The following is a 72089-nucleotide window of genomic DNA, read 5'->3' on the forward strand; positions in this document are numbered from 1 at the left end:
TCTCTCTCTTGGAGACCCCCCTGAACCCCTGAAGAGCCTGATGACCGCTGTCCAGGAGCCTCCTGCTCCTCTCTCACAGCGCTCTCGCCCCTCTCTCTCTCTTCTCGATTTGTACGGCGGCGAGAAAACGACCACGCCCTCCTCTGTTTCGTCTCAGGCCTTTTTAAAGGCTTAAACGTAGGTTTAAACTTGATTAGAGAGGGATTAGGAGTCCTAAACAAAGCCAAAAAACCTCCTAGACCGTCGGATCAAGACCGGGAGCCACCTGGGCCGTTGGATCGTGCTCCGGTCCACGGAATAGTACTGTGGACCGCGAGAAACGTATGGAAAACGCCCACGCGGTCCACAGACCGCGCCGTGGACCACCCGGTCCACGGTGGATCGGGGCAAGGGGGCTAGCAGGCCTGGGTCGCGCGTCCCGCGCGGGCCTGGGTCCTGCGTCCCATGCGGACCTGGGACGCGCATCCCGCACGCCGCCGCCTGCGGCCGCGCCGCCGTCGCCCGTCGGCAGTCCTCCGCCGCCTCGATTCTCGTGCCGACTTCAAAAGCTCGTATCTCCTCCATCCGAGCTCCGATTCAGGTGATCTTGGTCTCGTTGGACTCCATTTTTTGCCGCAAACCTCATTGTGGGCTCAATATGGGCTGAATCTTAAGATATCAAATCCTAACAATCTCCACCTCGACTCGATATTCGGCCTCCTCCAAACTCTGAGAGCTTCTGGATCTCCTCGCCTCCATGCCCTGGGGCAATCGCCTGCTGATCATGGATGGGCAAACATGGGAGTCGAGCCAAGCTGCTCGATCCCATCTCCATCGTATGCTGTACTCCTCCTGACCTGAGACCTGCTCGGGGCATCATCCTGCGGCAATAGGAATCTTACCTTGCGACGTCGCCTCTCGTCCTCCCGAGTCTCCTGTCTCGTGCCCGATCCGCCTCCTGGAGCTCCACCTCGCTCTGGGCTCCACCTGACTCCCGATGCTCCATCTCGCACTGGGCTCCCTGCCAGGTAATAATGTCCTCTGCTCTCCTTCTTTCCCTCCAGCACAATCCTATCGCCGCGTAGCACCCTCAGGATTCCTCCACCAGCTACCGTCCTGTAGCCTCTCGAATCCAGTCTGCTAAGTGAGATAAGATTTCGTCTGAAATTGGGTATGTATCGGACCTCCCCCAATCTCTTCACTGTACCATCATGTGTCCTCCAGCTGACCGTCCCAATGCCTCTGATCGCACAGCTCGATTCATCCGGCAGATATACAGTGCCCTCACTGTTCTCCAGGGAGTCAAACTGCTCCTCTCTGCAACACACATGATAGGAGCATGCAGAATCTAATATCCACTGTTGGGAAGAAGTAGATACCTCATCAGATATCTCTAGGACATCTCCATCTGAATCGCTGCCGGCCGTCGCTACAGCAGCCACCGTCCGATTTTTCAGTTGAGGGCAATCTCTGGCTAGATGCCCCAACTCCTCACACCGGTAACACCTGGTTTTGCTCAAGTCCCTCCTGGACTTAGACCGCCCTCGATGCGATCTCTTGTCGCTCCGTCTACCGCCTCCTGCTTTTCCAGAAGCCACCAAAGCTGAGCTACCGCCACCTGAGCTCGAAGCTGGGTTCTCCCTCCTGAGAACCTCATTCTGGAGTATCGTCGCGGTGACCTCGTCCATCTTGATAGTGCTCTTCCCCACTAGAAGAGCAGTCACCAAGGACTCGTACGAAGGGGGAAGCGACGCCAGCAAAACCAGCACCCTGGTCCTCTCCTCAACGTTCTCGCCAACGCTGAGAAGGTCGGTGAGGATCTTCTGGAAGTGGCTCAAATGCTCCTGCACGCTCTATCCCTTAGTCATCCACAGTTGGTAAAACTGCCTCCAGAGGAAAAGAGTGTTGGTGAGAGACTTCGCCATGTACAACTCCTCGAGCTTCGACCACAGCACCGTCGGAGAAATCTCGCTCAGCACATGGATCACCACCTCATCCGCCAGGTACATGCGGATGGTACTCACCGCCTGCATCTGTAGCCGTTTCCAATCCCGCACCTCCATGGTGGTCGACTTCTCATCGCACAAGAGAGCATCGATCAACCCCTGTTGGATGAGCACGTCCTTCACCCTTGCCTGCCACAAGGAGAAATTGCTCTTACCATCGAACTTGTTGATCTCCATCTTGATTGTTCCTGTTTTCTCCATCTTCAGTCTTGCTCACCACCACTGCAATCTGCGTTCTTGTACCGCCTTGCTCTGATACCACTTGTTGGGTGGATGTCTGGCCAGGACACCACCTCCCAAGATCCTTTCAGTACCACGTGATGCAGCAGGAAGAAAGAAGAAACAAAATAAAAGAAAAAACAATCAAAATACGTGGATCAGCCACAAAAGGGCTCGCCTCCACGGGGCATGCAAACTTCACTATGAAAAGAAAATTTTACAAGAGGAGACCTCACCCTCAACCCTTGTACACCCAATTCTCTCTCACATAAAGTTCCCCTCACAAAAGCTCTCTCTCTCTTGGAGACCCCCCTGAACCCTTGAAGAGCCTGGCGACCGCTGTCCAGGAGCCTCCTGCTCCTCTCTCACAGTGCTCTCGCCCCTCTCTCTCTCTTCTTGGTTCGTACGGTGGCGAGAAAACAACCACGCCCTCCTCTGTTTCGTCTCAGGCCTTTTTAAAGGCTTAAACGTAGGTTTAAACTTGATTAGAGAGGGATTAGGAGTCCTAAACAAAGCCAAAAAAACCTCCTGGACCGTCGGATCAAGACCGAGAGCCACCTGGGCCGTTGGATCGCGCTCCGGTCCACGGAATAGTGCCGTGGACCGCGAGAAACGCGTGGGAAACGCCCACGCGGTCCACAGACCATGCCGTGGACCACCCGGTCCACGGTGGACCGGGGCAAGGGGGCTAGCAGGCCTGGGTCGCGCGTCCCGCGTGGGCCTGGGCCTGGGTCGCGCGTCCCGCACTGGACTGGGTCGCGCATCCCGTGTGGGCCTGGGTCCCGCATCCCACGCGGACCTGGGACGCGCGTCCCGCGCGCCGCCGCCTGTGGCCGCGCCGCTGCCGCCCGCCGCCGGTCGCCGGCGGTCCTCCGTCGCCTCGATTCTCGTGCCAACTTCAAAAGCTCGTATCTCCTCCATCCGAGCTCTGATTCAGGTGATCTTAGTCTCGTTGGACTCCGTTTTTCACCGCGAACCTCGCTGTGGGCTGAATCTTGAGGCGTCAAATCCTAACAAGATCTAAGCTGCTACAAATAGTATCAAAGTGGATCCGGTTCATAACTTCATGTGAAGTAGAAGATATTGTAGTACTATACCATTTAGCTTGGACCACAAGCTGATCTTTGTATTTATAATTAGATTTAATTGGATTTAGATTTCTAGCCTAGCGAAGATACTTGAAATTAAATAAGGAAGCTACCTTGAGTTGTGTGTGGTTAGACTCGATAGGTATACTATAGCTTTGATGCCATTAATGACGAGACTTGATAGGTATACCTTAGCTTTGATGCCATTAATGATGATATAAGATGCATAATAAGAAGATGAAGGCTATTGTTATGTGCTATAATGGCATAGGGAAATTACGATCGGGTTAGGTCCTATAATGACACATGACGAGATTTTATGGAACACTCAAAGATACTTGATTATTTTTACTCAGTTTATGATCATCGATGGTGGCATCTAATGGAAAGAGAAAGAGAGGAGGAGTGAAGAGAGAAGAAAAGATTTTACTCTATCTCTTACATTTTATGGCTTGTTTTCACCTTTTCCCACGATTTTTATTCTATCTTACCTATGCATCATAAATAGGAAGTTGGTGGCAGCTAAGCCTAGTTTCAGATTCATGTTTTGTATCCACCTCCTCTGGGAGTGGTTGTGCACTAAATGGATTGTGAACTGCCATGTAGCTTAGACCCATCCCTCAAACCCCCGCGGCTTTTAAAGATTCATTTTTGACAAAGATAAAAGTTATATTACTCTTTTTTTTTGATAGATGGTGTTATGGAGGTCGGTGCATGTCTTTATAATTGCATGGTTCCTAAAAATAATGATAAAAAATAATGCTTCACATAGTATAATGCACTTCAAAAACTCTTGCTCTTCTTTCGTTGTTGATCCAACTTTTCTTCCTCGCACTTCCTCTCTTTTGATCATTGAGGTGTGAGGAGATTGAGGAATCCCATAGTCATTGTTATTATGGAAACCAATTAAGCTAAATAAAGCATGCTTTAGAATAGACAACCATTGATGACATTGCAACCCTTATATGTTATCAAAGATCCCTGTTGAATACATCCACTGGCTGTACACATTAATATAAGACAATAGTCATCTCCTTTGCATGCAAAATGAAATTTCTATATGGCTGAGATCTGCCAGTTGCATTGTTTCAGGTGAAATTAAGCATGCTTCATGATATACTTGCACTTTAGCCATCCTAGAAATCATATGGCATTTGTATATTGGTCTGATAATTGCATGTTGTATATCTCATGAGAACTTAATTTACTTATGTATGTGCACAAATTTAGCATGACAATACACTTGTGTGTGTGAAGTCATTTGTCAGTAGATTAGACATGTATTTGAGGTGTAGCAACAATGGTAAATGATGATTTAATGATGAAGTTTCAATTTAACCATAATTGAAGAGAATATTGTCCTGTAATCGTTTTAGTTAAATCATGTGCATTCAAATTATATCTGATTATATTATTACTAGAAATCAATCATGGTTAAAGATCATTCACTATAAGAATATTGAATATTAGCGATAATATTAGTGACGGAAAATTTTTTTTGTTGCTAATAATACTTTTTAGCCGCCACAAAACCAATCAAAAATCTTGCCATCGCTAGTACTATCAGCGACGGCAATTTAATTATTAGTAATGACAAAAATCATCGCTAAAAGTATTTAAATTTTTTTTTATAATATTTAAATATAAAATAATTACTAGTGACGGTGAATTGAGATTATTAGTGATGGAAATCTTGCCGTCGCTAATAATTTTTTTAAAAAATTTGAATAATAATTTAAAAAATATTTTTTTAAAAAATATTAGTGATGAAATTAGCAATGGTGATAATATTTCATCACTAATAATCTAAAAAATAATTTAAGTTCAACTCGAATTTATTTCGAACCTGATTCGAATCCAATTCGAAATTCTATCAAATCTAATTTAATTAGACTTTGAATCTAAGTCTTACTTGGATTATAAAATTTAATTAGTCTCAAATTAAATCAAATTAATTAAATTAAATCTGATTAAAATTAATTAGATAAAAATAATTTTTAATTTAGATTTAATCCGAATCTAATTCGAATCTGATACAAATCTAATTCGAAATCCTGTCAAATCTAATTCAATTAGACTTTGAATCTAAATCTCAATTATATTATAAAAATTAATTATTCTCAAATTAAATCAAGTCTCATTAAATTTAATCTAATTTAAATCAATTTAAAAAAATAATTTTTAATTTGGGTTCAATTCAAATTCGATTCGAATCTAATTCAAAATCCTGTCAAACCTAATTCAATTAGATTTTGAATCTAAGTCCTACTTGAATTATAAAATTTAATTAATCTCAAATTAAGATAAAACTATTTTAATTAAATTAAATTTAAATTAATTAAAAGAAAATAATTTTTAATTTGGATTTGATTCAAATCCAATTCGAACCCGATTCGAATTCAATTCGAAATCCTATCAATCCTAATTTAATTAGATTTTAAATCTAAATTTTATTTAAATTATAAAATTTAATTATCTTTAAATTAAGTTAAGCTTAATTAAATTTAATATAATTTAAATTAATTAAAAAATAATAATTTTTAATTTGGATTCAATTCGAATCCAATTCGAATTTAATTTGAAATCCTGTCAAACCTAAATCAATTAGACTTTGAATCCAAATCTTAAGTGGATTGTAAAATTCAATTACTCTCAAATTAAGTCAAGCTTAATTAAATTTAATCTGATTTAAATCAATTAAAAAAATAATTTTTAATTTGGGTTCAATTCAAATTCAATTCGAATTTGATTCGAATCAAATTCAAAATCCTATGAAGCATAATTTAGTTAGGCTTTGAATACAAGTCTTACTTAGATTATAAAGTTCAATTAAGCTCAAATTAAGTTAAGCCTACTTAAATTAAATCTAACTTAAATCAATTAGGAGCTGATCCATGATTCAATTCGAATTCAATTCGAATCTAATTCGAAATCTTATCAAACCTAATTCAATTAAGCTTTAAATCTAAGTTCTACTTAGATTATAAAACTCAATTATCCTCAAATTAAATCAAATCTAATTAAATTAAATCTGATTTAAATTAATTAAGACTGGATCCATAATTCAATTTGAATCCAATTCGAATTGGATTTGAATCTGATTCGAAATCAATTTGAATCTGATTTGAATCCAATTTGAAATCCTATCAAATCTAATTTAATTAGAATTTGAATCCAAGTTCTACTTGGATTATAAAACCTAATTAGCCTCAAATTAAGTCAAGTCTAATTAAATTAAATCTAATTTAAATCAATTAGAACTTGATCCATAAATTAATTAAGTCCAACAATTTAATAAAATCTAATAATGATTTTTAACACCTAAAAAATGATCAAGAAGAAAAAATTTGTTATTAAAATTTAATATTAAAAAATTTTAATAGTATTAGAGATGGCATTAGTGACAGAATAATATGCCATCACTTATAATTTAAAAAAAAATTATTTTAAAAATTTTAAAAAAATTAATATTAAAATTTGATATTTTAAAAAAATTTAGAAGTATTAGCGATGGCGGATGCATATTGATGACGGAAAATACCGTTGCTAATACCCTGGCAAGCAAAATGGATTTGTACCGACTGTATTACCGATGGCCACTATTGCCGTCGGTAATAGCCCGGCTAAACAACACCCCCAGCTCGTCGAAATGAAAAGAATTCCACACTCGTTCTCCTCTTGCCTGCAAATCCCCTCTTCTTCTCCTTCCCAACTTTTCCCCACCTCATCAATGCCTCCTCTTGACCGACGGTGACCCCCCTCCCCAACACATCCTTCTTGGCATTCCCTGCTCTCTGCGCATCCTCCTTTCCAGCGTCTCGACCCTGTCGGTGCCTCCTACGTCGTGGTCCCGGGCCCGTTGCCCCAGCCCCACCTCGTCTGCGGCCATGCTAACCCCGCTAGTGCCTCCTATGCCACGACCATGAGCTCGCGGCTGGGTCATGGCTGCCCCGACCCCATCGGTGCCTCCTACGCTGCGGCGCTGAGCCTGTCGCCTTAGCCTCACCTCGGTGCCTGTGGCTGCCTCGACCCCATCGGTGCCTCCTATGTCGTAGCCCCGAGCCAGCTGCCTCGACCTTGCCTCGCTCGTGGCCGCCCCGACCCCGACCCCACCGGTGCCTCCTACGCTACGGCCTCGAGGCTACCGCCCTGACCCCACCTCATTTGCAGCCACCCCAACTCCACCGGTGCCTCCTACACTGCAGCCCCAAGCCAGCCGCCCCGACCCTACCTCGCCTGTGGCTACCTCGATCCCATCGGTTGGACCCTGCGGCCACTGCCCCGACGGCCTCCTCATGGCCCTATCCCTGCTAGCTTGACCGTGCGGCCCCTACCCCGTAGCCTTGACCCTGTGGCCCCTACCCCGTGGCCCCATCCCGCACCAACGCATCTACTATTATGAGTATTAGTGATGGTATTAGTGATGGCTAGTATTGTCTCATGGTTAAATGTGCAGAGGAACTTGCAATGCCTTATTTTTCAATGGCTATATTTTTATGGTTGCCTTCTTATTTTTTTTGATGATGATCCAAACTAAATGGATATTAAAAGAACTGGCCTCTTTTTTTTTTCCCATATGATGTCTTAAAACTGATGGATGCCGATGGATTTTGGTTGTTATATTTTTATGATTGTCTTTTTATTTTTCTTGATGATGATCCAAACTAAATGGATATTGAAGAGACTGACTTCTTTTTCTTCTATCCATATGATGTCTTAAAGTTGATGGATGCCATTGGATTTTACTTGCTATACTCTTATGGTTGGCTTCTTATTTTTTTTCATGATGATTCAAACTTAATTAATGGATATTGAAGGGAATGACTCCACAAATTGATATGGACTCTTTTTCTTGTTCCCATATGATGTCTAAAATCTGATGGATGCCCATAAATTTTGCTTGCCATTTTCGAGGACAACAAAAGATTTTACACAATGAGAATTGATCTCTTCTTCTATATGTTCGGAGTTCTACATCTTTTTTTCTCCCTTTGGGAGGTCATTAGCCCTAGAGCAGCAACTTGCTGGTACACTATGGACTGAAACTTATCTTCCCTTAAACATCCCCCATAAATAGTAATTTTTTTGGAATCCTACAAGTCTAAGAAGTCATGGACTAGGGCTCCACTTGCCTAAATATCTATTTATTTTTACTAGATCAACTTGATGCCTCTAGTAATGTTGTCCTTGATCGGTGGCAGATGATGCATCACAACAGACCTATCCCTAAACCCACCAATCGATGTCGATCCTTCATCAAAGAGATCAGATGTTATGTAAGATTGTTAGTTAGCATCTGCAATATATCAGCAGAAAAATGATTTTGATCCAATAATGCATGATAATGTGTTGGTCTGCATGACTATAAATATAGAAGTCAAACTCCATCGAATAACCAATACTCACGATAAGTTGCCTTTCATCGAAGAAGAACTACTTCTTGTAGAAACTAGGATGCTCCAAAGGGAATTGGAATCGTACATCATCAAGATCTGGATAAAAGTAGCCTATTGATGCAGTTAGGTACCTTTTTTCTAATTTATGTTTCAGACTAATGTTGCTCATTTTTTCTTTAGTCATAAATTATGCACATTACTTTTATGAACGTGGTATAAAGTTAGGGTATCATGATATATAGTTAAATAAATATGATACATAGTTATTTTATTCTAATGTATAATTAATACAATATGATATATATTTATTTTTATTTTTAGAGATTATAGATCATATCTTTTTGAGGTCGGAGCCATCACAGTCGAGGAGGGAGCTCTGGAGGAGAGAGCTCTCATGCAGCCAGCTCATATGGTTCTACGGCACACATGTTATATAGTAAACTTTAATACTTTAGTTATTTTTTTTATATTATTTTATATTTTATTATTTAATATAATATTTTTATGATGTCTTGATACTCTCAAGTTCAGACGATAGGGGTCACCAGTGACCCCACAGTCACACGCAATAGTGATCAATTCTTAGACACAGAGGCATGGTAGAGGACCTATTCAACTCACGGTATCTTTAACTCGGTCAGAGGATAGAGAGCTCATTCATATTCAAAGCCGCTCGTAAGTATTATATCTTTACTGAATATATTTAAAATTTAATCATTGTAGAGTCTAACATTTATTTATCAAAATTAATTTTGCAGCATATTTAAAGAGAGCCCCGTGCCTCGTGTGGTTACTGGGATCATCCGATGATTGATGTCGAAGCTAGTGGACACATCTTCAATTGGCCATTGAGGGCACATGATGCAGTCTGAGAGATATTTCAGGCAAGTCAAAGATGTTTAATTTAATAATTCACGATAGATTTTTATTCTATTTATTAATACATGCTTGCTTCTACTTGCAGGATTACTATCGTTCTTATCTCCTCAGGATGAGGAGATAGACCGTCCGATCTTCAAGCAGGTGGCCATACATAGGTTTTGAGATAGACTATATAGTCTATGACAGTCCATCATCAAGTATTTCGATTCTCAATCACCATCGGACTGGAAGTCCTACAAAGAGCACTGGATGCAGGTGGATGTATGGAAGGTCCTCTATGATTAATGGAGCAACGAGGAGTACGCTAATAGGTAGCAAAGGATTCGATAGAATCGAACTGTCCAGTAGGATTCTATCAATTATACGGGCGGCTCCATCGGCACACATGTTGTGGTCAACAGACTAGTAAAAAATCTATACTAAAATTCTTCATTAGAACTATAAAAACTCTTATATGCATATTTTAATTAATTTAATTTTATTATTTACTTATTGTAGATACGGCAACTGGATTATCTACCAAATCAATTGCAGTTTTGACAGGCCACACACCAATCTAAGAGAACTAATGATTATTTAGATTCTACATTGTGATAGATTGTGGTAAGAGCTTCAAACTTTATTTACTAACTAAGTTGTTATAGGATGTAATTTTTATATTAGAACTAATGTATTTCTGAACTGTGCAGACACATTATGCGGTGTACGTTGCTGAGAGGTATGGTGATGATCTATTTTTTTAGCCTCCTTGACCTTGAGGGATGGCTCAGTGCCACCAAGGGGGTGAGTAGGAGTCGGATGATAGGATTCGACCACACCTTCAATCTTCTATTAGCTCAATATCCTTCAGCATCCTCACAGGTCTCGATGTCCCAAACCTGAAGTGATGCGCATATGGAGGAGGTCGTGCAGAGGCTTCTGAGTTAGTGACCTCAAAGCCTCCTGAATGCCATCCGCGATACGATCATGGAGCTTCTTCAGGACTCACAGCTACGTGATCAGTTGGACTCATCGTCTCAGCCATCACATCAGATAATTATATTACTAAATTTTTTTACTTGTTTTAAATTTTTATATTTAGAAGCTTCATGTATTTAGATTTGAGTTTGAAAAGGAGATCTAGAGATTAAAAATTTAATCTAACTATTCAATCAATGGGTCGGTGGTATCTATAGCTCTGTATCATCGAATGAAATATATAACAATAATTTATTCAAGAATCAGAGGAGTATATCGAAAGATACATCTCCATATTGAAAGATATGCATCCACATCAAAATTTACTAATATTATTTTATTTTTTTATTACAGGATGCTGAGACATCCAGCTCTCATCTACCAGCTGCTGGAGAGGAACAGGAGGAAGAGGAGGTGAATGACGATGAAGATCGATCCTAATTTTTTTTAATGTATCATATTTTTTTTTATACTGCTTATAAAAAAATTATATAATTTATATTTTTAATATAATATAATTAAGTTTTAATTTTTAATTATCATATTATCTTTGGATTTTAATTATAACAGGTATTAGAAATCATAGTTCATTGTGATTAATTAAAATAGATTTTAAAAAATATTATTATTAAATTTTAAAAAAATAAAATTAATTATTAGCATGGTATTAGCGATGAAGAATACCGTCTCTAATACTTATTAGCTACAGCATTAGCAACGATAATACCGTCGCTAATATTTTTTTTAAAAAATTATTTAATTTAAAAATTAAAAAAAATTAGAGATGGTACTAGCGATGGTGTATTGGTTGCTAATAATTATTAGCGACGTTAGCGACGGCATTAGCTACGCAAAATATCATTATTAATATTTTTTAAAAATTTTTAAAAATTTAATTTAAAATTTTAAAAATTATTAGCAACGAAATTTTTTCATCGCTAAAGCCATCGCTAATAGCCTTATTAGTGACGGCTAGAATTTCTGTCGCTAATAAGGATATTTAGCGATCAGATTTTTTTAGATTGGTTGTTACGACGGAATTAGTGACGGTGAGATTATTAGCTACGGTAAGTAGACTATTAGTGATGGCAACTAGTCATCGCTAATAGTTTGGATTCTTATAGTGATTTTTGAACTAAAACTTATTATGTGTATAATTTTAGTCTAACTTGGGCTTAGGTCTACCAAAATACAATTCTAATAGCCGAGTTCATCTGAACATGATGCAAATTTGAAAAATGATGTGCTAAACCTTCATTCTCATCCTAATGCGGTCATCCTGTTAGGTGGGGCCATGTAATTTCCACTATTGTCTTTGTATTACCCATTTGATTGTCCAAACATGCTTCAATATGTCAATTTTATGATAGCACATATCTCGTCCAATTGCATATAGTAGAGTCCTTCCTCGTAAACCACAATCAAAGAACTTCTTTGTATTTTTGTGTACGTTGCGTGACTGACTTGTATTCTAACACTAAAAAAATAGATATAGACGGAATCTATACGCAAAATACCAGCCCATTTATAACTGGATAATTGATGTATCAATCCTCTTTCATATTTCTAACCTTTCAATCATGCCAAATAAATGTCCTAGTCTTTTAGTTACATATAAAATAAACTAAGATATTACTGACCTTTCATATACTTGACCCCACCTAACAAGTAAATCAATCCTTGGCAATGTCAATTAATAATGCAACGTACCCTTTTTCAAATAGCATACTCGCTTGTATCAATGCTAGTACAGTACAAATTTCACACAAAAAAAGTTATAGAGATGATATGTAAGATCGCCATTACCTTTCTCCCAGATGGAATATATAAATTTAATACAAGGTTATAGATAAGAGGATCAGTAGTAATTAAAGTAGACATAATCTTTTTATCTTTTTTGTGAAGAGATTTTTGTATTACTTCATTCTTTCTTAGTTTTCACCTAAAATTATATTTTTTACACCTTTCCAACCAAAACCATGTCCTAATCCTACTAGCCCTTGAGAAGTGTTTCCTAGTTTTGCTAATTTGTTAGGCCATCACCACTGAATAATATATCTGACTCTACAATTCCTTGTCACTTGAGATTAAAGGTGGCAATGGAGTAGGTTGGGTCAGATATGGATTAGATGTAGGTTAAGGTTTGAATCCGAATCTTTTTATTAAATAGATAATCCAATCCAATCCATATAATTCTTCTATTAAATAAGTAAAAGAAGATTAAATAGATTAAAAGGGTTAAATAAATTCAATTGATCGGATTAAATAAGTCAGAAATAGATTAAGTAGATTTTAAATAGATTAAATAGATTAAATATGTCAATTTAACTCAATTATTAAGTAGGCCAAAATGGATTAAACGGGTTAAAGATCAATCTAAATCTAACCTATTTAATAAATAACTCCAATCATATTAACACATTTATGATCAAAACTTATTAATATCGAATATAAATCTGTTTAAAGCGAGTCATTTGTTGGTTGGATTGACGAGTTTGGACCATAAATTGTCATCCTGACATAAGATGAGGTATGGCTCAATGTTGAAAAGTCTTGACCCTTACTTTCACGCTCGTATTTCTCAATATCTTGGTTACATATACCTTGGCATAGGTTTGGCTTTTGGTACAAAGTTTGATTTGTATCATGAGCACAAAAAAATAATAAAACTTTTTTTCATGATTTGGCCGTTGGATTGCATCCTATACAAATTTCAAAGTACTCCAAGCCTTCATTCCTCTATTTGTATATAATTATTGTGATTCAGATTCGTGCAAAGGGAGGTGAAGCCTTCTTTAGATGCAACCCGTCCTATGGCGTGTGTCGTAATGCACCTCTCAGTTTTTTTGTAATAGAATGGAACAAGCGTCTTACGTCTAGCCTCTAAGGTTGTCGAGTCACATGCCTTTACGAACCAGTAGCAGACATTATCAGACATTCACCAACAACATATTGACACGTGTCCCCAATTTATTCCTCCACCTCCCCGTCCACCTTCGCTGTAAGAAAACCACTCGTTTCTGAAAGGGCCCCTTCTCCCCTCCAAACAATGCTGCACTCACAAATAATTTCGGTAGCCATCACATCTGACGTGGAAAGACATGAATGGAGAAGTTCTCTGGTACCTGTCGAGTCAGCCACTCAACATATGCCATGTCGATTAAAAATGCTTTTGGTAACTGTTTTGCTTAGTGTATCTTTTCATGCTCTCTAACCCAACAATTATGGGAAGCAGACGAGGGACCGAAAGATAAAAGTTAGCAATGAGAAGAAAACTCTCCGCCGAAACCTCGCATAGAAAGAGACAAAAACGATAATAAAATAATTATTAAATGACTCCAAGCTGAAACTCCCACTACTTTTCTCTCTCTCGCGTTCTACAAATAGAAAGGAGCTCTCTTCCTTCTCTTCTCCCAACCAAAAGCTTTCCCCTTAGCTCTCTTAGATTCTCTTCCAGCGATCTTAGAGAGAAAGATAGAGAAGAGAGAAAATGGGGAGGGGAAGGGTGGAGCTGAAGAGAATCGAGAACAAGATCAATCGCCAGGTGACTTTCGCGAAGCGGCGGAATGGGCTCCTCAAGAAGGCCTACGAGCTCTCCGTCCTCTGCGACGCCGAGGTCGCTCTCATCATCTTCTCCAACCGCGGGAAGCTTTACGAGTTCTGCAGCAGCTCCAGGTAACAGGCAGAGGACGAGAACTGGGTGAAAAAAGGATCAAAAAAAAGAGTTTTCTTTTTTGATGCTTTTTTTGGTTTAGACGCCTTGGATGTTCTGTTAGCTTTCTTGGTTTTGATCTGTTTCCCGTTTTAGATCTTGGGGAGGGAGTGTTCCAGTTGCGGTTCGTATGCTAGGTTTCCGTTTTGGTGAAACGATGGAAAGGAGGTCAGATCCGCTGAGAAAAAAAATCTGTGATCTATAAAAAACGTCACTCTATGGTTTTCATTTATACTTTTCTTCTTGTACTGAGGAATGGAGTGATCTAAGGTTTTTAATGAGTTACAGAGCATCAGATATGTGGAAAGATGGTGATCTAGTTGCACCAGCTCTAGCTTTAAGGTTTAGGGTTTTGTGTTTCTCAGATCTGCTGTCTTCCTTTCATAATTTCTTTCAAATCTCTTTCTTTCACCCTTGGATGGGTTTTGATAGTTTTTCTCTTCGTAAATCTGGGACTTTTTTGATAATTTTTTTGGCGGTTGTGAGGAATAGTGCGCTAGCTCTCCGATACCTGCTCGAAAGTCCTTGGTTTTCTCTCCTCCGATCTCCGTTAGAAATCTTTTGGAAACTTTTAGGGTTTGCCAGTTTTGTCGTTTTCAAGCTGTGAAATTTATGTCGTTCGATTCGTTTCAAGGTTTCTTCTAGGTAAAGAAAAAAATACTAAAAGAAACGGTCTTTTCGAGTTACTACGACATGAAATCTAGGTTGAGACGCCCATCAGTCGTGTTTTTCTGTGAAGAAAAAGTTGGTTGCTTTTTAAGTCTTCCAGGAATTCTACTTTTGTTTTCTGGTTTTCAGGTTGTCTAGGTTTCGTGTGTGGATTACTCATATGTACGTGGTAATAACCATTCGGTTCAAGCTTGTGCGGTAGAGCTTGTGCATGGTCGTTTCCATGCTCAATATTCTCTGATTTGACCATTCTTTTATGCTTTAATTCTTATTACTTTTCTAGCGTTTTCAGTCATTTCTGTTGCTTTCCTGGCAATTAATTATGTTGAAGCTATATTTTGTAATTCTGAGTTTAGTGTGATGTCAAAGTCTCAGATTTCACTTACTGAAAAACATCTCAGATATCGAAGATATCTGCAATTTAACATATAAAATTTTCAACATTAGAAAAAGTTGGATTAAGTTATCATCATCTAGTGAAAGCATTTTGAATTTAAGATGTCATACATAATGGGAAGCACATAAAAATAAAAAAAAAAGACACGCTAAGGAAGATGATTTTAAGAATGTTTTTTTTTCCCCTCTTTCCCCATTCATTTTTCTCTTCCTGTAACACCAGATCCTATAATTCTTATTCTTCCTTTGGATCCTCTTTCTCTTATCCAAATGATGTAATGACCTCCAAGTCACTGTTCATTCCAGATCTCATGATTATCCTTCCCATCATCTTTTTTTTTTTTTTTTTTTTTTTTTCATGTAAAAATCATCTGTACTCATAGATATACTTTTTCTTTTTTCGTTGCCAATGGTTCTTCATGGTTAAGAAAATAGGAACAAGATACTGTTGATTTTTAGAAAAAGGCAAGGGAACTCCAAAGAGATTGTTCATAAAAATTCATATCGGAGACATGGAAACGGCAGGTTATAATTATTTTTTTGTAGTTTTCTTGAAATGATAGCTTTGATATTGTAGTTTGTTGCCGTAGTTTTGTATGGCTAGATGGTAACCTTTCAGGAATTATTATGCGGCAGCATGATACTGGAAGATGGTTGAAGGAGATCTTCAAATCTCTAATGTTTCATGCATTTAGTTTTCCTGGAGGAATCTAAAGTGTTATACACTAGGCTTGTGCTTTGTATCCTTTTGGAAACATATTCAGACTACAATTTCTGTGAAACTTTTGTTTTTACAGCATAAATCTTAGTAGCAACCCCCACCCCAATTGAAGTAAAAACAAATACTTAATGATGTCACTTCAATTAGTCATTTTGACATGCCACACTCCCTTCCTGTGTTGGATTACTAAACTTAATTTTACATGTAATGATGTTATATTTTGAGATGATATTTTCTAAGGTTAAACTTGTAATTTGGTGTAGTAGAAGTATTATAGGAGTCACAGTAAATATAGTAAGCATATCAAGTCATTTTCTAGATATTGTGAGAGAGTCAAGGAGCCATTGTTGGGTTAGTTCTTTGACCCTGAGTAAAAGATACCATATCTTCATATTTTGTAAAGAAAATAGTCCAGAAAAATTCTTAAGTCATATATAAATATATCAATTTGTTAATATTCATATTTCTTAGAGTTTTCATGCAATCATGGCTTTTGGAGTTTCTACATGATTTCTCTTAGAGTCCATGTATTGTATCTTTTGGATTATAATGATGCATTTATGTAAAGGATATTTGAAGGGTTATATTGTATCTATATAAATCTTTGTAATCAGTCATTTTATGTATAGGTAAGTAATAATTGAATAAAAAAATATTAATTAGTCTTCTATGTTATCCTCTCCTCTCCCCCTCAATATTAAAATAGATTAACTTAAAATTCTACTCGCTCCATTGTCACCAACATAATAGTATCAAAGCTAGCTTGGCAATGGCATGTAGAAATCCTCCAATCCCTTGTCTCATCAACAAGTTTGAATTGGTGTATCTAAATGGAGGCTTTGCTCAACTAATAAAATATTTGGAAGGTGTTTGATGGAGGCTTTGTGGAGCCTCAAGATGAGACCTCTTTAACGGCAAATCAAAGGAAGAGTTTGGGAGATTGAAGAAAAATGGATAAGAAAGCCCTCTACCTCATTCAACAAAGCTTAGACAAAGTCACATTTGAGAAGATTGTTGTCACTGCCACCACTTAAAATATATGGAAGATACTCCAAAATGCCTACAATAATTACAGGTTACAAAAGTTCACCTCCAAACCCTATAATGTAAATTTGAAGCCTTGTAAATCAAAAAATTAATCAGAGTCCATTTTGGACTACTTCATAAGAGTGCTAGCCATTCTAAGTCAATTGAAAAAATAATGATAAGTTGATGAATGATCCTCGAGTTGTAGAGAAAATTCTGCACTACTTGGATGCCAAGTTTGGTTACATCATGGTAGCCACTAAACAGCTAGAGGATTTTTTTTTTTTTTTCAAGGACAAAAACTTAATAAGGAGAAGCAAGGGCTATTGGAGCAAGTCCTTCAAAGCTAATTCTCTTTGAAAGAAGACAAAAAAAGATCAAAAGGGGCTATAGCTAAGGTCATGGTCAAAGCTGAAGTGGAGCTAATGGGCATAGTCGAGGATAAGGTAGGCATAGGAACAATGATGTTAAAAATAGCCCGAAAAGAGAATGAGAAACAGGATGTTCTTCTAATGACTAAAGATATGATGAGTCTAAAGTTCGTTATTACAATTACCGAAATCTTGGTTGTTATGTATTGTTGGTACGATGAATCTATTTATGTTAAAGAGAAAGCCAATTAAAGTATCATAAAGAATGATGAGAGCCCTTTCATTTGCAAGCACATGATGAAGATGGAGCTCACAATCTAGGTGTGTAGTTTCAAGATATCTACACGAGTAACTATATATGTGAAAAAATAAAGATATTCATGGAGCTAGATGAATTTGTGGGTGGCCAAGTTATTTTTGGATATTCATTAAAAGTTCTTGTAAAGATAAATAAAATCTTAATTCTATGAAGAAAGCTACTAATTTATCTCAAAGGTCCATAATGTGCTGAATATGAAGAATAGTAACTTGAGAATGAGACAACTCTTAGAAAAAAGTCTATGATATACATATAAAAAATCATAGTCTTATGATAAGAGAACAAAATAATAATTTGATTTTAAAAATTAAGATGAAAAAAAATTGAATGCTTATGCTAAATATCAGGATTGAAATTGCTATGTGATTGAATCCCACATGAAAGAAACTAATTAGTTTTGGCTTTCGAGATCTGCACATCTTAGTTTTAATTATCTAATGTTGCTATCTGGTAAGAAAATAGTGAATGGCTTGCCTCATATTGATCATTTAGAGCAATAATGTGAAGGATGTATTCTTGGCAAATACTCAATAAAGAGCTTTCCAAGAAAAGCATCTTATTGTGTAAAAAATCCACTTGAACTTATCCATACCAATATTGTGGATGAATCATATCTAATTCTTTTGGTAAACACTATTCCCTTTAATTGATGACTATATTAGAAAGGCATGAATTTACTTTTAAAGAAAAATTTTGAGGTGATTGGTGCTTTGAAGAAGTTCAAAGCATCCATAGAGAAATAAAGTGGCCACTCCATCAAAGCCATAAGATTGGGTTGAGGTGGTGAATTCACATTCATGATCTTTAAAGATTTTTGTGAAGAGTATAGCTTCTAGGATCTTTTGATAGATCCTTATTCTTGATCTAGGAGGAACATCGAACTAAATGTCTAGAGGTGGACCACTTTGGCCACTATCAGTAGGGCTGGATAAGCTTCGAAAGCAAAATCCATCATATCGAGTAGTTGAGTTACAAGCTAAACTTTCAAAGATCATAATCTAATCATACAACATCCAATTTTGATGATCTTTTTTTTTTAAAAAAATAAATTAGATGAGATCTACATCATGATGTCATGCCTTTTAAGGGGTGGTGTCTCTAGCAATCAGGCCCAAATTACTTTGTTTGGGGTCTAAAATGAATCGACAAACCAAATTTTTTTTTTTTAGATAAGATTTTAACAAGTATAGCTTTCAGTCTAAGAAGAATCTAGTGAAGCGATACAAGAAAAAATTGAAGTAAAGGAGTCCTACTAAAACTAAGAAGAGGAATCTGATCCAATCGTATAAGGATGAATATCTTTATAGACGTTAAGAAGAAGAATCTGATTTATATTAATTATGCAAGGATAGATCTTACTATTATAAATAAAGATTGTGTATCTCATTTTTAAATCAATCAATGCAAAAAAAATAGGACTTAAGCTATATTTTCAAAATTTTTATATCCTCTTTTAGTTTTTTTTTTTGTAATATTTGAGTTGAGTGGATGGAGAAAATTTTTTCTTCTCCTCGATCATATCAATTTCCCTCAACAAAATGGTATAACTGAGAAAAATAATATGACTGTCCTTGATATAGGCCGAAGCATGTTGAATAGTGGGAACCTACCAAAAAAGTCATGGACCATTGTAGTGGATTGCCCTATCTATTTGTCAAATAGATGCCCACAAGAAGCCTATAGTAGAATACTCCACAAAAAGCATGAATGAAGAGGATGCCAAATATATCACATTTGGATGTTTTTGGGAGCATTGCCTATGCCTATGTGCATACTAAAGAAGAGTTAAGCTTCATGATAAGAGTGCCAAGTATATCTTCCTTGAGTATGATACTAGATTCAAATTTTAGAAGTTGCTTGGCCAAATATTTCTAAATTATATGTGAGTGGGGATATAGATTTTGATAAAGAAGATATTAAAAATTTGCATACTAGTATGAAAGAGATCAAAGAGTATGAAAAGAATTTTAAAGAATATTTCTTGCCATTATCACCATCCTCTCATCCTTTTTGGTAGTCCACAAAAGAAGAGTCTAAAAAAACTCTACACAGTAATAGTTAGCCTAACCCTTGTTTGCCTCCTTCCCGTTTGCAAACATAGAGTTTAGATAAGTATATCATAATAATAAATAGAATTAGATGAGAAAGTTAAAGCAACAGAAAGAACAATATATAGGATTTAGCTACTCTTATAAAGAGCCCAAGAGATGATTAGTATGAAGTGGATTTTTAAAGCAAAGAAGAATGTAAAAGTGATATGAAGAAGTATAAAGAAAAATTGATGGCATGAGTATGATGAGGTATTGACACTATTTTCTAAATGAAAACTATTAGATTGATTATTTCTTTAGCAGCTCAAAATAATTTATAATTTTTTCAATTCGATGCCAAGTTAGCAGTTTTGAATAGCTTTCTTGATGGAGAGGCATATGTTGAATAGCCTATATGGTATTTGAAAAAGGATATAAAGATATAATCCTAAAGTTGCAGAAGGCTTTATATGGCCTGAAATAAGCATCTAGGATATGGTATAGCAGAATTGATACTTCAAATAAAATAGCTATGTCCAATATCCTTATGAGTATGCTTTACAAGAAAACTAATGAAACTAGAGATATTATTGATTAATTGGTACTTGAGTGATATGATCTTTGTTGAGAATAATCATAAAAATATTTAAAAGATTTTGAAGAAAACCATGCTTCTAGAGTTTGAAATGATGGTCATCTTTTTAAAATATTCAAGATACAAGGTTGCAAGTTGGTTAGTATTTAAATAGTGATTGGTGAGTAGACTTTGATGATAGAAAGAGTACTAGCAGGTTTTGTTTTTACATGAGAGATATGATATTCACATGATTTTGTAAGAAACAATCAATTGTTACTCTTTACTTATAAAGTCAATATGTGGTGGCATTATTTTATGTTTCTTGTGCTACTTGGCTAAGAGGGATGGTCAAGGAGATTCAAGTTCTTCAAAATGAAGTTACCAAGACCTGATTGATAAGATGTCTAATATTTATTTGACCAAAAATTTATTCTATGATGAAAGAAGCAAGCATATTTATATCTCCTTCCATTCTATTTAAGATCATGTGAATAAAAAAGAGTTGGAACTTGCATATGTCAAATCTTATGATCAAGGAGGATCTCTTCTACAAGCACCAAGCCCTTTTTAGAGTGATTGATAGAAAAAGAGCAATTAATAGGAGAAATTTAAATTTAAGATGTGGTGTTGAATAGTTAAACTTAATTTTACATGCTACCATGTTATATTTTGGGATAACATTTTGTAAGGTAAATTTGAAACTTCATGTGGTAGGTGCATGCTCAGAATCAAACTAAATATAATAAGTGTGTGGAGCTATGTTCTAAGTATTATGAGAGAGTCCAGGAGTCATTCTCCAATTGATTCGTTGATCCTTGTAAAAGTCACCATTTCTTTATATTTTGTAAAAAGAATAGTCTAGAAAAATCCTTAAGAAAATCCTTAAGTCACTGTAAGCATATGATACATGCATGCATACATACATACATATATACACACACACACACACATATATATATATATATATATATATATATATATATATATATATATATATATATATATATATATATATATATATATTATATATGTGTGTGTGTGTGTGTGTGTGTGTGTGTATGATGTGTGTGTGTGTATTGGGAAACATTTTGGGTTAGTGTCCATGAATGTCTCTTCAAGTTCTAAATAGTCATGTCTTTTAGAGCTTCTACATGGTGTCTCTTAGAGTTTATATGTCGTATATTTTCAATTATACTAATGCATGTATGTGTAGGGTACTTAGAGGGTTATATTTATCTATAAAAATCTTTGTACTAGTCATTTTTTTAAAGTGGGAAAGTAGTAATGAAATTAAAAATATTAATAAGTATTCTTAATTATTCATCTTTCTATTCACCTCAATATTATAATAGAGTGATTTAAAATTCTACTTGCTTTCATTGCCACTAACACATCAGTCTATCTCTTGATCTTCATGAGTTTCTTTATCTTAATATGATAAGTTAAATATTTTATTTTGATTCTTTTTATATGATGCATAAGCAAAGAACTCACCAGATAATTCTTTTGCTAGTTGTGTATGATGACTATGTTATAGAATTTTTCTTTCATGGGATAAGCCTTCCATAACTTGAGTATTTTGGCAAATTTAGTCAAACAATGCTTTTAACTCACTACTTGACATTTCTCTAGGAATTTCTACATTTCTATATTTGCATATAAAATTTTTAGTTTGAATTTGAATAATTACCTTAGTAACGTCTTTCTTTTTTACACTCTTTTCCTTTTGCTTCAATGATTCTACTTTTACACAATCTGGTGCTGCACCTCCATCACTTCATAATCCATGATGTTGTGTTCTTTATAGAGATATTAGGGCCTTAATTTCTTCATATATATAAATGAATTAGTTAGTATGATGATTATTCTATGATATTTTCTTATTTTGACAATAAAGGAAGATAAACTATGCCACTATCAAAGACTTGGGAAGGTTGATCAATAATAGAACCTAATGATCAACACACATAGATATTTTAATAAGTCCTGATGCTAATCAATAATTAAAACCCAACTTTGGGTTTACCTTCATAAACATGCATCATAATCTTATGTTTTGTATGATATCCTATTCATTCCTTAATGAATGGTTGATGGATAGTTGCCCATTTTTTCATTCTTTTCTCTTTGTTATCGATCAAGTGTTGGAGATTGGATGTGGTGAGTACTAGCATAAAAAAGATCATTCTTTGTTTGTAGATGTAACAACTATAGCTACTCAAGATCATGCTAGTACATGAATTTATAAATGCACTGAAGATATATATCTCAAAGCTTGCAACTAATAATTTAAGTAAGCATTCACTAATTTAGGACTACTAAAGAAGGCATTTGTGATACGTAGAAAATTGAAAATGGAAGGGGTGGAAAAAATTGAGGAAATAATTGCTCGTGAGCTAAAGTTGTTATCAAACTTCACCTCTTATTTATATAATTCTCAACTATATTTTGATTAGTTCGATAATTGCTTCTCAAATTATTTAAATAGTTAGTGAAGAATCCCTATTTTATATTAAGCTATTGAATGCAAATACTTGACAATTTTATATCAAATGTTCCTAAGTGTTCTTTTTCCCCTTACCTCATCATAAAGATGCCTTTTGAATTGTTTTGAATCATATGTAGAATAGAAAATACTTCTGAAATGAAATAAAATATTAACACAAACATCTTTTCAATTTCGTAGAACCTCATGTACCATGGGATTTATTACATGGCATGGCCCAGGAGCCGATGAATCAAAAGGCTTAAGTCCAAAGTTATGTCAAAAGAAGAGTTATGTTTGTAGCTTTAATATATACAACAGTTTTATGTAGTCTTTCCTTAGCAAGGAGAAGAAATGAGAAACTCATGCTCAACCTCTTAGAGAAGATGTTATTACTTTAATTCGAAGGATTATGTTGTTTTCCGAAGTTACAATAAACATAGCTTATCTCAGAATGTAAGGTGATATAACTCTTATAATGACACGAGAATTTTTTAGCTTTCTTCCAGTTATCTCCTCATCCATTATTACAATAGGAAGTGCTTAAGTAGATTTTTAAGAGATCAAGATTTATGATGTTAGAAAATAGAAATCAAAGTAAATGCTTAGTTTTCGATAAGCCAAATGACTAAATATTTAAAAAAAATCCAAAGTTATTTTTTTTTATGTGGAGAATTTTTTTAATATATTGGAGGTTGGATAAATATGGAAACATTTTTTGTTTGGAAGAGGAAAAATATTTAAGGTTTGAGATGTTTGAAGGCTAATATTGCACATTTGTAAAAAGAAAGAAAAAGTATGCTCAAACAAAAATATTATACAAATAAATGAGAAGATTTAACAATCTTTCATATAAAAAATTATTTTGAATTAGTTGCATTTAGAAATCTTAGTTATTTTATAGAAATAAACAAAATGACTAATTGATTTGGCAAAGATAGTCAATTATAATATGGGTGCCAATTGGTTGAACTAATAAAGTCCTTTGATGTTGATATAAGAGAAATTTGTTCAAGTTTAAGAGAAGATACTAGATATTAAACTTAATTCATACATTGGGTTATATGGCATTCTATATAATAAACTTAAGAGTCAACAAGTTTAAATCAAGATGTATGGAAAATGAAAAATCACTTTTCTTGAGTATTATTAGATGTAGCATTATATGGTATCAGTTTTAAAGAAAAAGAAAAATTTAGAAAGCCAAATATGAATGGTGCTTAACTATTTGTAAAGTCTAGTATCACCATAGTTTTTTGAGAGCATAAGCTCCAAGTCAATGCATATTAATAAAATATTTCTTATAATGTAAATAGAGACTTATAAAGGTGAGATACTTTGTATTGTGCTTTACAAAAACAATAAAGGTATATCTTGTTAACCATATGAATGGATATGATTATTTTTTTCTTTATTTGTTAGATTTACTAAAGAAGTATCTGCAAATTTGAGACAAATAAAATTGGTAATAAATTAATTGGAATTTTTGTGTTGATAAAGTTGACTTATGAATTGGTTTTTATAACTCATGATGATTAGAATATACTGTTATAGTATCATATCTCATTTTGTATAACAATACATTAATTTTTTGTCTGGTAGTAATATATTCTTAATTAATGCAATTGCCAAATTACCTTTTCTATTTTTTCAATTTAAATATTTGTTATAGTTATCTCACAGAAGTAGATAAAATATTAAAGATGTATATGCAATATTCAATTCTAACATGAATTTGTGATAATTTTAAAAAAGAATATCGATGCAATTTTTCAAAGAAATTAATTTAATAGCAAATAATTTATGCTTACTTTTACTTATTTAAGTTACTTTGCATTTGCATATTGAAAATAGAGAAAGAAATGCAAAAGTGACACATATTGTCAACCATCACTTAAATGGTATAAATTTGATTTATATTTTAATTAATTTTCTATAATACCTTCATGTATAATTATTTTTAGTGATTTCCATTATGGCATGATATTAATTTTGTGCTTTAATTATAATATAATACAAACATATAACTATAGTAATAAGTATGTTTTATCTTTAATGCTTTGTTCATGAAATGAAGACTAAATATAAGATATTTTATCAATTTGGAGAAATGTTTGGTAGTTTATAATTATGTCATCCAATAACTTGTCTTCTTACATGCTAACATAATGTATATTTTACAATATCTTCATCAAAATTCTTATTATATGTTTGGTATTCTGATGATGTATTTATCTTTTCAATATATAGTATGATGAAGACACTCGAAAGGTACCAAAAATGTAACTATGGTGCTCCGGAGACTAATATTATATCAAGAGAGACTCAGGTAAATAGATATAGTTATTTTTATTTTTTGGATTAATATTGATCTAAGTATCTGTTAGTTGATTATTTTGTTCATAATGAGATTCTATCAATTTTTTCTCTTTTTTCACTTTATTAATATTAATGTAGAAAAATTATAGATTTGATAGTCTTGATTAATAACTAGATGCCCAATTTCTTAGAAAATTTTTTGTAAGCATATGCTTTCATGAAAATTAGAAATTATATGATATTTTAATTAAATTAAAATATTACAAATATGAAATAGTTCACTTGAATAGAACTTTAGAAATTGTGAAATAGTAAGTATTAAAGATTAGAGATTTTTAAAATTTCAAATGAGACAATTGAGTTGGATGGTTGAAGAATAATAAAAAAAAGGGATATTAGAGAAATTTTTAAGTAAATTTTAAAAGCTGCAACTGATAATAATGTCATAGAACAAATAAACTATAAAGAAGATAATCTAGACATATAAATTTTTACATTATGATTCAAAAATATATTTAACAATATATAATATAAAGGGGTAGTGCAATAGACAGACAAAATTATTATGTGAATACTACCATAGGTTTAATAATTATTATTTATAATGGATAAGTTACGACAATCTTGGAACAAAAAATATGTAGAAAAATAATTTGAAACCCCTGCCTATCAAAATAAAATAAAATCTTATGTATGTGGTCTAGTTTTTACATATTTAGCAATTGTTAGGTTATATTATTACTTCCATTTCTCCTTTCTTTCATATTCAAAAATTTTCAATTTTTTTGACTCATTTAAACTAAGCTTATTGACCTTTAACTTAAAAATGGAAGAAAGAAAAAAGCACTCAAAGAAGTTGCTTTCTCTTTTTTTTTTTTCAAGTCAACCATTTTTTCTTATGGATTTGCTATATTTTGTTATTTAGGTTTGCTACATTCTGTTGTTTGATATGCTATTTATAGCTAAATTTATTATTAGTATCGAGAGAGTGCTACCATACTCTATGTTATTTTCAGATAACATAATCTATATTGATTGGATAGGAATAATATCAAATGCTAATTTGGATTCTATGAAAAAGCATGGAGGAGGGTTAAATAATCAGCTTTATAGATGTAAATATATAAAAAAAGTTTTGGTCAAAATAGATAAAGATAGAGCTCCATTTAAGATTCGTGGATTAAGTTATATTGAGTGGTTTTGTTTTTGCGATCAATTATACAATAACAGAAATATAGATGAAAACATAGATAACAGAATTGGAGCTGTTGGATTAAATGTATAGATGGTCTTTGAGCAATATATATTTGACTCACACCTTGGTGATTTCACAAAAAGGTTTATAGAATGATCATACATTTTATAACATTGTATGCATTAATGCACTGGGCAAAAAAGGTGTACAAGAAAATAAGTCAGATATGGGGATATAAAGTGTGTAAAAACTAGAAGCAAGAGTATATTAAATGAAATAGGAGTTAGACTAATTAAGGACAAAGTTGTAGATTTCCTCAAAAGATATAGACAATTTATGGAGATTGAATTTTTTTAGGTGGTATGGATGTACGCAAGTAACATGTTGAGAAACTTCACTAATGAGGCTTGATTCAATCTTGGTCAAAGAATGTAGTAAGAGTAGGGTAAAAACGTAAGATATCATAGATGGAATTTATATAGATAGAAAAATCTTGAAATAGTTATCAAGGTAATCTTGAATAAAAATGCAAATAAGTGTTTGCAAAGTTAATCTGGAGTAGTCGGAACACAGCTTTATGGTTATGGTTTGCTACGCAGATTTTCTTTCTTGGCTCTAATGCCTATTTCCATCTTCTTTGCCTTAAGTCCTTCCAATACTTAAAATAAAAGCTTCAAAGATGAGATTGACAAATGAACTAATCAGGGGAGGATTAAGCCTAAGTTTCGTCATTTGTCAGATCCAATTCATGGGTGGGAGTCCCTTGTTATAGAGTTGAACTTGACCGTTCTGAATAGAAAATTAAAAGGACAAATATATACTTATATGGATTATTTACCAATTCATTATAGTGGAAGGTGGATTATTTTGTTACGGTTCCCTTCAAGAGTTGTTCCTTAAGAAATTTTCACAAAAGTTGGAGCTACCTACTTCAAAGTAAATGGTCATGCAAATTCAAGATGATCAGATTCAAGCATCCATAAGAGTTGGACAGAAAAAAATTAGAAAGCAAAATGATTCAGACTCTGGCAAGAATGCTTGGAAAGGTATTGATGTAGAGCTGTAAGCTTCAAAGAAGGAAAAGTATTTATATCATTTTGAGTGAGAATATACATGGCAAGAAAATACCATTGCTCTCCATAGCTTTCATTTAGGATCATCTAGTTTCACTAAAATAATGTTCAAAGATTTGATAGTTTCTGAGTTAAGAGGGGGATACTTGTCAAGCATGTGAGATATTAAAATCAATTAAAAGAAGTTTTCTTTAAAGTTCTTAAATCCATAGATATAGAGGTAAAATTCCTCATCCATGGAAAAATTCCAAATCTGATATTTAATTTAGAAGGAAGTATTTAAGATAAATCTAAGATGTCTTTATGTTTGGATAAGGAGGTACGCACACCATTTCACGCCTGATATTGAATTACGAAGGAAGTATCCAAGGTATTTGTGTATTTTATTTATTCCTTACATATTTTTCTCATATTGGACTACTTTTTTCCCCGCTTCTTCTGCCATGATGATGGATGGATGGAACTTTTGAAAGACTAGGAAGATGTGGATGCTTTGTATGGCCAAGTTTGTGATATTTTTCTTAAATATCCTAACGAACTAGCAGTTGAATGGTCTGAAGGTCTAGATTAGCATTTAATGTGCCCTACTGGAGCAACAAAGATGCTCATTCACTAGCAATCAAATGAATAATGGAGAAGAAATGACATATAGGATACCAAATTTTGTTCTTAGTGATACTTCATTAACGTCCGTTGTTTCCCAGGCCCTTCGTTTCAGTGCCTTTCCTTTGGGTATATCTCTTAATTGTCATCCAGATCTTTCCAATAAAAACAAATTAACAAATTTTTCAAATTGCTCAGTAGTGTTACAAATTGTTCCGAGTTTTCTGATGTATTGGACACTTGCACACTTCATCTTTGTTGCTTCAAACCGATAACCATTAATCGCATCAAGTTTTGGCATTTCCACACAAGATTCTCAAATCTAACATAGCAACGAATTTGGTTTCAATCTAAAAGATGCATAGATATTTACACATATATCTACTTAATACGGGAGTTTTTCTCAAGTTTACCTTACTATTATTTGCCAATTTATTTGTACACATGGATGCTTGATGCTTATTTAATGTGGCCAAATCAAAATGGAGGTTCAAGAAAAACCTATATCTAATATTTGATAGGTTCCTGTAACTTCTTCTAAATTTAATCTACATTGATACCATGTACCTGGCCATTCTCGAAATGGTTGGCAATGATTTTGAGCTGGCCACAGGGCTGCGACCTAAATGGAGATCATTCTAGAGCTCAGAAAGCACATGTCCACATTTAAGATGCAATAACATAAGCATGAACTCAACATAAATGAATTCTGTTATCTTAATATCAACAAGAACTTAGTTCTTAAGTACATCACTACTGTTTTGGCAACGGAAGGTCTTATCATGGCTATGTTAGTTACCGCTTCCTCTTTTTCTGTGTAAATCATCCTCGACTCCCTTTTAAATATTTCTTTGCACCCTGCCATGTCCCAGGCATATTAGTGGGCCCACCTTTTCTACAATAGTAAACTTCCGTATAGATCGACCAAGAGGATTTTGGAGGATCTCTCATAGACTTGTTAACAGGATTTGCCATCTATATAAAAGTAAGCACTATTAAAACTAATAGTCCATAATACAATCCAGGAATATTCCAATAGATGGCGACTCTAATGCTTATAAAAATTGAAAGCATATTTCCTAAATATCTGGTAGACTATCATCCTTCTTTAAGAGTTGTTATGATAGATAGAGGAGGAGAGGAGTATTATAGTATCTCCCACAAGAGATGAAGAAAATAGACCTATTAGAAGAATGAATTGAACTTTAACTTTGTTTAAAATTCCTTCAACTCTCTTGATACAAAATAGTTCAAGTATATCCTTTTATATAGAAGATTTTATAACCCTTCGATACCATTTACATATATAAAAGACTAAGAGCCATATTTATAAGCAATACTTGAAATTCTAAGTGAATTTCATAGAAAATACTAAAGGTTATTGCTAATTATTAATAAGATAATATTAATTTGATTTATTAATTTCAATATCCTCTTTTGAAACAAGGACTCTTAGAAATACAAAAGACTCTTTAACTAGCAAATAGCATCTTTTAATTCTAGAAAATATCAAACTTGGACTCTAAGATCTATGCATAATTAAGTTTATTCATTTTCAATACTCTTTTTAAACTTAATTGTCTTCCATCTTTTATTCCAAGAAGATTCTTGAGCTTGTAGAATGGATCCGCTATAAGTGGCTTGATGAAGATATCGACAAGTTGATCATAAATCTTTATATAAGTTAACTCCACATTCTTCTCCTTTATATGCTCTTTTATGAAATAAAAACATATGTCAATATGCTTGCTCCTTTTATGATAGACCGAATTCTTTGCTAATCCATTGCCGATTTGCTATCCATATATATTTTTGTAACATCAATTTGAGAGAAATAAATATCTTGTAACAATCTTTTAGGACATATAGCATGGCAAACACATGAAGATGCTGTAGCATAGTCCGTTTCATAAGTGGAAAGAGTCACAATAGTTTGCTTAGAAAGCCAAGTGAATATTGCATCATCCATGTAGAAAATAAATCCAATTATACTCTTTCTATCATCCCAATCTCCTCCCCAATTACTATCTGAATAACCAAAAATCCAAAAATTATAAGAAGGAGAATACAATAATCTATGAGATATAGTACCTCGGATATAATGAAAAATTCTTTTTGTGGCCTTCCAATGTATAGATTTTGGATTTCCTCCATGAAATAGCTTAGTAAGCCAACTCCATATAGAATATCCGATCTTATGCATGGAAAGTATCTTAAGCTTTCAACTAAGCTTTTATAAAACATAGAAACCTTTATCTTGTCTTCTTCAAATTCTATTAGTTTGATTCTGCAATCAACATGGGTGCTTATTGACTTACAATCTTCCATCTTAAACCTCTTATGAATCTCTTTTACATATATTTCTTGAGAAATAAAGATGCATGCCTTCAATGTTTTGCCTCTAAGTCGAGAAAATATGACATAAACCCCAAATCTATTATCTCGAACTCTTGGATCATAGTTTGCTTGAATTTTTTCAAATATTTAAGTGTTGCTCTCTGTAAAAATAAGATCATCTATATGTAAAGAAACAAGCAATACGTTTTCATTCTTCTTCTTTATGTATAAGGCATGCTCATATGGACATTGTATGAAGTTATTAGCTTTGAAATATGCATCAATTCTACTATTATATGCTTTAGGTATTTATTTCAAGCCATAGAGTATCTTCTTTAACTCAAAACTTTTTTTTCATGGCTTTTCTTCATATACCCTTTGGGTTGATTCACATCGATATCTTCTTTTAGAAATCCATTGAAGAAAGCCAATTTGACATCCATTTGAAAAATTAATCATTTGAATTGTGCCGCAATAGAGATAAGCAATCTTATAGTTTCTATGTAAATAGTCGGGGCGAACACTTCTTTATGATTGATACTAGCTTGTTACTTATATCCTTTGACCATCAATCTTGCTTTATACTTTTCTACATGTCCTTGAGCATTCTTCTTCTTCTTGTAAATCTATTTGACACTTATGGATTTATGACCTTTGGAGAGAGTAGTAAGTTTTTAAGTATTATTTTTCTTTATTTCTTTAATCTCCTCATCCATAGTGGCTTTTTAAATCTTATATTGTATTGCTTTTTCAAAACAAATATTTTCATTGTTAACCAAAAGACAAATGAGATTAAGTTTATTTATTACCTTATATAGCTCTTGCAAACTCCTTGTTTTCTTTTGTATTGGACAATTATCCAGAAAAGGTGATGCTCTTGAATATGAAGATGAGAAGATGGTAAAAAAACTTCAAAATTCATCTTTGATTCTTTCACTTCTTCTTCCTTCTCTTCATGAAATAGCTTTTTATTTAATTGCCAACTCTACATGCCATCTTCATGGAACTTCATATCTCTACTAACATAAATTCTTTTAATCTTTGGATCAAAGAGCTGGTAGACTTTAGATAGAACATAATAGCCAATGAAGTTAAACTTTTCATTCTTATCTTTAAGCTTCATTCTTCTTTAATTCAAGTTACGAGCATAAGCGATACTCTCAAAAATCTTCAAGTAAGAGATACTAGATCGTCTTCCACTCTACATCTCTTTGTGGAGCTATATCCTCTAGGCTTTTTGTAGGATATCAATTGAGCAAGTAGATTGCATATTTTACGACTCCATCCAAAATTTCTTTGGCGTGTCCTTTGTCTTCAACATGCTTCGAACCATATGAAGAATGGTTTGAGTCTTTCTTTCTGCCATGCTATTTTATTGGGGGAATAGGATGCCATCAGATGCTATGCTCACAAAGTATTCAAACTCTTTGGATGCGAATTCATTTATGAGATTGGATCACAAGGCTTGATGTGGTAGCCACATTCTTGTTTCATCATTATTTTGAACTTCTTGAATATAGAAAATACTTCAGACTTTTTCTTCAAAAAGTACATATAAAGTTTTTCTACTAAAATCATTAATAAATGTTAGAAAATAATGGTGCTCTCCAAAGGATGTTGGAGAAATTGGCCTGTATATGTTGATGTGGATGAGGTCAAGTGGCTTCTTTGTATAATAGGAAGCTTCTTTAAGAAAGCTTCTCCTTGGTTGCTTGCTAAGACACTTTTCATAAAATTATTCTGGAGAATCAATATACGGCAAACCCTTCACCATCTTCTTGCTTGATAATTGCTTGAGGCCACCAAAGTGAAGATACCGGAACCTCAAGTGCCAAAGCCATGAACTATCCTTCAAACTTGCATTCAAACATTGAGCATTGACATGTTTGATGTTAAGTATGAACATTCTATTTTTTATTATTTAAACTTGGATTATCAAATTATTCTTTTAATCTCTCAAAAATAGACTTCTATTTTTCATATGCACACCATATCTTTTCTCCAAAAATTGCCTCAAACTCAAAACATTATTCTTCATCTCCGGCATGTAATAAATATTAAAGATAAATTTATACTTTTATTTTTTAATTAAATAAGAATTTTATCTTTATCCCTCATGTCTACTTTGGAGGAGTCACTAAAAGACATATGCCCATTTATCGATTCATCCAACTCCATGAATATGTTCTTATAGCTATACATATAATTGCTTACGTCGGTGTTTAAGTACCACATATTTTGCTCTCTATTGTCATCTTCTTTACATGATAGCAATAAGACTTCATCACCATCTTCTTCTTTCTTCTTTACATAATGAACCTTCTCTTCAACTTGGTTAGCATCATTATACCAACAATCTAAAACATAATGATCAAGTTTATTACAAATGAAATAACGAACTTTAGAATTACCATATCTTCAGTCTCTAAATGAGCCTCCTTGTCCATGCCCTCCTTTTGGAATTTGGCTTATCTCCTTTTTGTTATTGTAGCCTCCATATCCATAGCCATATCTATGACCTCTCAATTGCCCACGGTCTCATCCTCGGCCTCTCTGGCTCCTTTTCATTTTGGAGTTTTCTTTTCCTTCCTTCAGAGTGAACTTAGATTAAAGAGCTTACTCCAAACTCTTGCTTTTTTTTGTTAAGCCTTTGTTCATTAGCTTGTAAAGAACTCATGAGTTTATCAATTGTCATGGCCTCCAAGTCCTATGATTCTTTGATAGTGACTATGATATAGTCAAACTCAGCACCTAACGAGCGTAAACTTTTCTCTACTACTTGTGTACATTCAAAATCTCACCATTCCTTCTCAATTAGTTGACGATAGTCAAGAATCTTGTAAAAAAATTCAAGATGGATTCAGACTCCTTCATTTGTAGAGCTTCAAATTTGCCTCAAGAGTTTGAAGGTAAATTTTCTTTATTTTTTCTGCTCCTTTATATACATTTTGGAGAATCTCTCATACTTCTTTGGAGGTGATGGCCGCCGTAATTTTCTTAAAAGCCGACTCATCTATGACTTGATAGATGAAGTAAAGAACCTTCTTATCATTCTTCCTCTTATCTTATAGAACCTCGTATTGTTGCACCTTGAGAAAATCTCCATCTTCGGCTCCTTCATTGCCTCTTGTGATTATGTTCCAAATATTTTGAGATCCAAGCAATGCATTCATTTAGATACTCCAATTCTCATAAGTGGTGTTGGCAAGATGAGGAAAAGATAATTGTGAAAATCCCACTACATTAGCTATAGCTCTGATTTCTGAGGAGTATTGTAGTATTTCTTACACAAGAGATGAAGAGAGTACACCTATTAGAAGAAGAGAACTTTAATTTTATTTGAAATTTTTTCAACTTTTTTGATACAAAATGGCTTAAGTACATCCATTTATATAGAGAATTTTATAACCATTCGACTACCTTCTACACAAAATACTAAGAGCCATATTTGTAAACAATACTTTGGTTTTATGCATGGAGAGAAATTCTAAGTAAATTTCATAGAAAATACTAAAGGTCATTGCTAATAACAAGACCATATTAATTTAGTTTACTAATTCCGACACTCTCTTTTGAAACAAAAACTTTTGGAAACACAAAAACCTATTTGAATAGCATCCTTTTGATTCTAGAAAATATCAAATTTGGACTCTAAGATCCATGTATAATTAAGTTTATCTATTTCAAACAAGAACAAGTCATCTAGGTTTGAAGATATCATCTTTAATAGCGTGCCACAACTGAGAACTGGTAGACCACAACGAAGATGGTGTCCGTTATAGCTTTCTTGACACATCCTGAGATGAAGCCCATTTTAGCACCACCGAAAGGCATTCCAGCGATCTGCCAGAGTGCAGATAACCATTTGAATGTAACATTTAGGTGTTATTAGGTTTCTTGAGATTTAGGATGGGTGGAAGGCCTGGCTGAAATCCATTATTGGTAGGATCTAAGTAGGTACAAAATATGCTATGATAAGAAGGTTTGAGCACGATCTAAGATTTATGCTATCATATAATTTTTCAGATTAGGTGAAACTTGAGACATCAGAAAAGACTAATGGTTACTCTTTTGCTAGCACAGAGTAGTCAGCAAGAGTACTTGAAATTAAAAGCACGTGTTGAAGCCTTACAGAGATCGCAAAGGTAAATTTCAGTCTTTTCTGTGCTCATCAATATGCAGCCTTAGAAGCAAATGTGTATTTAGCTTGAATCGTTGAAGACCAACGGTGGCATCTTATTTCTGTTCTTTTTTTTATTTTTTTTTTATTTTTGGATCTTATTTCTATTCTTGCACCTCTACAACTGCAGAAATCTCCTCGGTGAGGACTTGGGTCCACTCAGCAGCAAGGAGCTTGAGCAGCTCGAGCGGCAACTTGATGCATCGTTAAAGCAAATCAGATCAACACGGGTACTGCGTGCAGAACATTTTTAAAGGAAGAATATTAAGCATACAATGTTAACGATTATTAATTTTCTGTAGTTCTGCTGCTTGTTGCTTTAGAAATTATTGCATTAGTATTGGGGTTAATGTCCCCTCCCTACTCCCTCGATGAAAAATAGATATGTTATATATGCTTATATGTGTTCTAAGACAGGAACTTGGCATTTATTTTAACATCCATATTGGTGAAGCTGTTGAATGATTCATATATGAATGAGTTTTCTTAGCTGGAGTCAGGTAGCTCGTAGTTTCTTTAAAAAAAACTGGATAGTTTGTGCGGCTACTGAAGTAATCTACTGACCAATTATCTTCTTACAGACCCAATACATGCTTGATCAGCTTGCAGATCTTCAACGAAGGGTATGATTAATAAAATCAAACAGCTTCAGAAAAACACTTTATTATTATTATTTTTGTCCCACCATTTCCTTCCTACTGCCATTGTTCTTTCTTGCAGGAACAAATGCTATGTGAGGCCAACAAAAGTCTAAGGCGAAGGGTAAGGATCTATGTAGTAACGAATAGCTCTAAAGATGAGTATTCTAGGTATATGTATTGTTTTACTGGTAAAAAACTATAAACTTCTCATGGATTTTGTGGGATGTGCAGTTGGAAGAAAGTAACCAGGCTGGTCAGCAGCAAGTTTGGGATCCCACTGCTCATGCAGTAGGCTATGGCCGGCAGCCACCTCAACCACAGAGCGATGGATTCTACCAACAGATAGATGGTGAACCTACTCTCCAAATCAGGTATCTTCTTCAGTGCCAGTTCTTTAAGTGGTCGTTTTAGCAGTTTATGAGTAGGTCTGCCACATTAACTAAGAAAAAAATAGCTTTTACAATGTCTGATGCCTACCTTCATACCAAAAAAAAAAAAAAATCCGGATGCCTACCATTTTGACTGGCTGATGTGTTGGGACCCATTGGTTCGTTACATTTGGTTCAGCTACAATGCATGGGAAATGCTCCACAAAAGAGATAAAAAATGACAGCCTGCTTACGGCTAAGTTGAATGATGTCAGGCCTAGCTGGATGCTCCATTTCTCAGTGGCTGCTGTCGGTTTTGGAGCTCCTTGTGGGCGTTCAAAGCATTGCTCTGCAAGGCTGTTCCCTCTCTGAGAAGATAGTTGAACCACTCCCAAACATACACACACATGCAAAAATGCATGCACGCACACACGCGTACACACACACAGACACACATATGGATAAGTACAACACATACCCTCATGCACATACATAAATAGAGACACATGGACACACATTCATGCATACGTACACAAATGCATACATATAAATATAAATATTGCCAAACATCTTTTTTCAATTCAAGACGTGGGACCCACTAAATTGTTTTATCTTAACATGGTCATTCAAGAAACTTTGGGAACCTTACTACCCAAAAAAAAAAAAAAGGACTGGGAACCTTATTACCAAAAAAAAAAAGCAAGGTAAGTCTAGGAACCTAACAAGCAATGTCAAAGAAATAGGACAAATCCTAACTTGAAGTTGGGCAAATCTTAAATGCTACGACGCAACCAACAGAAATTATGATGTCATGTAACACTAAACAACAATCTAAAAATTAGACTGAAGAAACTCTAGGCTTAGGATGCAACTACTAGATGATGATGTTTAAATTCAAATTGCTGAAATCATATTCAAACGATAGCTTTTCACAGATAAAGTATAAGATCTAGTGGCAAAAGTGTCAATGGCTACCAAAAATCTTTGAAGGATGCAAAGCAATGGATATTCGCTTAGATGAATATGCTGTAACTACTACTAAATGAACATGCAAATGATACATCTGCATGCTGAACTATGCATGGATGATGGAGAATCAGATCAATTTGTGAGCAAGTGGTGGGCTTGAAACTTAAGGATCTCTGCGAATCAGGATTAATGTTTTGAGTGGGAAAATCCAAGGCTGATTATAAATTTGTTTATTTCAGATCTGGAATACAAGTCAGCAAAGGAAAAATAAGCAACATAGATTTGGAGTTTTACTAAGGGGTTTAGAAGAGCTTCTGCACGGTAAAAATCAGTTAGCCAAGGTGAACTATTAACAGTCCAGATCAATCTTAGATAAAGGCCGTTATATGGCTCCTAAAAAAAGAAATGTGGAGCACCTTTAAGGTTGCTGGATGAAAGGCTTGGGCGATAGAAATAGAACTAGCAAAGAACATTAAAAAAATGGGACAGGAGACTAGATAAGTAATGATCTCACACCGATTAATAGGGACTGATTCCCTGGGCTTCTTATTCATGTTCCAAGCTTCACATGTAGAAAAGGGAAGAAACTGTTTAAGTCATTTCATGAAATGGAAGAATACATCACATCATGACAACAAAACCCTAAAAAGAAACCCTTAAATTGTCACCTACTGTAAAATTACTAATCATGCTACACTGTCATGAACAATACTAACCTACACCAATTTTTCTAACTAATCATGAGACTAGACTTAGTCGCTTGATTCAGCCTATTTCACAGATAAACAGAATCAAGCATGGACTAGAACCACTAAACAAAATTGACTCTAAGACCAGAAACATGGAAAGCTCCAATGAGGCTTGTTGATGCTCATGAAGATCCCATCATGACCACAGGTCATCCAAGACAATCTAAAGGATCAGATGTTTCTTTGCTCAATTATGTAGGCTTGAAATCCTTAGCAATCTCTGTCAGTTCCCTGGCTTGGAAAAATTGGCCTCTGACGGGTACAGGCTATATATGGTGTTCTCCAGCAACTCCAAGTTAAGCTTTTGTAGCTCATTGGCTATGTTTTATGTGCTACCTGAAGGTGGGCATCCTCTCCACTTGACCAAGTATTTTTGAAATCTACTAGTGCTGGTAGAATCTATCTGCTCATCCATGATGTCCTCAATTTCATCCTTTTTTTTCCTCAACGACGGTTGATGTGGAGTGGGAGACTATGGGAAAGAAGGAAAGAAAATGCTTGAAGTATATTTGTTTTTACTTCTGGTAGAATCTAAAGTCCACTACATTAATATAGGGCTGGTCCCATGTCTTTAGAAAGATCCAACTCATATGCATTCGCACCAATCATTTGCAATAGATGGTAGGACTTGTCCTTCTAGCTTGCACTTCATTCGGGGTTCCTTATAGGAACCTCTCGGGGTAGACTCTAACCATGACCATGTCTCCTTTACCAAACTCTTAGAAGCTGCATGTACATTTGCTGCAAATTTGTAGCTTTTATTGCTCAAAGTCATCTTTCAGCAAAGATTAAATTGCTTTGCATCCTTCAAAGATTTTCAGTAATCTTAGATACTTCTGCTACTAGATCTTGAGCTTTATTTGTAAACAGCTATTATTCACATGTCATTTCAACAATTTGCATTTAGACATCTGCATCTACTAGTTTGAGTACTAAGCTTAGTACTTTCTCCATTTTTCATTCTAATTTTCAGATTGCTATTTAGTGTTGCATCTAGTAGGTTTCCTAGGATTGTTCTACATCATATTTTGGTAGCAGAGCCTAAGTTTGCATCATGCCACCTTTCATGGGATACCTTATAGGGGATGTATGACTGAAAGATAGAGAGAGGACATACTATGAGAAATTTGCTAACAATTAGATGCCATGCAAAACCAATAGCATCGGTTAATTAGTGCAGGAGTTCATGGATGTCAAAAGTTGTTGAGAGCCTTTGGAGATCACTCCTACTCATATAGCAAATGGGATTGTAAAAGAGGAGAAGGTTCTACATGGCCTCATTGAAAATGAGAATATCATGAGCATATGCACAACTTTCAAAGAAGTATGAGCCTTGTAGGAGCTAGATAGTTGATATGGAAGTAGGTGATCTTGGATTAGGACAAAAGTTTTATAGCAAAGTGGAGAAAAATTTGTAGGGATGATTGTGGAGAGAAGGAGAAAGTAGAATAGTAGTAAAAAAGAACTTAGACTTCTATTTCTCTCTCTTAAACTTCATGATTACAAATGGGGAAGACCCCTCCTATTTATAGAGGTCCAAGTAGATTCTAGAAACAAGATTTTTTATAAATTTAGATATTTGTGGTGTAGATATTTTACAATATTTGGATATTTCTTTGGATCTTTCTAGAATCTTAGCCCATATGAGCTTTTGCTACTTAAGCTTATGTTGGCTTTTTTACCATAGCATATGTGGGTTGCCCAAAAAAGGAAGTGGATTACTTTCTAACAAGCTAACCACAGGCACAACTTAAGACAAGTTCTAGTAGACCTGGAGTATGTTGATGAGGTAGATCAACCTCCTAGGAATCACCTTAGACCACTACAAGGCAACAATTATTAAGCATCCTCCATGGGAAGGGTTTCATAAGGACACTAGGCCACATCATGCACCTACTGTACCTGCACAACCTGCTTATCATGGGTTTGAGGTTGATAAAGGGTACTATGTTTAGAGTAGGCACAATGTCTATGAAATAAAAGAAGACATCACAAAGAAACTGAAGATTAAGGCACCCAGCTTTGATAGATGACTTGACCTGAAAGCTTTTAGTGATTGATTGTCTAACATAGACCACTATTTTTCTTGGTATAATTTGCTGGATTCTTAGAAGATTAGGATTAGGTTTTGCTGAGAAGAAATTGATATGGTGAGCCAAGATTTATGGGACTAACATTGAATGATAGCTTGAGCATTTTAGGAAAGATTCTATAGATGGTTGGGAAGAGATAAAGGAAAAGCTAAAAGAAAAGTATCTCTCAACCACCTATAAAGATAAATTAATGGATGATTTGTCCATGTTATGCCCCACCAGTGTGTTTGTTACTAAGTACATGATTAGGTTCGATGAGTTGATAGTTTAGTGTAGGGGTGAAAATAGTACGGATAATATCCGTTCAGATCTATTTTCATATCCGAATCAATTCAGATATAGATAGAAATGATTAATATCTATATTCTTATTTATATCCATCAAAGAAAAATAGATTTGGGTATAGATAGATAACTATCCGATCCGTATCCGAATATCTGAATCTTCTTATAATCATATATTTTATATAATATTTATTAATTTTAAAAAAAATATGTAATTATATAAACATGCTATTAACTTGATTTATCATTTATTTAATAATATTTTTGATTCCATATTTATAAAGTTTAATCATCCAACTTATATCTGTAATTATATCCATACTTTCAGTATCTATATTGTACTAGTATCTATTTAAAATAAATATAGATATGAATTTTTACATCCAAATAATATCTGTATCTATATTTGTATTCATCAAACAAAATAAATATAGATATGGATATATTGGTATCTGACCTGTATCTGATCCAATTTCAGTCCTAGTCTGGTGTAATATTATAGAGGATCCCAATTTATCCTCTTTAGATTTTGCATTGGTATTAGAGTGACAATAAGAAAGAGATGTTGCCACACTAAACCTAATCAGCTGATCAGGCATTCCAGTTGGCTATAGAATTGGAGCAGTACTTGAGAACTCCTATATATAGTTACCAGGTTCCAATCTTATGCTAGGAGATCGCCTATAGAAGACTCTCTCAGGGAAATAGATATAGTCGATCCAATACTTTTGCACCTAGTGAGTGCTAAGGATAGCAATACTTCCATCTTTTGTTAGAGATTCTCAAGAAAAGTCACTTGCTACGAGCTCCAACAAGCATAACAATGCAATTGGATGCTATCTATCATAACACTGGTCATTATGTATGTCAATGTCCCTCTAAAAATATTTATAGCAGTATCCCTCTAAAAATATTTATAGCAGTGTTGAAGGAGAGGAGGATGAGGGTGAATTAGTAGAGGAGGACATGGAGAAAAGAGCAAGTGATGTAAAAGAGGAATTGGAGTACACCCTTGTATATGTGATGAGGTATGTCTTGGCACATCTAAGGGTCAAGAGAATCGGAGTTGCACCACTACCTTTCATACTTACATCAGGAGTGGTGATAAAAGTTACAAACTCATTATTGATGGTGGTAGCTACATGAATGTAGTCTCCTAAAATATCAAAGGTTACTAAAGTTTTTTGAAGGATGCAAAGCAAGAATCAGATCTATTTGTTAGCAAGTAGTAGGCTTGACACTCAAGGACCTCTACAAATCAAGATTAGTGTTTCAAGTAAAATGGTATAGGTTGATTACATATTTGTTTTATTTTTTATTTGGAATATAAATCAACAAAGCAAAAGAAACAACACGGGCTTGGATTTCCTTTTAGGGCCTATTTGGATGGTTAGTCTAAGGATCCTCTGGAAGTTGTGGCCCAAGGATCTTCTAGAATTTGTGGCCCAACCACTAAAAGTATTAAATTATAGACTAGGTTAGACCTATTTTTACAAGTATTTGGGATCACTTTTTGAGTAGGTTGGCCCAAATCCTATAAGGAGAAAAAAATGTAGTAGGTCATTTTTCTCCCTATAGGAGTCGGATCAGTCCACTTAAAAGATGATCTTGAATACTTGTAAACATAGGCATAACCCAACTTATAATTTGATGGTTTTAATGGTTAGTGCCACAAATTTTACAAAATTCTAAGCCCAACCATTCAAACAGGCACTTGGGGGTTTAGAAGAACTACAAAATAATAAGAATCAGTAAACCAAAGACCTATTAGCAGTTCAGATCGATCATAGAAAAGGGTTGTTATTGGCTGCCAATAGATGTTATATTGAATGCTGTTTAAGGCAGCTAGATGAAACATTTTGGCAATAGTAGGACAAACAACAAAGAATAGAAAAGGAAAATTAAGAAACTCGATGCAAGTAGAGTTGCAAAGAAAGGTACTGATATCACAATGGTTTAATAGGAACACATTTCTTAGGGACTTGCACCCATATTGCATGACTCACACGTAGAAAATTGGTAGAATGAGTTCTCTCATTCATCGAAAAGCACACATCATCATCATTATGAAAAACCCTAAAAGAAGCCCTTGTATGGTCAATATACTGCAACATTATTGTTCATGCTATACCATAAATAGTACCCCACCCCAATTTATACCTATAATAGCCTTGAACTTCCAACTAAGCATGTGACTGAACTTATTCAACTTGAATTCATTCTTTGTCACAATAAACTGAACCAATCATGGACTAGAACTACTGAATAGAAAATAAAATTAAGACAAAATATATTCTCTAAGACCAAAAACTTTGCAAGCTCCTACAATGCTTTATGATACTCATGAAGCTCTCATCATCATCGAGTCAATCGTTCCAAAGGCTGAGATATCTATTTACTCACCTTATATAGTCTCAAAATCTGTTGTGATCTCCATCACATGGCAATTCCTAGTGTGCAAGCAGGTCACATGGACCCTCTCCCAACTTGATTTAATCTCAATATCCATTGCAAATCGAGATTTATCATTTTTCATGAATCCCGTCCACCTCAGACTCAAAGCACACTCTGATAGAAGAGATTTTTGCCCACTTGTAGCTCATCCAATTGTGTCAAAAATCATGTTGTCAAACTGAGAACTTGGTTGAACTCAGTAGCCTATACTCCACCGTACCTTGGAAGCCTATTACACAAACGCATTCGCCTGAAGAATAATAATCACCATATGGTGGAAGTTAATGGGAATGATTTTTAACTACAAACATTTAATATCAGGAATAACTTTTTGCTATAAAAATAGAACGTTGCATTGTGGTTTTGTGATTCTTCTAGCTTAAAGAGCTTCAGTGACATAATGCATGATATATTTACCCTACTAAAAGAATTTAAAGACCACCAATTCCATAAAGTTATGATGAATGGTGTACTCAGACAATGTCACTTATCTACCTCCATAGATTTAAGTTTTACCCGTTGAAAAAATATATTGTTGCAGTATCTAGGGCACAATTATGAAAATCATGAGCTGAGAATAGAAATGCATGCTTTTATGTCATTGTGATCGCCACGCATCCTTTAATTTAAAAGTGTCATAATCTCTCTTACTCAATAAAAAAAAAAATAAATTTCTTCACACATTCATACTCCAGTCTGATAAATGCAAATCCATGCATTTGGATTATCTCTTCTGAATATCATGAAAATGAAATCCTTTTTTAGATCACCAATCACGGAGTGAGAACCATTTATCAATCACATTTAGTCTATTAATTTTAATCACGGTGTTCTGTTATCTTCCCTGCAGGTATCCTCCAGAACAAATAACAATCGCAGCAGCACCCGGGTCAAGTGTGAGTACTTATATGCCAGGATGGCTTGCATAAGGGCAACTAATTGATTTCCTCTGTATATGCCCTCAGGGCATATTGTATGTTGTGTCGCAAAGACATTTGCACTCCACTTGTTGATTGTAATGGTTTGTAATGTTATTGCTAGTTAAACAATATTGTCTACAGACCTATCCTATAAAAATTCCTATAAGGGAGCTATTCTAACTGCATTTGAATGTTTTGTTTCTATATTCATGCTTAATTTTCTGTATCTATGTGTACGTAGTATGATCGCTGGGTGATAATTTTGATCAGGCTAGTTTAGTTGTAGGTACAAGTAAGCTGAAAGAGGTGACAACAATCAAGTGGATCTCGTTATGCTGCGAATTTTCATGATGGTTTTATCATTTTGTTTGCACTTTTCACTTGTTAATATTTCGTTGTGCTGAAATCATATGCAAATATCGAGTCGTTGAGTGGTTGGTTGAATGCTCTGCTCTCCTATCCATGTACCATCATTCTTGCAGTGGGGAGTTGTTGGAGAAGGAAACAAGGCTTGGAGTTGTGAGCTGGGAAACGAGCAGCCTCAAAATTCTGTGACTTTGTGGATGCCATAAATCATCAATATAAACATGTTAAAAATATCCAAAAATCTTGGATTTTGTTATAGTATTGGATCCAATACCACCCATTTTTCTCTGCTTGCATGTCTTCCACTTCAAGGGCATAGGGTTCATGCTTAGAGGTATCAATATATCTCCTTGATAACTGTGATCCTATGTCCATTCACTGGTTCATGCTTTTTAGCATGCTAGTGAAACCCGACTACAGGAGTTGATGACTATTGAGCAGAGAGTATGTTGCCACTAGGAGTTTTTGTTCAACAATAGCAACCATTTTGTTGTTTTTCGAGTTTGCTTTGCTATCAATCCTAATGAGCAAAGATATAGGATTTTATTGCACACTTTTGCTTCTATATTGTCACATGCAGCTAGTGCAACGATGTGTGTAGCAATCAAAGACATAACTTCGACATAAAGTATGCAGAGTGAACAAATGATGCCATCTAGCTGTGAATCAAATCTTTTTTTGAGCTTACAAAGCTCTCATATGATATTGTCACGCCCCCAACCTGTGATAGTGAGTTAGGAGTCATGGTAACCACCACATATTCTTAAGAAACTCTCTCCATAAGCATATAAGGTATCTAAATATCATAAAGCAACAACAAAATAAATGATCAATAAATTAATGTTCAAACTTAATTTAAATAACTAAATCAAATATCTTATAAAATAATAATCTAAAGTATCACATCAAATTTTAATAAATTTTAATCTAAAATATATTTTTTTAAATATATAAAAATAATAAAATATAGAATAATGAACTTGACAGTTCAGTAAGTAATGAAAATTTTAGTTAGATAAGTCCAATAATAATAATATACTGAAATAAACATGTGCAGTACATTAATTCAAAATATGTGGTACCACTCAACATAAGAACCATATGAATTTAATCTTTTCAAATTTTAATTTTTATTCATAAATTAATTCATTTCAAAATATCTAATTCACCTCGACAACTATGAACTATGGCTATACTTATATCCTGTGGGTATGTCTAAATTAGATTAGAATAGTCAAAGTGCTAATGTATAATCTCTGCTAATAGTGTATGGATGTACTAATATATAATTTCACTTGTAGGGTATCGATATACCAACATATAATTCTTACTAATAGGATATCGATATACTAGTACAACCACTACTGACAGGGTATCGATGGACAAGTGCATAACCCCATTGATAGGGTATTAATGTACTAGTGTACAAGCTCCGCTAATGGGTATCAATATATCAGTGCATAAACTTCACTGATAGAATATCGATGTATTAACGTACTAGCTCACTGATAGGATTTCAATACATAGTTAGGTTATGAGTCAAAATTTACCTTGATTCAAATCTCATTTTTCATAAAATCAATTTTATATTTCAATTGAATAATATGCAAAACTATTCAGAATCAAAATAAATCAATTGCAATTCTATAGTAGAATCAATACACATTTAATAATGCATCAACCAATATTCTATAATAAAATAAATTTAATAAATAAATATCATGCATCATATTCATAAATCACAAATAATATGACTTAAAGTTTGATAATATAAATCCTACATAATTTTTTGATAAATATAAAAAAAAAGTGAAGCATTATTTATATTATATGTACTCCAACAAATTCAAATAATCCAAATTTTTTTTGCAAAATCTTTAATTATAGATCATATCGTGATATCCCATCGTTGAATATTTTTTTGTTTAGATGACTATACCCATATATAGAATTAAGTCTAATAATTAAAAAAGATACAGATAATTAAGAAAGACAGGATTGATAGATAGTTACATCTAACAGTCCAAATCGATTCGATCATGAAGTGATTCAATCAAGATCAAACTAGAATATAACTGGCTCCAAAGAAATCAAAGGCAATCATATCTAGTGATATGTAACGAGGGCCAAATAGTAGCGATCGATATTATAATCAGCCCCATCAAGATGAATTTATTTGATTATGATTAAATTAGGATACAGATGAGTCAATAGAAATCAAGGGGCTCAAACTTCAAAAGTTCGACAAGGACCAAGGGGAGGGCCAGCACACTGCCCTATAACCATGGATCAAGGCCGCCTTCACTAGGATCAATCAAAATTATTAAGAAGATCATTTTGTTGAATCCAACAATCCTAGAAAGAGAAAATTCATGTAAAGGGATAAACAATCTAAAGAAAGAAACTTGTAGAGAAAGAAAGTATGGAAGAGAAAGGAAAGAGAAATTAGGAGAAGAGAAAGGACTAGAAGAGAGAGAAAATCTCTCTTTTTCTTTTTTTTCTTTTCTTTTTTTTTTCTCTTTCTTCCCTCATCTTCTTGGTGAAATAGGGGGGGCTAGTTTTCCCTATTGTTACTAGAATAGGAAAGGCTTCCAATCAATGGTAGCGATGGTTGGGGATGTGGCTATGATGGCATAGCCCAAGGATCCCAGATCGATGGTCAGCGATGAAACTCACCACTGAAAAATCAATGAAAATGAGTAGAAACCATAGAAAAATAGGAAAAAATCATGGACTCGGTCTTTCAAGGAAGATCTGGTGATAACCATTGCAATCAATGCTCTATGGGCTAAGAAGGATGGGAAGAAGTTTACCTAAAGTTTTAGGGGCTTTTACCCTTTTTCTGGTGATAGTGGGCCATAATTTCTAACAAACTCGATGATGAAAAAGAAGAAGAAGAGGGGTCCTTTTCCGATGATGATTGGAGGCTGACGGTGGTAGGTTTTAAAGGGGTATTGATCCCTTTAAATAGGCAAAAGAAAGGAGTCTTAAGTCCTCCTAGATTGGGACTCCTTTAACGAGTTTGGGAGGAAGTAGATCCCCATTGGGAGACTTCTTGATCACTAAATTTTTTAATGTTTTAAAATTGTGCAACTTCTTTGGGCCATTTTCTAGTGGTTGGACCACTCAAGTGGATCAGGCTCAGTTTGATTCAGATCTATTTGGGCTAGGATATTACATCCTACCTCCTAAAAAAAAATTATCCTTGAACTCTTTTTGGTCAAGTTCTCAAATATTTAGGATTATTTCTATCTCTAGTCATCCTCTAATTTCATGATCGACTCTCTCATCCTAACATATTTCAAATTAGATTATTATTTTAATTAGCTTAAAAATAATTCAACTCACTATGCTTCAGTTATGTACTTTGATTCAAATCCACCAGTATACTTGTGTCAAATCCAGGATTCTAAGTTATATCACAATCAACATAAATTTTTATCCCAATATTTATAATGTCTACCCAACTATACTCATCTTATGTCTAACTCCAGCTATAATAACTTATCTATTTATGCTTTTGATACCATATTATATTGTTACACCTCTGACCTGAGATAGCAAGCCAAAGGTCATAGCAACCATCACATATTGATAGCAAACTCTCTCCACAAGCATGCAAGATATCTCATCATAAAATAATAATTACATAAATAATTAATAACTTAATATTCAAACTTAATTTAAATAACTATATCAAATATCTTATAAAATAATATTCTAAAATCTTACACAAACTTCAATAAATCTTAATCTAAAATAAAGATTTCTAATTTTATCTTTAATCACTCTCCCATAATGAATCTCCAAGTCAAGTTAGTTTTTTGAATATATAAAAATAATAAAATATAAAAAAATAAGCTAGATAGTCTAGTAAGCAATGACCACTTTAATTAGATAAATTAAGTAATAATAATATATTAAAAAATAAACATGTACAGTATATGAATTTAAAATCTGGTTCACAATATACATCAATAATCAACATAAGATCTATGTGAATTTAATTTTTTTAAAATTTAATTTTTATTCATAAATTAATTTCTTTCAAAATATCTGATTCATCTCGACAGCAATGAACTATGACCACACTTATACCATGTGGGCTAGGCTAAAATGAGCTTGGAATAGTGAAAGTGCCAATGTATGACTACCATTGGTAGGGTATTGATATGCCAATATATAATCTTCACTTGCATAATATCGATATACAAGTGCATAAACCTCATTGGCAGGATGTCGACACATCAGTATACAACTATTACTGGTAGATCATTGATATACTAGCGCACAATCTCTACTGATAAGCTATCAACATGTCAACACACAACCCCCACTATTAGGGTATCAATATACCAACACATAATTCTAATGATAGGCAGGATATCTATATATCAGCACACAACCTCCACTGATAGGCTTTCAATACATAGCTAGATTGTGAATCAAAATCCATCTCAATTTAAATCTCTTTTTCTATAAAGCCAGTTTTATATTTCAATTAAACAATACGCGAAACTATTCAGAATCAAAATCAATCAAGTGTAATTCTATAATAGAATCAATACATTTGATAATACATCAAATAATATTCTATAATAAAATAAATTTAATAAATAAATATCATATTTTATATTTATAAATCACAAGCAATATGACTTAAAGTTCAATAATATAAATACTATATAATTTATCGATAAATCTAAAAAATTTGAAGTATTACTTATCTTATATATACTCTAACAAATTCATATAATTCTAAATTTTTTTTTCTTTAAAATCCTTAATTATAGATCGTATCGTGGTATCCCATCATTGGATATTTTCTTGTCTAGATGACTATACCCTATACAAAGTCGAGTCCAAATATTAAAGGGGATATAGATACTTAAGAAAAATAAGTTTGATGAATGTCACATCCAACGGTCTAGGACAGTCCGGTTATAATAATTTTATTCAATCAAAATCAATAGGATACAATTGGATTTATAAAGATCAAAGATGATCAAATCTAATGGCATCTAACTCGGGCCAAATAGTAATGACCAACGTCCTAATTAGTCTAATCAAGATGATTTTATTCGATCATGGTTAAACTAGAATGCAAGTGAGTCAATAGAAATCAAGAGGACCAAACTCCAATAGTTCAATAAAGGCCAAGGTGAGGCCAGCACTCTGCCCAATGACCAAAGATCAGGACTTCCTTCACTAAGGTCGATCAAGTTATTGAGAAGATCATTTTATTGAATCCAACAATCCTAGAGAGAAAATCCATATAGAGAGAACCAATCTAGAGAGAGAAACTTATAGAGAGAGCGTAGAAGAGAAAGGAGAGAGAAATTGGGGAAAGACAGAGGAACAAAAGAGAGAGAGAAAACCTCTCTCTCCTTTTTGTTTCTTTTTTTCTTTTATTTTTTGCTTCTCTTTCTTCCCTCTTCTTGGCAAAACAAGGAGCTAGTTTTGCTCATTCTTACAAAAATATGGAAGGCTTCTGGCTAATTATGGTAGTGGCCGGGGATGTGACTGTAGAGGCATAGCTGGGGGATCCCAAACTAACAATCAACGATGATGATCGCCACTGGAAAAATCAAGAAAAATGAGCAAGAAACCAAGGAGAAATTGGGGGTAGTCTTTCAAGGAAAATCTAGTGATAACTAGTGGCAATCAATGCTTTATGGGCTAACAAGGATATGAGGAAGATTATCTAAAGGTTTAGGGACTTTTTTTGTTCTTTCGATGATGGTTGGGCCATGACATCTGATGAACTCGATGATGAAAAAGAAGAAGAAGACAGATCCTTTCTCGTGATAATTGGAGGCCGACCATGGTGGGTTTCAAAGGGGACTTAATCCCTTTAAATAGACAGAAAAGAGAAGTCCAAGTCCTCCTTGATTCTGACTCCTCCAACATGTTTGGGAGGATGAAGACCTCCATTAGGAATCTACTTTATAAATCATGCAGCTTCTTTAGATAGTTTTCTGGTGGTTAGGCCAATCAAGTGAACCAGGCTCTGCTTGTTAGAGGGTCCATTTGGACCAAGATATTATAGATATTTTCTGCCTCTGATCTCTCCCATAGCGCCATTTATGGCCATTAAGGCCATGCCAATTGTGGTGATGTAGCATTGCTAGATTGATCTGAATGTTTGCTCTAGAATAAAATCATCTTAAAATTTGGAAACTTGATGGGGTTGCATTTTGAGTGGAAACAAGGATGAACATGGTAGCAATTAAACAGTGTTTCATGATTTCCAATAAGCAGCTTGTCAAGGGGTTGAGGATGTAATGCAAAAAGTGCTTTTAATTTGTTAGCGTTTCCTTAGAGAACACATTTCAGGTAGGTTGATTCGGAGTGGGTCATATCGATGAGGTTGGTGATGGGTTCTTTTCCATGCTTTGTCAAGGAAGACTAAAGATTTGCTGCATAACATAGATATTGGTGTATGACATTGGAGATATGTTGAGTGAATTCCTCAACAAGCTTTTGAACATTATCAAATGCTTTATGTTTGATTATCATCCATATCCAATCAATCGTCACTTACACCAGAACGATCATTCAAATCAGAGAAACAATATCATTATTTTAATAGTGAACAGATGCATGATGGAATTGATCCATTATTACATAAAGTAATTTAGTACAAATTGGTTGAGAAAGCCTCATATATATATAATTCAGATTGACAAAGAAATGCTCAAAATTGGGCTGATCCTTTGCACCGGAGTCTTGATCCTAGTTCGAAGGCATATGACATGATAGCCTGGTTTCGTGACTATGATTGTCAAATCTGAGAGAGAGGATGAGGCCTTCAACCTCCTCCTGCTCCTCCTCCTCCATCTTCTTCTTCTCCCTTCTTCTTTTTTTATTTTTTTATTTTTTTATATATATATTACAAACCGACGTTCAGACTAGTCTATCTGCATTTTAAATCTACTTTTAAAATACAGATAAATAGGCAATAATGATCTTCTCTAGATGTTTATTGACTTGCCAACTCTTTTCTTGGTGGTTGTTGGCAGATCATTTTAGGAAATGTTCCTGTAACCTCTCTTTGGTCATTATATCTAGCGATAAACCACTCAAGTATCATGCTTAAGAAATTGACTAGATGGTGGTTGGTAAAATGTCATCAACCACTTCTTCACTGTTGGCAGAAAAATATGGAAATCTTATGTGTAAACAGTTAGGTATGTAAATAATGTCTCAATTTTGCTCCTATGACCATTATTCTACTTGTGCCAAGGTATTGTTGACCATTTAAACTACAATGGCATATTACTAGTGCTATTCAACAATGAAGTTAACGAAGTTGTAGACAGTGATCACAAAAACCATTTGAATGGTCCTTTCATAAATCTTGTAACTTCCAAGCTAAGCATTCAGAGCCCGTCAGCTTGCACCGAGGCAAGTCTGGCTATGTCCAGCTGGAGGAGTTTGGATCTTTTGCTGTGCATCTTTTGCACCACTGAGAGTGCATGGATCATCGCCATATCATCTATCTCAGTGCCAAACATGTCAGGAGATTGTTAAGAGTCCTCCATTTCTGAGATGCACGACATAATGACAATCTAGTGTCGCACATCCCTGTATGGTGCAAAAGATGCACCCACTCGAAGTGCTATCAAGCTATAGGAGAATATTGCCCTTTCGAGGGCATGAATCTCTTATATAGTGAAAGAATTCTTTTAGTTTTTTTTTTTTTTAAATCTTCTTGCATGGTGAATGAAATCAATTTTATTTTATTCTTTTTTATTTTCAACTTGGTTGAACACTTGCCGCCGGGATGGTTCTAGTAGAACTATCTCTAGGTTAAAAGGGAAGGGGAAGGGTTTGAATAGTGATCATTATGGCTTTTTGCTATGTGCTTTGAGATTTGTGCTTCAACCCTATTTCGTGTGATCACCGATGATCTATCGAGCTACAGCATACGATGTGTGCTAGAGAACATGCTGAGCAAACCAGGGGACTGACCCACAGCCTCAAATGTAGGTAGTCAGTCAGAATCGAGCTGAAGGAGGGCGGTGCAAGGATGCACCATTTGGATCTCACCAGAGCTGACTTCAAAGGAGGTGGACGAGCTGATTTAGTGGTTCTCAGAGGTCATCGAGCCCCCGAAGGAGGTTCTAAGGGAGATCTCAGAGTGTTGGGTGGCCATAGTAGTGGTTGCGAGGAGCCTGGGCCAGCGGGTGGTGCCGAATCTGGTGGCCAAGGAATTTTGACTCTGCGCAGAGCTGAAGGAAGAGGTGGTGGTGTACAAGCTAGAGAAGGGCTTCCTACTCTTTCGATTCAAGGAGGTTGGGAAGAGAAACTTAATACTCCATCAACTGTGGGTCATCACTGGATAGGTGTTGGTAGTGGAGCCATGGCGGTCAGGCATTTTTTCGATGGAGGGAGCTATCGAAACAGCTAGCCCTATCTTGGGTCTGGTTACTGTGGCTCCAGATAGAATATTGGGAGGAGATAGCGATCCGGGAAGTGCTCCACCTGGCTGGGGATCTATCCATAGTGGATGATTACATGGTAGAGCAAAGGCGCCTTGGCTTCACTCGGACGTGCATGAAGGTCAACTTTTCTCGATCGTTGAGGCTGAGGGTGCTTGTCAAAGGGTCGAAGGGCCCTTTCTGGCAGAAGTTAATTTTTCTATGAGAACGTCAATGGAATTTGCCTCCAGTGCAGTTGTTTCCACTTACCGGAGGAGGCATGTTAGACCGCAGGGGAGATGGGATCTCGATGGTTGGACTTCGTTCGGAATATTTCATCCGACCTAAGGGGAAGGATGGGGGATTGGCCACAGAGAGGCCATGCCTGGGGCCATGGTTGATGGCCATTCAATGATGGTAGCTAGAGACAGAAGTCCAGGCAGGATCGAGGAAGAAAGAAGTTAGGTTGACCAAGCTAAAGCCAAAGGCAAGTCGACATGGACTAGAATCAGCTGGTGAGGACTCGGACTGGGGTAACTCAATGGCTGGATCCAACCAGCCAAATCACATGGTGCAGATCTTCGGTTAGATCCAAGCTTGATCAAATGGTCGATCTAAGGCTAAGGATATAAAGATTTATGTGGGGGCCATCGTGGGTTTGAGCCCGAACATCAATCACTTCGACCCACTGACTGAGCCCGAGCGTGGGCTCATGCTGGGCCATCATGCAGATGGGCCACCTACTGAAGGTAGGCGGGCTGCACCATTGGGGGTGGACTCAACCCAGCTCAAGCATGCCCAGCCCCCTGACTTTGATGTGGGATGGGCACCTTTCAAGACCAGTGGCTAGGAGTTGGGGGCCTAGAAAGGGTTCCTCAAGAAGACTAAGGCTGAGGGCAAGGCCTTAGCTTCCTCAAAGACCTGCATGGAGGTGGCAACTGGCACTAGTGGTCCTGAGTTCTTCATCTTCTCAACTCGAACCTTGGGGGAAGAGGGGGAGGCTTTGATCCAGATGGAGGAGGGGGCTTCGGATTCAGGTGGCCCAACTGAGGAAGGGAGGCTGAGCAGGGGATGGAGCATGGGATGGAAAGGGACTCAATGCCTCTCAAGGGAGTGGACCCTATATACATGGATGCATCGATAGGGGGCTTGGACTCTGCTATGAGGATGTTGTTACTAGACTAAGATAGAAAATCTAGGAGGAGGGAGTGTACCCATCACCAATGTACTCGATAGCCGCTGGGACTAAGATGGGCTCTCAGGCTGAGGAGGGCAAGTGTGTGGGCCCCCTTTTCCACGAGTCATCTCTATGAGGTGATTGATCTAGAATACTTGGGGGGTAGGCAAGTCCTCATTCTAATCTACCTTCAGTTGGTTGATTTAGTGACATGTCTTTGATGTTTGTATCCTGCTTAAGACCCGGCTCTCTAGGATAAGTTTTGCCCAAGTTAGACGTTGGACTCCAATGGTGTGGAGCACATACGCAGTAGAGTTTAGAGGGTAGTTGGGGGGTATCCTGATGATGTGGCATCATAGCTCAGTTGGGATGGATGCCTTCTATAGATGTGAGAAGTAGGTGGCCTTAATCATCTTGGAGTATACTGACAGATCTTGGCTTCTATCTGGAGTCTATATGAGCACTAAGTACAGTGAGTAATGGGTGCTTTAGTCTGAGATCTTCAGGATGGTGTTGCAGGGCTTGCCTTCCCTCATCGCTAGAGATTTCAACTATATTGTGGGGTCCCATGAGAAAAGGGGAGGTAGGCAGTCTGGGGATAGAATTGACTTTAAAGAGTTTAGAGATTTTATTAGTAATGTGGGTCTGATTGATCTTGGCTACTTCAGATCCAGATTCACTTGGTGCAACAACTGACAGGGAATGGCTTAGATTTGGGAGAGGATCAATCGAATGCTTGCAACCATGGAGCGGCTCAGTCGGTTCCCAGTGCACTAGGTTCAGCACCTCTCGAGGATTACGTTGGATCATTATCCGACTCTCATCATGATGGACGACCTATGCTTGCCTAGAAATGAGGGTGCCAATTTATGGGGATGCAAGGTACCAAATGACTCAGAGGTTGGAGTTAACCAAGTGCAGAGTTCTGCAATAAAATCGTCTGGAGATTGGTGATATCTTCAAATAGATCGAGGGGGTAGAGGTGGACATCATGGAGCTACAGCTGAGGAAGAATCAAAAAAGAGGCCTTCAAGAGCCTAATTTGAGGGAGCTTCATCATAAGCTACCGGTCGGTGCACCACTCATTGCTGAGATGGTAGGAGACACTGTGTAGGCAGAAGTCCATGGTTTAGTAGATTAGGGAGGGTGATCAAAATATCAGATTTTTTTTATCAATCCACTATAATCAGAAGGTCTGTCAATTACATTAGACAACTGAGGGAGAGCAGCAGCAAAATTATGGATGATAGTGAGGAGATTAGGGAGCAGATATTTCAGTTCTTCAAATCTCATTGGATGGCATCCTTGAGTGAAAAATTTCACCTCCAGGGGGTCCAACCTGCAACCTATGTCTCTGATCAGGAGAATGAGGCATTGACCTGTTTGATATTTGTTGAGGAGGTGTGGAGGGCACTCTAGTCTCTCGAGGTGGATAAAACTCTAGGGTTGGATGGCTTTCCTCCACTCTTCTTCCATCGATATTGACCTATTGTCAGAGAAGAGGTGGTGGAGGCAGTGTAGATGGTCTTCGAGTCTAGGGACAATCTGGAGGAGTGAAAGAAGATGTTGATTACTCTCATCTCGAAGTGGCCTGATGCATCATCTTTGAGAAACTTTAGACCAATTAGTCTCTACATCACTCTCTATAAGGTGTGTATCAGGATTCTGATTGGTCGGCTGAAGCAAATTATGCCTCACCTGATCAGTCCAGAGTAAGATATTTTTGTTAGCAATCGGTCCATCATCGGCAATATCTTGCTTGCCCATGAGTTTATGCATGATCTTCAGTGTGCTCCTATCTACCGAAGCCTCATGGCAATCAAGATAGATATGGAGCAGATGTATGATAGGATGAGCTGGTAGTGCCTTAGAAGAATGCTTCAGGAGTTCAGCTTTCAGAAGAGATGGATTGATAGGATCATGGACTGTGTAGAGACTTCAAATTTTGCAATCCTGATTAATGGTACCCCGACGGAGTTCTTTCACTCAACAGTCGGGCTTCATCAAGGTTGCCCCCTCTTCTCTTACCTATTTATTTTATATGCTAATGCTCTATCTTGAGCACTAAGGGCGATGGTTCAGGAGACTGTGCTATAGCCCTACTGGCCCACCTCCGGGGCTCTGGTGCTCTCGCATCTTCTCTTTATAGACAATTGCCTCCTCATTGGATGGGCCTCAATCCAAAATGTGAGGTATTTTGCATCCATTATCGAAGCTTACTATCGAACGTCTGGCCACTCTATAGAAGTCTGCAATTATCTTCAGCATCAAGAAGAAGACCTAGATGAAGCAGGCAATTCGGAAGAGGTTGAGGATCCCAGAGTTGATTAGGATCTTAACCTATCTAGATGTTCCTATCACGGGTCAGCAACTCTGAAAGGCTGATTATAGACCCATGAAGCAGTGAGTTCAGGATTGCCTTGAGGGGTGGCAAGCCAATGCCCTCTTCATACTGGGCAGAATGACTCTTGTGAGATCGATGTTTAGCTCCATCCCGATGTACCTTTTGGCAAACACAATTGTGCCGAGTTTCTATCTCAAAGAATTGGAGCAGCGTATAAAGAATTTCTTGTGGGGTTCAGGGTATGACAAGCATGGGATCTACTTGCTGTCCTGAGAGGCGGTTTGCTAGCTTATGAGGGATGAAGGTCTGGAGATTTAGTCCCTATAGATTAGGAGGAAGGATATGATTTCTAGACATGCTGATAAACATTTAAATTTAGTTACTAGAGGCATAAAATTTTATTTAATTATTTTTTATTTAGTAAGAATTTGATGCTTTCTAATCTATTTTATAGATAATTATGAGATTGGGTGCATACAATCAAACTGAACTCAATTTAGCTCAGATTCGAGTGAACCAAACACCCAACTCAAAGACTGATCAAGCAAGACAATAATCTGATGGCTAAGAAGCAATGCTCCATTCAACGATCGAGATTTATAATGTTAACTCATGAAAATTCTAGAGATGAAGTACTACATCAAGATCCAAGGGATAGGAAGCAACTTCTCAAGATTCAAAGGTCAAGAAAGGAGGCACCACTTAAGAAACCCTAACTCCCTCCTTATTTTTAGGAGGTGCCAACATCCTTCCCCATTCACGCCCCACTTTTTCATGTAACAAACTTCCTCCACACCTAAAAAAAAGGCTAATGCCCTCTCCTCCTTTAATTCTTACATGCCCAACTTCCTCCATGCCTAAATAAACCTCTTTAGCACCCCTCCTCTCTTTCTTTCCATATCCAAACTAATTCCTAACACCCACACCCTCTCTCTCATCTTTGTTTTAGTGCACAACTTCTTTCTTTCTAATGCCTTATATCTTTTTGTTGGGGTAGATCTCTCAATTGCAGAATACGGATCACCCACCCAAGATCACAACAACGTCCGAAAAATGGATGTTCATACCACACGAAAAAAAGAAGAAGAAAGAATAATAAATAAATATAATAAAAATAATGGATCGACCTCAAACCTACCTCCACGGGATATACAAACTTTACTATGAGAGAAATAAAATCAAAGAATATAAGAAGAACTCATTACTCAATCTTTGTACAAGAGTGTCTCAACAAGAAGTCCCAAAATCTTTATAAAAACTCTCTGAAATCTCTCAAAAGGCTCTTTGCATCTTTAAGACATCACCAGCTATCCAATACAATAAATAGCTCGTCAATCAGAGTTATATAACCTCTAAAAAATTCTAAAATAGTTTTTCACTAGGAGACTGAGTCTAAATCAAATCTCAAATTTCATCCAAACCGTTCGATCGTGATCGGCTCAAATCGTGGCCATCCGATCATGCAGAATCAGCTCCTTATCTCCTTATCAAATTAGGATTTCACCATGATCGTCGAATCCCGATCAGCTCACTTCAGAGCCATCAGATCGTGCCTCTGTAGCTGTCATCGGATCGTGCCTTTGCAGCTGTCATCAGATCTTCACACAAGCGATGCCGACCGTTGGATCGACGCTACTGTTGGATCAAAGCAGCAATCACATCTTAGTGACTGGATGGCACAAATTTCCTAACCATCAAATCTCTCACCAGATCTAATCCCAGCCATCCATTATGATTAGTCTATGCCATCATTGGTAGACCATGCTGGATCGCGATCCATGATAGACTGCAACTGGATAGCGGGCTTACACCCATGCTCATGGGCCGCATGCGTGCATAGGCCGGCCTAGTGCATTGCTAGCCCAGTACCAGCATGCTGTCAGGCCTGGCCCATGCCACCGTCAGCCTGCACCAGCCCATGGGCCCCTTCGATGGCCCATGGGTCGTACCAACTACTTCCAGTCTTCTCTCGCAAGTATCTCCTCTGTTTGGACTTTATTTGGGCTGTTCTTAGATTTGTTGGATTTCGTTCATCGTTCTGAACCTCATTCTGAGCTTATTGTGGATCGAATCTCGAGATATTTTTCTCAAAAATCTCCACCTTGACTTGATGTTCGACCTCTATCTATCACCGAGAGTCTATGATCCATCTCGCTCCCGCACTCTGGGACACTTCTGCTGTCTTATGGATGGACAAATATGAGAGTCGAGCCAGGCCGCTCAATCTCATATCTATCATGGGCTATGTTCACTCTGATCAAAGATCTACTCGGAGAAGTCTCCTGTGATAATAGAAACTTCACTTTATGACATAGTCTCTCATCCTCTCGAGTCTCCCATCTCATGTTCGATCTATCTCCATCTACAGCTCCACCTAACACTGGGCTCCCTCTGGCTCTTGAAGCTCCAACTCGTATTAGACTCTCTATCAGGTAGTAATGTCCTCCTTTGATCTTCTTTCCCTCCAATATCACCCTATCACCGTGCATGACCTTCAGAATTCTATCACCAGCTATCCAATTATAGCCATTTGAATTTAGTCTGCTCAGTGAGATAAGATTTTACCTAAAATTAGATATATATTAGACCTCCATCAATCTTCTCACTATACCATCATGTGTTCTCCAACTGACCATCTTAGTGCCCCTGATCGCATAGCTCGATCCATCCAACAAGTGAACAGTACCTTCACTGCTCTTCAGAGAGTCAAACAGCTCCTCTCTGCAACATATATGATAGATGCATTCAAAATCTAAAATTTACTACTAAAAAGAAGTAGATATCTTATCAGATATCACTAGGATATCATCCTCTAACTCATTACTGACCATCGTTACAGTAGCCCTCGTTTGATCTCTGAGTTAAGGGCAATCTCTGATACGATGTCCTAACTCATCACATAGATAGCATCTGATCTTACTGGAGTCCCTCGTCTTTGATCTAGATCATCCTCCTCAGGATCCTCTACCGCTCCATCTGCTGCCATCTACTCCTCCAGAAACCATCAAAGTTGAGCTGCCTCCATCTGAGCTCGAAACCGATTCTTCTGTCTAAGAACCTCATTTTGGAAAATTACTATGATGACCTTGTCCATCTTGATGGTGCTCTTCTTCATTAGAAAAGCAGTCACCAAGGACTCATACGAAGGGGGAAGTGATGCTAGCAAGACCAATGTCCTGATCTTCTCAACCTTCTCACCTACACTGAGAAGATCAGTGAGAATCTTTTAAAAATGACTGAGATGCTCCTACACACTCTATCCCTCATCCATCCACAGTTGGTAGAACTACCTCTAGAGGAAGAGAATGTTGGTCACCATGTACAACTCCTTGAGCTTCGACCACAGCACCATCAAAAAAGTCTCCCAAATATATGAATCATCACCTCATTCGTACATGCGGATGGTACTCACCATCTGCATCTGTAGCCACTCCCAGGTCATCTCCTCTATGATGGTTGGCTTCTTCTCATTCAAGAGAGCATCGATCAATCCATGTTAGATGAACACATCCTTCATTCTCATTTGCCACAAAAAGAAATTACTCTTTCCTTCGAATCAATTGATCTCCATCTTGATTGTGCTTGTCTTCTCCATCTTTTATCTCGATCAACACCACCTCTATCTACATCAAATACCACTTGTCCATGGTAACTAGGCTCTGATACTATTTGTTGGGGTAGATCCCTTAATTATGGAACACGGATCACCCATCCAAGATCACAACAATATCCAAGAAGCGGATGTTGATACCACATGAGAAAAAGAAGAAGAAGGAATAATAAATAAATATAATAAAAATATGTGGATTAACCTCAAGTCTATCTCCATGAGATATGCAAGCTTCACTATGAGAAAAATAAAATTAAAGAATACAAGTAAAACTTACCACTCAACTCTTGTATAAGAGTCTCTTAACAAGAAGCTCCAAATCCTTATAAAAACTCTTTGAAATCTCTCAAGAAGCCTATCTACATCTCCAAAACATCATCAACTATCCGACACAATAAACAGCTCATCAATCGGAGTTATATAGCCTCCAAAAAATCTAAAAATAGTGTTTTAATAGGAGAGAGTCCAAATCAAATTTCAAATTCCATCCAGACTGTTCGATCGTGATTGGCTCAAATCATGGCCATCTGATCATGCATAATCAATCCTTTATCTCTTGATCAAATGAAGATATCATCGTGGTTGTCTGATCCTGACTGGCTCACTCTAAAGCCATCAGATTGTGCCTCTATAACTATCGTCAGATCTTCACCGCAAATGACGCCGACCATTGGATCGTGCAATCGATGTTGCCATTAGATCAAAGCAGTGATCACATCTCCATCATTGGATGGCACAAACTCCCTAGCCATCAGATCTCTCACCAGATCTGAGCCATCAGATCTCTCACCAGATTTGATCCGAGCCATCCATTGGATCGGTCCACACCACCGCTGGTAGATCGTGCTGGATCATGGTCCACGATGGATCGTGACTGGATAGCGGGCCTGCACCCAGCTTGCAAGCTGTGTGCATGACTGGGCTGATCCAACGCACTGCTGGCCTAGCACTAGCACGCTACTGGGCCTGATCCGTGCCGCTGCCAGCCTATGCCATCCTGTGGGCCTCTCTGATGGCCCATGGGTCATACCAGCTGCTTTCGATCTTCTCTCACATACATTTCTTTTGTCTGAATTTCATTTGGGCTGTTCTTGAACTCGTTAGATTTTATTCGTCATCCTAGATCTCATTCTGGGCTTATTGTGGATTGAATCTCAAGGTATTTTTCTCAACACTTTCTTCATGATCAACTAACTCACGCTTCTCATTATTCATGCAACAACCCATGCCCTTCTTTCTTTCACACAAATAACCAATGCCCCTCCTTATTTCTTTTCTTCCAATACCATATCCCAACCAATCTCATGCTATCTCTTCTTCTCTTACCAAATCTAGTTCTCCTCTTCATGCATCTCCTTAGAAACCCTAGTGTTTCTTCCTTATTTTTAGTACATGCAACAAACTCCTGCCTTATCTCTTCTTCATGCTCCAAATAACCAACTTCCATATTCTTGCTTGCTCCAAACAAACCCACGCACTCCAAATCCTTCATACCAAATAATTGTGCCTCTTCTTTCCACCATGCAATCCTCGTGGTCCTTATTCTCTAGATCAAATCTCAACCATCTATTACCTTAAAACCCTCATATTGCCACTTAAGAAACTCTAGTTACCCATCTTTAATCCTTAGTCCCACATCGAGAAAATATGAAAACCTCCTCCCTCCTACCACCTATAAAAAGGCCTCCATACCTCCATCTGGAAAATCATCTGAAGATCCAATAAATCCACTCCTCCAATATCTCTTCCATTTGTCCATCTCTACTTTAGCAATCCAGTGAGAAGGAAGATGAAGGGAGCAAAGGCGAGCGGAATCAACATCATGCGTGGCTAAAGGCTGAGATTTTGGAGAAAATAGAAGACATCTTGGAGTAATGGTTTTGCATTTCACTTTGCTTATTCCTATAGTAATTTGCTTTTGATGCAATAAGTATCTTGCAGCTTGTAAGCTTTCTCTCACTTATGATCTTAATGAAATATTATTATTCATGCATGAGATCTATTTTGAGTCTTGTTATTCTTTATTATGAATTGTAATCTTCGAATAGGTTATGATTGTCAAGATGGGTCATGATCAAAAAACATATGATCTATGCTCAGCAAATAACCTATGTTGAAGAGCATTTCATAAATATTTATTTTAAGATTTCTTAACATCTTCCAATGAAGGAGCCCTCATTAAAGAGACATTTTGTTCTTCATCTGCCAAAACATTGCTCTACATGAAGATCTTAGTAAGCAAGGGATGAATTATGATCAAGATGATACAATCCATGCTCTAGAAAAACAAATTATACTCATAACCAAGATCCAAAGATATTTGAAAAGATATTTTTCTCGCATTAAAAGAAATTATCAAGACTATGCTTGAAGTTGAATTCGAAAACCCAGAACTCCTTTAATTGCTTATTAATCCTTAATAATTTCCTATTCATTTCCTCTTGTTTTAATTACTAGATTCAATCAATCTTGTTTTACTATAGTTGTTGAAATCTATTTTCTTAGAATTGACTTAACATAAAAGCCATCTTTGCTTAAAGTGTAACCCTAAACCATTTTTTCTCTAATTAAGTTAAATATAACTCAGCCTATAATCCCTTTGGATTCGATCCAACTCCAGCTATGTAGGTGATTCAGAAACTTAATGCTTGGTGCGCACTGACGATAATGCATCATATGCTATCAGAATTCTTATCCAGTCGAACTGCTTTTAGAGCAAGGTGATGATGACTCAGTATGGGGCATGGAGCCAGAAGTCCTAGATCCAGACCCCTTATGGTTGCTCCTTCTTTTAGAAGGAGATTTGTGCTTATGGGCCTGCTGTTTTGGTATAGGTCAGATAACTGATTGAGAATGGGACATCGATGACTATGAGCCAGGATGCTTGGATCTCCACCCTATCTTTCTCTTGGTCGTCAATTTATGTTGGCAGTGAGGTGGATGATCATCTATGTGTCTGAGACTTTCTCAATGCTAATGGTAGGGGCTAGAGAGCTCAGAAGATCATCAATTTATTTGGTGGTCCACTCACTAACTGGATCCTCACCATTCTAATTCTGGTTCATCACAGCTAGAGTTTGAGGGTATGGAACCAAACTTGCTGCCCTAGGATCTTCTTGAGGGATTTATCTGAGATGTACAAGCTGGCAATGGATAGGAGGATTGAGGCTACTTGGATATGGAGAGCGCCCACCCATCTCATGGTGAGACCCTTTCTTTGGAAGCTTGCATGGGACCGGCTTCTGATGCATACGCTTCTCAGAGATAGGGGTATAGAACTTTTGATTTCATGTCCAGTCTACAAGTTAGAGAATGAGTCGACGAAGCATGCCATCCTACGCTATTCGAAAGTGAGGTTGATTTGGAGGAGGGTAGGTAGCCAATCTTAGGAGATGAGCAGGGGCCCTTGACTGGAGTCTTTTCTAAGCACGATCTATCGGAGTATAGCTAACAAGATAACCTCCATTTGGAGGGCAGAATGGTTTACAGTGCCTACCAAATTTGGCTTTCTAAAAATAGCTTGGTCTTCAAGGATGAGATGATACCTACACATCGGATGCTGGGTAGGGTTATCTGCTTAGCTGTGGAGTTCAGTCACTTCATTGCCGTTGGCCCATCCCTTAATACCCTTATTTTTTGGGACTAGATGCTACACTTGTAGACCCGAAGGGTTATTTTCATTTTCTGAGAGATCTCTCTTTCGAAGTTTGTCAAGGTGAACTTTGATGGTAGTGTCAGGGATGGCAAGGGTAGTGCAAAATTTGTCATCTAAGGTTCAGATGCCAGATTATTGGCGATGGGGTGCTCCCATTTTCTCGAGTTTTCAGCTTGGGAGCTGAGCTTTATACTGTCTAGGCAGATACTATCTTTGCCACATAAGAGTTGTGGACAGATAGGATCTTCATTGAGAGAGACTCTACCATCATCATTGGATGGATCCGAGGTAGTCGAGGCAGCTAGAAGATCATTTACTCCTTTGTGACGTCAAGATGGCTCTTCGCCTCTCTATTATAGTGGTAGTTCGGCATATCTATCGAGAGGTGAACAGTGTGGTAGATTAGGTCGCATCATATGTAATGGAGCATTCCAGAGACTAGGCCTAGCACCTAGGTGAGAGTTGTCCATCAGCCTTGTGGGATCTTTTATACTCTGATTTTCTGGGCTGCTCTTATGCTAGAGTGGTGTGACCACCTTCATGTACCAAAAAAATAAGGCATGGGATAAGTTAAGACCACATGGCATTAGCCCATATTGGGACCACAAACTAGGGTTAGTAGTCCGATCAATGTAAGTTTTCTCGCTCCATAAGCATGCCCTTTTACTCCACCACATGAGAACATCTAATGTGAGATTGTTTCTTGATAATTTTGCATCAAGAAATGGATAAGGTTGTGGAACAAGCGAGATGCAGCAACATAAGAAGCACCAATCACAGCAAATGCACATTAGACATTAGTTCGTGCTCTGTGTGCAATAGATAGGATTTCAAGACCCTACAATCTGAGTTACTATCATAATGGTATTAACTTGGGCATCTCCGTACAACCTAATCTAATCCTAAGAACTTGCATGTGGCTGGGAGCACTACACAAATGAGGTTTGGGAGAAATGTGGTTCGAGTCCATTGGTCAATGGATCATTGGAGAAATGAGTTCAGTCCCATAGCCATTTCCATGGTTTGATGGTGTAACGCAACACCAGCTCATGATCTTTATGTCAATAGCCATAGAAGAATAATTTTATCAGATGTTATTGCACTTGCATGGTACCTTGTTCTTTCATGATGCCTAGATTTTGTTTGAAACGAACTATCAAATGGCCTCACGAGTATTGGATTAGCATGCAGACTTTTACTTGGGCCAGACCTACGACAGATTGAAGTGATGACACCATTTTAGGTCACTTAGAGTTATGCAGCACTAAAATAATGATGCCATTTTAATGTTAAAGAGTATTTTTATGATGAAATTATTTACGACAAAAATATTTTTGTTGCCAATAATGATCTTCATGATGAAAAAAGTATTCATCGTAAATAAAGTGAATATTTACGATGAAAATAATGTTTCATCGCAAATAGTCCCGTATTAATGATGGAAAAGTTTTTTCATCATAAATATAAATTATTTATGATGAATATTTTTATCATAAATAATATCTCATTTATTTTAATTTTAAATTTTTAAATATTAGCGATAAAAAATTTTTCATCATAAATAATTTAAGTATTTATGATGAAAAATATTTTTTACTATCAATAAATTTATTTTTAGTGAAAATATTATTATCATCAATATTTTAAAAGAATTTAAAAATTATAGATTATTTATGATTAAAATATTCTATCATAAATAATGTAATATTTGAGATGAAAAAAATTTATGTCATAAATATTTTATTATTTATGATGAAAATTTTTTTATCATCAATAGTTAAAGAATTAAAAAGTTAAAAAATTAAAAATTACTTATTATTTATGATGAAAATTTTTTATCATAAATAATTAAATATTTATAATGAAAAAAAATTTACATCATAAATATATTATTATTTACAATGAAAATATTTTCATAACCAATATTTAAAAAAATTTCAAAATTTAAAAAAATCCAAAGTTGCTTATTATTTATGCAAAAAATTTTTCATCATAAATAATTTTATATTTATGATGAAAAGTAGATTTGTGTTGTAAATACTTCATTATTTATGATGAAAAAATTTTCATCTCTAATAGTTAAAAAATTAAAAATTTAAAAAGTTAAAAATTACATATTATCTATGATAAAATTTTTTTATCGTAAATAATCAAGTATTTATGATGAAAAAAATACATCATTATTTATGATGAAAATATTTTCATCATCAATACTTAAAAAAATTCAAAAATTTTAAAAAATCAAAAGTTACTTATTATTTGTGATAAAATTTTTTATCGTAAATAATCTTATGTTTATGATGAAAAGTATATTTGCATCGTAAATACTTCATTATTTATGGTGAAAATATTTTCATCATTAATATATAAAAAATTAAAAAATTAAAAAATTAAAAATTACTCATTTTTTATGATAAAAAATTTATATCATAAATAATTAAGTATTTATGATGAAAAAAATATTTTGCATCATAAATAATTTTATGTTTACAATAAAAAGTAGATTTACATTGTAAATACTTAATTATTTATGATAAAAATATTTTCATCATCAATATATAAAAAAATTAAAAATTAAAAAAATTATAAAATTTAAAATTTTAATTTTGTGTAAGGCAACTGCATCTATTTTTTGTAGCAGCTATATACATTTTTTATCTTTTTATATGGTAAAGAGCAAATGTAAATTATAATCCAGATCGAACTTTTTGTATGAAAAAATCATATGAAAGTGAATGATATTCGTGGATTAGAATGGATAGATCTTTTTGAATGAAATGAGTTCTATATTTATTTATGATGTAAAATTTATCTATTCATCACTATCACTGTTACTAGTGATGTCAATAAATTTTTCTGATAGAGTGTCTGTCTTAAGCTACATGAAAAGAGGATGCTCAAACATATCTCTATAGGAATTATGAGAAGATAAATAATACGAGCACTTATCTTTCTAGCAATGTAAAGTATAAATATGAGCTTGTACTTTATAATACAACTTACACTATCTGCAAGTCTACTTTGATTCTGATTAATTATTAGATCTTTGACGCTCATATAATTTTTTTTAAATTTTTCAAGCTCGATCCTCACATGCATGCAATATACGAGCTTCTGGACCTCTAACTTCCTATCCCTACCCTATCCTTCAAATCTCAATCTTGATGGATTTCTCTTACGATCTCAGAATCATCGTGATATTCTCATACTCTGACTTTCGAAATAAAAATTTCAAAAAAAAGATGAGCTCTTTGGAGATTGAAGATCTCAAAGCTATCGATCTTCCATAGTACCCATTCTATTACGGAAGTCAAAGAGTTGTTCTTATAATAATTATTAGCGATGTAAATTGAACTTTTCATCGCAATTATATTTTTTATATACATAATTTTTTTAATTTTTTTAAAAAAAATCATAAATTAACTATTTATATAAAATATTTTAGATTAATAAAAAATTAAATTTTTCAATAAAATTATTTTAAAAAATTTTTTTAGACCAAAAATTTTTTAAATTAAAAAAATTAATTTTATTTTTCATCATAAATATTTTTTTAATGTCATTTTTTTGTTAAATTTTTTGGATGAAAAATTTTCATTATAAAAAAATTCAAAATTAATTTTTTATAAAATTGTTATTGGAAAGATTTTTTTAAACTAAAAAAATTTGGGAGGCAAATTTTTTTTAATTATTAGCGATGTAAACTGAATTTTTATCGTAAATAGTCTTTAAATTTTTTTAAAATTTTTAAAAAATTTATTTATGATATAAATTTATTTTTTATCAAATACTTTATTTTAAAAATATTATTTTAATCAATTTTTATGAAAAGAAAATTTGTTAATGGAAAAAAAAAATTTATTAGCGATGAAAAATGATTTTCATCAAAAAAATATTTTAAAAATAAATTATTTTTTATTTTTTGAAGAAAAAATTGTTAAAGGAAATTTTTTTTTGAGCAGTATTTATTAGCGATGAAAACTTTATTTCCATCACTAATAGTGTTATTAACGATGAATATTTTTTTTTCATCATCAATAATTTATTTCATGAATTTTTTAAGCAAAATTTTTTTAGAGAAAAATTTTTTTTAGTAAAATATTTTTTGATGGGACTTATTGACGATGAAAATATTCTTCTGTCACTAATAATTTTATTAACGATGAAAATTTTCATCATTAATAGTTCTATATTAATTAAATGTCAAGTCGACGTTCCTTCACATGAAACCCTCTTCCTCCCCCCTCTCTCTCCCCTCTCCCCTCTTCGTGCTCTCCCCTCTCCCCTCTCTGACCAAGCTCTCCCTCTCCCCTCTCCCACTCCAAGCTCTCCCCCCTTTTTTCCCTCTCCTTCTCCATCGCCGTCGTTGCCGTCCGTCGGAGGTAAGGGTTCTTTCCATCCTTTTTTTCTGGTTGATCGGACCACCGGGGGTCGGAGGGGTTAGCGAGGGTGGGGGTGGGCGGTCGGGGGTGACACGGGGGCGGTCGGGGGCGACATAGGGGTGAGGAGAGGGTCGGGGGGCTATCGAGGGTGGGGAGGGGGCCGTGGGCAACCGAGGGTGACACGGGAGCGGGGAGGGGGTCGGGGGGCGACTTGGGGCAACATGGGGATAGGAAGGGGGCCGTGGGCGGCCGAGGGCAACACGAGGGCAGGGAGGGGTTGGAGGGCAGTCGGGGGCAACACGGGGGGAGGGAAGGGAGCCGTGGGCCACCGAAGGTGACATAGGGGCGGGGAGGGGGCCGTGGGCGGCCGGAGAGGGAGGAATGTCGGTCGGGGCGGTCGGGGAGCAAGGAAAGAGAGAAACGAGGGAGAAAAAAAATAAAAAAAATAAAAAAAATAAAATATTAATCAAATATTTTATTATTTGATTAATAAAAATAAAGGTAGATCATGATCCGAATTGGATCAAGGTTGGGATCCGGGTCGAGATCCCGATCTGGGTTGGGATCCAGATCGAGATCTGATCAGGATCCGAGTTGGGATCTAGATCACAGAGGGTTGGAGAGGGTGGCGGCACTGTGGGGAGTTGGTGACAGTGGCGGCATTGCGGGAGTAGGGGTCGCGGGGGCTGAGTTCGGACAGTGTGGGGTGGGTGACGGTGTTGGTATCGTGGAAGCGGGGGTCGTAGGGGTCAAGTCCGAATCCCATTTAGGGAAAAAAATTTAGAAAAAAAATATTTTTAGGCAAAAAATATTTTATAAAAAATAAAAAATTATTTATTATATATATATAAGTTAAAATGCAAATTGGGTCAGGAGAGAAGGTATCTTGATCTTGATCCGTAGATTCCCGTTCAATGCAATACTGTTAAACAATGCAATACCGTTAAAGATTGCAAGCAAGAAGGTTTGATAGGAGAAGCCGGAGCTTCACCTAAGAACTCAGAGGCTTGCATGGAACCTGTGATCTTGTGAGTACAATACCAGGACCAAGAAACATTTGTAGGCCCATCTAAACCCTTGTAGCGGTAAATGAATGAATCAATACCCCCTTCTGAAGAGCTCCAAGGCTGCGAGACGAGCGCTGCTTTGAGCTCTCGATCAAGAGGCAGAGGTTGAAGATATGAGCAACCTCGAGGAATTCTACTCTTACATGAGAAAAAGATCAGAAGAATAAGAGGGGAGTGGGGAGAAGAAGGGAGAAAAGGGGGAACGAGGATGACCGGAGTAGACCTACCATTTGGAATAGGAAGTGGAGAGGGTGATCGAGAGAACAAGAGATGCGGGCAGTGTCTTTCTTGGCTCTTTTATAAAGAAGCTTATGCTCACTCTAACTCAATGGCTGCTTGAATAGTTCTCAGACTAGGTGGCCATTCCAAGTTGCTTGCATTGGAAGCTTCCGTATATTAACGGTCATGGTTTGTGGAAACTCTTCATTTCTTAACTGGATAATCAATTGGCAATGATAGTGTTATGCTGGTATGCAGTGACGGGAACGAGAGAAAATGATGGTACACGGCACGGTCAGGCCCGTCAGGTTATGAGGAAGGGACAGAAAGGTAGGATATGACGAGATGAGGAGAAAGAAAGGGTTACAATCACTAGTAGTGAAAGGTATGATAGAGCCTTGATGCGATAGGTTGTCTTTGCCTCGCGTGCGGGTGGGTGATCGGCTTCTCCTATCAATTTTTTTTTTGCTTGCAAACTTTAATAATATTATATTATTTAATTTTATTATATTTAATTTTGATGAATCAGGAAATGACGATCAGTCCATAAATGATGAAAAGATAGAAGACGATATATTAATCGATTATTGTGATTCAGAGAAGAATATATATATCAAAGAAGATATGAATATTGATGAGTAGATCTATATTCTTTATTGAATCTTTTCTTACAATAATGATATATGATATAATTTTATTCATTAGAATATAATTTATTTTTTATTATTATTTAATATTATGTTTATTTATATATCAAAAATTACAGATATGGCATCAGGAGACAGACAACGACGTTTGCATTCGCAGCCTACCCCTGAGGCTGAGGCACCTTCATCCATTTTCACTGCCGCACTAGTAGAATCACTAGAGGATCCTGCACTGGCAGGTCCCAGTGAGACAGATCTGAGTGAGGCAGATTCGAGTGATATTATTATATTTTTTATATAATAAAATTTAATTTTATTTATTTAGATAGCTATCATACTAATGATTTATTTATTGTTATTTCAGACCAATCACCATCGATGGTAAGGTGAGGATGAGGTCTATCAAAGAACCTCGCTCTAGAGTATTGGAGATGTGAGCACTCGAAATAGCATCTCCGTATTGAGATACCATCCGACTATACCAGGCCCATTAGGAGATGGTGCGAGTCATGACAGACCGAGCTGGGTATCATATGCCGCAGCTATGCCCTCATAATATTTTTCGATTGGCATCATGATGTACGGACTCAGAGAGAGATTTTCTACACCCAATTATAGGTGAAATAAATTATAATATGAATATTTTATTAGCACAGTATTTTTCTAATATTTGTTATTAGCAGGGTGTACTTGATATTTTTGATTTTGAGGAGGATCGCATGCGGTGAGCTGTGGATGCTCATTTATGTTTGCATTTCAAGGAGTATCGCCACCGCATCCATCAGGATTGGTATCGTGTGATACAGGATCATGGGATGGAGGCAGTGTGGCAGTGGCCCTATGACAGCATCACTATAGATGATTGGGCTTTCATATGCTGACATTACGACGATCCGACATATTAGGTTACATATTTAAATTTTTTCTTTTAGAGTTTATTGATTGAATCATTTATTTTTAAATCAATTTGTTACCTACTAATTTGACTGCTAATTGTATAGAGACGATGTGCCCAGAACACCATGAATCTGGTGATATAGACCGTATCGCATTGTAGGGGTTCGAGGTTGTTTGCTCATCATATGAAGCAGATAGTAAGTAATTTTTAATTAGTATATTTTAACTCTCTAACTATTTAAATTTTTTTTAAATTAATTATTCTCAAATTGCAGAGAGATGCAAAGAGTGACGAGCTTCCTGGTAGGATCGATATCTACCAGCGGACCCACCAGTGACGGTCAGGGGAGTGGACAACGGAGAGTCAGGAGTTTTTTGTAAGTTTTTTCAATTATTTTTTTATTCACAGTTTGATTTTTAGTATAAAATTAAAATAGCTATAACTTTAATTTTCAGAAATGTATGATAGGCATCAGATCCTAGCCTACCTCTGAGGGCTCGACCGCATCCACAGATGACAAGATCTGTGATCAGATGCTTGGTACGAGATCCTGTTATGTTAGAGATCTAGGGTATGGGATCAATGCTCCCTCATCCTCATGCTCATCCAGAGCTGACATCCACGCTGCCTATGATGCTCGACTGACGGAGGTGCAGAGGTAGGCTACTGAGGATCGATAGTAGGCTGAGCAGCAAGCTGATGAGTTGGCTACATACGTCGATAAGTACCAGTTGCTCTAGATCTAGATGATGGAGCAGATAGCACAGATGGAGTGGATGATACAACTGATGAGGTAGCAGCAGGCCGATTCGAGCTCTTTCGAATGCTCTCCTTCCCCAGCCCATTCCCCTTCTACAGATGCCGATACTTGATGGCCTCCTTATGTAGCTTTTTATTTTTATTTCAAATGTGTTGTAATTTTAATTTAATATAATAAAATAATAAAATTTATTTCTATATTTATTGTATAAATTTTTTATTTAAATTTTTTATTTAAATTTATAAAAAATATTATAAATATAAATTAAAAATATATATTTATAAATTATTTTTTAAAAAAAATATGTGTAAATTTATATATTTATAAAATTATTTTTGATAAAATATTGATTGTCAAAAAATATATTAGTGATGAAAAAATTGATCGTAAATAATTTTTTTAATAAATTTAAAAATATTAAAATTTTATATTAAATTAATAATGATGAAAATAATTTCATCATAAATAATAATTTTCATCAAAATTATCATATTTATGACTAAATATTTATGTTGCTAACATTTTTTTTAAATCTCAATTTCATAAAAATTTAAATTAATAGTGACACAAGTTATTCATCACAAATAATTCTTTTGTTATTAATGACATAAATTTTTATCACAAATTAAATTTTTTATGACTAAAATTTTTTATCATAAATAGTATTCAAAAAAAATATATTTTTAATGATAATAATTTTTAGTCAGTAATATTGATTATTGGTGATGAAATTTTTTTTCATCGTAAAAAAATATCAATGATATTATTATTTACGACTAAATATTAGCGATGATAATTTCATCGCTAATAACCATTAGCGATGAAAATCGATTATTAGTGATAAATTTTTTTCATCACTAATATCCTGTTCTGTTGTAGTGAACCCCCCCAAAAAAATAGTCACATCAAGTTTGGTTCATGTTTTAAAACCTAAAATGTAGGCATAAGTCTTACTCTACAATTGGCTCATTGCCACTAAGGATCGATTTAGCTTAGGCCAATGAGTTGGATGGTTAGCTAGAAAGCTAGAAAGGGTGATCGAAGGACTCAATTAATTGGTCAGAGATCTTGATGCAATTGATAATGCTTGGATCTTCACTCCAATATCCAAGAGCACCTTAAAATACCACAAGCTAAGAAAGACCATTATTAGGGATTTCCTAGCAAGGAATGCGCTGATACCTAAGTCGACCTATTTTAGAGGAACAGAGGAGATTCTGAGTAGAAGGCGGCAAAGAGAGAGAGATCCAAAGTCAATATGATAGTATGTCCATGAAAAATAGGGAGAGAGAGTCTCTGTTCCCCTATATACTTAGTGTGGACTTCACTTAGACTCAAAAGAGCTCAAAAGTTTAGTCTTTGAGAGACTTGGATCCACTTGATTGGAGTTACTAGGAGGACCCCCAGTGAGTGGTTTACATAGATGAGGGTTGGAGCCCATTGTGATTGAGATCTTGGGACATGCGAGGAGACCATTGAGGATAACTGCTCGCATGTCTAGGAGATATTATGAGATATGGATC

The 72089-nt window shown here is 35.6% G+C and overlaps 1 protein-coding gene across 2 annotated transcripts; it reads left to right on the top strand.

Annotated features, from left to right (window-relative positions):
* The first annotated feature begins 13919 nt into the window (after window positions 1-13919).
* Window positions 13920-43203, top strand: LOC105042148 (agamous-like MADS-box protein AGL9 homolog). Of its 2 annotated transcripts, XM_073242945.1 has the most exons (9): window positions 13920-14202; window positions 23035-23106; window positions 25084-25162; window positions 34444-34505; window positions 34671-34770; window positions 35122-35163; window positions 35261-35302; window positions 35413-35552; window positions 42949-43203. In XM_073242945.1, the coding sequence occupies exons 1-9, from the start codon at window positions 14018-14020 to the stop codon at window positions 43025-43027; spliced, it is 801 nt and encodes a 266-aa protein (XP_073099046.1). In that variant the 5' UTR covers window positions 13920-14017; the 3' UTR covers window positions 43028-43203.
* The last annotated feature ends 28886 nt before the right edge of the window (window positions 43204-72089 follow it).

Source organism: Elaeis guineensis, chromosome 9, assembly GCF_000442705.2.
Source record: "Elaeis guineensis isolate ETL-2024a chromosome 9, EG11, whole genome shotgun sequence".
In the NCBI taxonomy this organism is placed as follows: Eukaryota; Viridiplantae; Streptophyta; class Magnoliopsida; order Arecales; family Arecaceae; genus Elaeis; species Elaeis guineensis.

Bases quoted from the DNA above. Each gene is read 5' to 3' on its own strand.
- LOC105042148 (XM_073242945.1), top strand. From the start codon at position 14,018: ATGGGGAGGGGAAGGGTGGAGCTGAAGAGAATCGAGAACAAGATCAAT. The intron at 34,771-35,121 runs GTACTGCGTGCA...ATCTTCTTACAG, and splicing joins AGCAAATCAGATCAACACGG to ACCCAATACATGCTTGATCA. The intron at 35,303-35,412 runs GTAAGGATCTAT...TGGGATGTGCAG, and splicing joins ACAAAAGTCTAAGGCGAAGG to TTGGAAGAAAGTAACCAGGC.